This window comes from Juglans microcarpa x Juglans regia, chromosome 6D (assembly GCF_004785595.1).
Source record: "Juglans microcarpa x Juglans regia isolate MS1-56 chromosome 6D, Jm3101_v1.0, whole genome shotgun sequence".
NCBI lineage: Eukaryota > Viridiplantae > Streptophyta > Magnoliopsida > Fagales > Juglandaceae > Juglans > Juglans microcarpa x Juglans regia.
In genome coordinates this window covers 30,134,917-30,195,016 of record NC_054604.1, presented here as the reverse complement: position 1 = coordinate 30,195,016, position 60,100 = coordinate 30,134,917, and the positions used below count along the sequence as shown (strand labels likewise).

Genomic DNA, 60,100 nt, shown 5'->3' with positions numbered 1-60,100 from the left:
AAAATCACAATCGATCTCATCTCATTATTATAATTTTTATAAATTCTTACACAAAATATAATAAGCAATTTAATTTTTATAAATCTCAAAACAACAATAATATTAAAATATAATATTTTAATAATATTTTATTCAATTTTTAACTTTAATCTCAACTCAATTCATCTAAACTCACTATCCAAACCTAACCGAGATATAGAATAAAAAAAAAAGTCTTATAACTGGTCAAGAAAATAGCTGGGACACCACGTTCCACGTGGCCAAATTAAAGTACATTTACCGTCTTTTTGTTTACTCCTTCAATTCCTTACAAAATTATTGAAAAAATGATGGGATTCTTATCACTTCCTCACAAAGAACTTTCTGTGAGCTTTGTGAAAATGAATTTATTTTCAATTGTTTTAGGAAATAAAAAGTCATATTAAAAGATGAAAAAAACACTCATCGCACCCATATATAGGATCACTGATTCGATGGGTCTTCTATATTCTTTCTTGTGTGCGATGATTGAAAGTGACGAAGTTACCTGATCTCATGGAGGTCCTACCTGTGGAGAACAATGAATCGAAGAACTTCAAAACTCTATTCTCATTCTATTACAGCCATCTACATCTTTATTTTTCCTACTTGTTTTACATTTATTTTTTACATGTCTTGTTTGGTTGCCGAAAAAGTGGAAGAAAAGTATTTCGGAATTGGCAAAAAGTATTTCGGAATTGGCATTTTATCTCTTCATCTTCCTCTTCCTCTTCCTCCTCTTCTTCTTCTTCCTCTTCCTCTTCTTCTTCCTCTTCTTCTCTTCTTTTTGGGTAAAAAATAAAACTTTGGTGAAAAAGCTTTCCTAGACCACAAACATAATAGAGCGTTGGTGAAGAATAAAACTGTAAATACCTAAGTACCCCTGTAATGCAGCGGAAATATCTACCAATCCACTCAACAAATTGGTTAGTTGTCAAGCATGTAATTAATTTAATAATTAAGCAATAACATAAAGTAAATAAATTGTATAACACAAATATTGGTATCGAAGAGAAACCCTTTAAAGAACATTTTAAAAGTAAAACCCTACGGAGCAACCAAACCTAGAAAAATCAATTTTATTATTTGAAAATCAATTATAAGTAAAGCTCAATTATAAAACTTTTGTCAATTGACACTCTTACTTGACTAGACAAATGACTCATTTATTTTCTATCGCAGTAGTAGCTAGAACCTTTGATGATCTTCAAATATTGACTTTTTTTTTGGAACTCTAGCGACTGAAACTTGACCAATCAATTCTTTAATATGGAACACAATCACACTCTTTGAGAGAAACAATATGAAAATTCTCCAAGAAATCTTCTCACCAAAATATGCACTGTAAAATGCTCTTGAAAATATCTAGATTTGAATCCCTACCAATCATAACCAGTAGGATCACTTAAATAAACAATTTGAAAGCAATTTTAGTTTTAGTAGAATTCTGCTGACAGTCGCGAAATCGTCTCCTGACGGAATACTGATATTTCACGATAATTCTTCAATGCACTAACAGATTTCAAATCATCCTCTTCTCTGGATAAGTGCAGATTCCTTGAGACTCAATTTTTCCGCTCATGAGTTATCTAAATAGAGAAAAGATACTCTGTCGCCCTAGTTTGACCGTCGGTCTTTTTTTTTTTTTTGACTTAGTGATTAAGGAAGTGATTTTAAGTGTATTGGTGTATTTTTTATTTTTTAAAAATATTTAAAGATATTAAAAGATGTGAAAAGAAAAAAGTAAAAAAAAAAAAAAGAAAAAAAAAATAAAAAAGAAAAAAGCGCCTAAGAGGCATAGTAGCCTTACTCTATCTAAATAACCTCTAATATCTCATAGATAAACTTAATATTAGTTTAGATAAAGTCAATAAATAATTTACATTTATCCAAAATTATCAACTTAATGATAGGATAAACTCTATCATTTTAGTCATCTAATCTTATCCAAACTTATCAACTTAGTCACATATAAGGGTGTAACCGGTCCGGTTCGGTCCGGTTTTGGATAAAATTTAGGACCGAACCAGTATGTACCGGTTTTGTATTTTTCAAAACCGATTACGCACCAGTTATCCTCTGAAACCGGTACTTCCGGTTTTACCGGTTTCCGGTCCGGTCAGGTTTTTCGATTTTTTTAAAATGTAAGTTTCACAATTTGTTATTAAAAATTTGTTTATAAAAAAAAAATTGATTTAAAAACAATTGTTTTATACTTTTATTAATATATTAGACTATATAATAGTATTAATATTAGATTATTGGTATAGTTATAAGTTATATATTAATATTAGTTATAAACTTTTAGTGATTTAATATTAACATTTTATGTAATAATTTATAAATTATAACAAGAAATTACTTCATATATGAATATATATAATTATATATATTATATATAAAAATTTCACATAAAAATTTATAATTATACATTATATATAAAACTTATATATATTAATATTTAATATATATAAAATATTTTGTATAAAACTTATATATAAAAATATTATTTTTTATTTTTTTAATCAATCGGTCCGGTCCGGTTCGGTCCGGTCCAAAAAATCCTGGAATCGGAACCGGCCAGTTTTTAGATTTTAAAAACCGGTTCCGGACCGGACCAGTTCAAAACCGATAAAACCGGTTCGGTACGGACCGATTTTCCGGTTTGAATTTACACCCCTAGTCACATAGTCTTAACCAAACTTTTACATCTACAAATATTTCGGTGAAAAAGCTTTCCTTTTCTTTAACCCAGGAAAGGTCTTTCTTCAGCTTGAAGGCTAAGACGTTTTTTCTCTTATTTTTCATGTGTTTTTTTTTAATATATTGGCTGACACATCAGTAGATTACCCAGCAGTTTCCCACCACCGGTTGTATGTAATAAAGTTGTAGAATCAGAAACATTTTCTTCAACCTTTCCAAGATTTGCTTCATGGTATCAGAGAGGATACTTTAGGGTTCCTTTGTAAATAGATTATGTCTGTTGTGAATGGCTTCAGTGGCCTCTGTATCGTTGAATGTTGATGATTCAAATCCTTACCATTTACAAAATGGAGATTCGCCTGGATCTATGCTAGTATCTAAGGTGCTTATGGGAGACAATTATCATAGTAGGTGTAGATCGATGGAGATGGCTTTGAAGGCCAAAAATAAGATCGGGTTCATAAATGGAGCAATTGTTCACCCAATCAACACAGATCCATTATATGTTGTAATGGATCTGTGTGGGATCGTTATAATAGCATAGTGCTTTCGTGGATCTTGAATTCCGTATCAAAAGAAATTGGAGAGACCATCATTTATGCGAAAATAGCAAAAGAGATGTGGGAGGATTTACGAGATCAATTCTGCCAAGGTAATGGACCAAGAATCTTCCAACTACAGAAATAACTTTCTTCTCTGACTCAAGATTAAAACTAAGTGAGTATATACTATCGAAAATTTAAAGTTTTGTGGGATAAGTTGTTGAATTATAATCAAATACCTAACTGAACGCGTGCAGCATATAGAAAATGTACTTATGGTGATACACGCATGTTTGTGGAGTATCAACAGCGCCAAAATATTATCATGTTTCTTATGGGTTTAAATGAGGAATTTTCTTATATCAGAGGGCAAATTTTATTGATGGAACCATTGCTACCAATTACTAAGGTTTTTCTTTAGTAATTCAAGAGGAGAAACAAAGAGAAGTTAGGTCTATGATTAGATCTGGAGTGGAAACAATAATTTTCATGAATAAAAAGGTTGAAAATGCAAGACCATATCTTGGAAAACAGCAATATAGAAAAGTTTTATGTACTCACTATGGTATGACAAATCACATGGTGGATAAATGTTATAAAATGCATGGATATCCTCAAAACTTCAAGCAAAGGGAAAGAGTTTCATCAGCATATCAAATAATGGCTCAACCTGCGAGTACACCCTTCGATCAAAATTCTATGTCTTTCGCTCTAGAAGAATATCAATAGCTACTTGCCTTAAATAGCCCACAACAATCTGATCAAAATACCATCCATCAACGAGCCAATATTTCCTCTAGCCCAAATGCTTACCTATTTTTTTAGGTAAAGCTGTTTTTTCTTCAAATAACATAACATCAACATGCCTTTCCAATTTCTCATCAAATAAAATTGAATCTCCATATTCTCTTCCAAACACCTGGATCATAGATACAGGTGTCACAGACTATATTATACATTCAGTCAAACTTTTTACTACAATCACAAGAATCCTAAACACCTTTGTTAAACTCCCAAATAGAGAAAATGTTATAGTCACACATCTTTGGACTGTACAATTATCTAATAGCATAGTATTGAAATATATATTATGTGTACCAAGTTTCTCATATAATCTTCTTTCAATCACTAAGCTAACTTCTAATCAGAATTGTTGTTTCATTTTCATGCCTGATGTTTGTTATATTCAGGCCTACTCCATGGAAGATGATTGAGAATGGTAAAAGCAGCTGGATTATATGTTCTGCAGTAACAATCAGTGAGTGTAGTCAATAATTCCATTATTTTACCAACTGTCAATTCTGTATCTGATTCAAGTTTTAGAATTTGGCATAATAGGCTAGGCCATCAATCATCATCTAGACTACTTATTCTTGGTAAATCCATTCCAAACATTGTTACTCAAAATAAAACTGTACATGATAGTCATTGTATTGTATGTCCTTTGGCAAAACAAAAATGTCTATCTTTTCCAATCCACTCATATAAATCTTTTTCTTCTTTTCATTTGATTTGCTGTGATATATGGGGTCCCTTTTCAATACACACTCATGATGGTTTTAAGTATTTTCTAACCATTGTTGATGATCACTCAAGATCAACTTTGGTGTATCTAATGAAATCCAAATTAGAAGTGAAATCCATTTTTATAGGTATTTATAATCTAATCCTCACACAATTTTAAACAAAAACACAATGTGTAAGGACTGACCATGGTTTAGAATTCAATACAAAGAATTTTTACTCTTTTAAAGTTATTAAACTTCTTGTGTTGAAACTCCGTAACAAAACTCAATTGTTGAGAGAAAGTATCAACATCTTCTTAATGTAGCAAGAGTCTTAAGATTTCAATCAAATGTTTATTTGAAACTCTGGGGTGAGTGTGTTTTAATAACAGCTCACATAATCAATCTTATTCCTTCACACATTCTAAGTGACAACTCACCACATCAGATTTTGTATGGAAATGTTCCTGCATATAGTTATCTAAAGATTTTTGGCTGTTTGTGTTATGCATCTACTGTAACTCAAAACAAATCCAAATTTTCTCCAAGGACAAGAAAATGCATTTTCGTAGGCTATCCTTTTGGAACAAAGGGATACAAATTATTTAATTTAGATTTTCAAATATTTTTTGTATCCCGAGATGTCATATTTCATGAATCTATATTCCCACTCCAAAATCAAATTTATAAATCTTCAACTTCCTTACTATCTGATATTGTTTTGCCCAATTTTATTCCAAAATATGATTCTTTTTCCAAGCCTCCTAATTCTTCAACTTCCATACCTCAAAACCTTCCATCAACTTCCTTATCTATTCCAGAAAATTCTAATGTTCCTTCACTGCAAGATAATAATCATTTTCCTTCACTTCGAAAGTTAGCTAGATCACACAAAACTCTTGGTTACTTGCAATATTATCATTGCAATCTAGCAGCATCTACTTCTATCTCATCTTCTACATGCTCAATTTCTACACAATCAAGTAATCAATATAACATTTCTGATTTTTTTTTTGTTTGTTATCTTACAAGCATTTATCTCCTTCTCATCATATCTTTAGTGTTTCTATCTCATCTACTTCAGAACCTGAATTTTATCATCAAGTTGTTAAGCATTCTCATTGGAGAGATGCTATGTCCACTAAATTACTTGCTTTAGAATCAAATTACACATGGATTCTAATTGATCTATCATCCAATAAAATTCCAACTGATTGTAAATGGGTATATAAAACCAAGTTTAGTGCTGATGGTTTTATTGAGAGACACAAAACTAGATTAGTTGCCAATGATTATACACAAAGGAAAGGCCTAGACTATCTAGAAACTTTCTCTCCGATTGCAAAAATGGTAATAGTGCGCTATTTTTTATCCCTAGTAGCTATTCATAATTGGCATTTGATACATTTAGATGTCAATAATGTTTTTTTATATGGGGATTTGGAAAAAATAGTATACATGAAACCACCTCTTGGATATTTGAAGAAATGGGACACAAGGGTTTGTAAATTGCAAAAGTCCTTATATGGACTAAAGCAGGCATCTCGGTAGTGGAACTCAAAGTTCACTTCAGCTTTGCTGAATTTGTGATTTATTCAATCCAAGTCAGATTACTCTTTGTTTACAAGGAAGCAAAATGATTCATTTGTTGCATTATTAGTATATGTTGATGACATACTGCTAGCAAGCAGTGATTTGGATGTTGTACAGTCCATTAAATCCTCATTGAGTGAATACTTCAAATTAAAACACTTAGGTCCTGTTAAGTATTTTTTGGGCATGGAGATAGCTTAATCCAAGAAAGGTATTTCTCTATGTTAGTGCAAGTACGCCTTAGAGTTACTATCAAATGCTGGTTTGTTGGGATGTAAACCTGTTAATTTCCAATGGATACTCATTGCAAGTTATCAAAGAACGATAGTGAGTTACTTGAAGATGTTTCTTCCTACAGAAGACTTGTTGGTAGATTACTATATCTCACCAACTCAAGACCAGATATTACCTATTCAGCCCACCATTTAAGTCAATTTCTTGATTCTCCTAGAATTCCACATATGCAAGCAGCCCTCAAAATCTTGAAGTACATTAAAATGGCACCAGGGCAAGGTATTTTCTTCTTAGCTTCTTCCTCAATTCACCTCAAGGCATTTGCTGATTCAGATTGAGCTAGTTGTCTCGATACAAGAAGATCCACATCCTGTTACTATATATTTCTTGATGATTCACTCATCTCCTGGAAATCCAAAAAGTAAAAGACACTATTAAGGTCTTCTACAGAAGTTGAATATAAATCCATGGCCTATGTTGTTTGTGAATTGACATGGCTCCAATCTTTATTTTCAGATTTGCATCAACAACATCCTCATGCTTATTTACTCTTATGTGGCAACCAAGCTACCATTTATATTGCAGCCAACTGGCCTGTATTTCACAAAAGAACTAAACATATTAAATTCGACTATCACCAACTTATTGATTTACTTACTAAACCTCTTGGGTCTGTTATTTTTCACTCATTGTTATCCAAGATGAATGTTAATAACATATACCATTCATCTTGAGGGGGACTATCACAAATGAGCTGGCATATTGCAATTGGTAGTAGAATTAGTTAGTTACTTGGTTATTTCAGTTAGCTACTTAGTTACTTCTCTTAGTTACTTACTTTACTTTTCTGTATAAATACCTGCTCATGTATTCGTCTAAAGATTAACTCTCATATATAGAATCAGAGACATTTTCTTCAACATTTCCAAGATTTGCTTCAAATCTCAATCTGTATTACTTTTATACCTTAATATACTTTTCTATTTTTCAAAAAATTTTCATTAATAACTTTCCAAGTTTTTGTGAAACTGCGTAAAAATCTCAAAATAATTCTTACAAAAATCTAAAAATATTTCTCATAAATGTTATTTATAAACAAATTTTCAATTTTTTTTTTTACAAACTCTACATAAACTAGAAAGCACATGTCAATGAGAAATGATATTTGAAGTCTTAGAATATGTAAATCTCGTGTACTTATTTTTTAAAAAAAAATGAATAAATATGAGATCCACATGAAAATGTGAAATGATATTTATAATTCTAGAGTGTGCAAGTCTCGTGTACTCTCTTTGACCAAAGTGGATAAATTTAAAATTTACATGAAAAAAAATCATATTTTAATAATGGATCCTACTTTTTTTCAAAGGGAATGTACATGACTTGCGCAATTTAATGCTGATTAATTTTTAATAGTGGATCTCACTTTTAAAAAAAAAAAAAAATATGCAAAACTTACATGCTTGAGATTGTAGCAAGCATTACTCTTATTTTATATCCAAAGAAATTTTCATTCATCTCAATATTTCGGTTCGGTTTCGCAGTTTCATAAACACCCCTAAGTAAATTTATATCATAGAGGTCTCATTTAACTCCTGGCTAGGTTTATTGTCCTAAAGGTTGAATCTGGGCCACTGTGTTGCCCTATCCCCTACAAATCCAACCTGGCCTCCATATATAGACATATATAGTTATACATAGTCTTTTGGGTCCATCCTAGCTAGGCTACCGACACTACAAGAAGAATAGATATTTATGATATTTTTTACGACGAAAATGATTATTTATAATAAAAATAAATTTATTTTAGTTGAAAATAATCATTTTATTAAAAATAACTGGTCGTAAATAAATAGTTTTTTTACAGTACGAATGTTGATGAGATGGAAAAATCGAAATGTGTTTGAGGCCTTTGTGGGGTCTCTCTTTTTCTTGTTGATCGTCAACCCATCTGGCCTCGTGCTTGCTTTCTTCATGTCGACCTCAGGTTGCTTGCTATGTGTCACTACGTACTAAAGTTTGCAGAAGAGTTATCCTTCTCTTAGATATGATTTTATTATCTCTAGTTATAATCGTTGATATATATGACAAAGTACAAGAAATAAGAAGGAATATATTTTGTATTTCGTATCTAGAAGGATATTTTTTACGTATCTACTTCGGAAGGACACCACCGTCTTCCGTATCATTCTCAGACGGGGTGGTGTCCTTCCGAAGTAGATGTCTCGATCTGTAAGACGGCCGGTTTTGTTGGATGAATATCTCACGAGATAAACTCTATCAGATCATAAGGTTATTTGTCGATGGTGACAACTCCAAGTGATCAATTAGTGAACACTTCTATCTTCTATCTTCAAAAGCATACTTGTGGACTCTCTCACCTGGCCTTTGATCTTTTCTAATGAACAAACTCGCAGTTGACAATGTTTGTAAGCTCATTTCCATATAATATTGGTACCAATAATTAAATGTTCATGAGTCCGATATTGGAAAGATTATATTCTCAATTATTGTTGTTAATATATAGTACAATTGGTTATACGGCCAAGATAGAAGCATGCCAATTAAAGGACTATCGGTGGAGTCTTCCACACTAAAGCTATTGAAAAGAGTAATCATGTTAGATACAACAAGTTTTGCGCATTCTTTTAAAAAAAGTACAGTCCAATGTGAAAAAAGTTTATTTTTGATGTAGGTCTCAAATTTTTTCCACTCTTTTAAAAAAAAATGCGCAAGACTTACACGCTCTAACGGGATAAATCATTCTCCAATCGAAAAACTTTTAAGACTTGCGGCCTCCTTTCTCTAAAAAGAACAGAAAAATAACAAGTCCCAACTGATCCGGTCCCCATTCACTATATATATCTTTTTATTTGGTCCAACATACCACTATCAAGTACTTCAACGGTTCTGATCTGCCTCTCTTCTCATTAATCTATTTGTTTTTTCTCACCTACCTGATTCGAATTCTGATGTTTCTAAACGTTCCATGATATATACATGCAAAAAGAAAATAATGATCATGATTGAAGATGGTGGCATTGGAACCAACTTTATAGTCTTTACTTACTGGCCACTGATTAGGTTAAATACTCATTATGGGTCTCCAACGTTTTAAGTCTTTGGAGTTGGCCGATTAATAAAAGCACTTCGGTTGCTTTACTTTCGAACCAGTACGATCAGCCTTCTTCAGATGTAGTTTTTCTGATCATAGATGCTTGAAAAAAGAAAGAAACCCATTTGAGTAGCCCAATAAAGGGGGAAAAAAGAAGAAGAAAACGAACATATTTAAAGCTCAAATGTTGGGTCACTAAGATAATGCATATATAGTTTCAAACTATAGTTATGAGTAAAATAAAACTTTAGGTGACACAGACATTGTATTAATTATCTCTTGGAGAAGTACTCTAATCACAAAGTGATTATACAAAAGTAATCTTACAAATTGACATAGTTTAATGTGATTCGTCAGATTGTAAAGTTATGTTTATTATAAAATAGATCTAACAGATCAAATGAAGCTACGTCAATTTATAAGATTGTTTTTGTAAAATTCATTTGTGGATGTACTGGTCCTCTCTAGATTCTGAATCTTCCTCGCCCATCACAGAAGAACCATACTCTGGCGACACTACCCTCCTCGAAGACACTGAATTTGGCACTCTCGCTGATCTATTATTATGATATTGTTGCACCACCAAGACTGATGTTGAAATTGAGAAATCTGGAGATGTCAACAAGCTGCCAACCGGCCCAAGTTCCGGGCAGTCATGTTTCATGTTCAATGTTGCAGCTACTTGGCCCTCCGGCATTCGGCCGACCAAGAACAGATTGCATCGACTAAACTCCCGAACCACGTCAATCGTTTCTGCAGCATTTCTCATCACCCTCTCTTCAAACTTGATGGAGCTGTCATTCGAAGTCTTCCGCTTGAATTCAGCAAGAAATTTTTCATCTCCTGATCCTGGTGAACCGTTGGAGTCGTCCCTGATGTTGACGATAGCTGTCTCCCCTGCCAGCTCAGGGCTTGTTCTGAAGTGAATGACTGTCAATGAATTACCGGGGTGCTCAGCCATTCGAGCACCATAAGCGAGGGCTTCCCGATCATCAATTCCTCCGAAGAACAAGACTGTTAAGGTTGAAGAAACATTACTTGCAGAAACATGGGTGCTTCCACCAAGCCCACGGTCCACCAAGATCCCCACAGAGCATGGTGCATGCTCAAGAACCCTCCGGTTGACTGAACGGAATTCATTTCGAGTTGTCTCGAGTGCTCCATCAAACCTCTGGTGCTTGTGAAAGGGGAGAATTATCATAGCCACCCTTTTACACTCAGCACTCGTGCATATGTCCTCGTGCATGGTAGTCATGGGAGAAATTGAAGTCATAGGGCGAATGGACACATGGCTTAGCCGCTGGAAGGCCTCGAAAGCAACGACGACTCGATCGCTATCCGAATGGCGCCCCTTATTCCAGAAGGGTAGCCCATTCTTTCTTGCCTTGTGGACCATCAGAATTGCAGAGGGCCTTTCAGTTAGATCCATGAGGTGCAATGCATAGACGCAGAGTCCTCCCTTCTTCTCAGTCCCACGTGAAGCCTCAATGAGATTGATCATCGTGGGGATGTTTTTTGTACTGTGGAAACAAGTCAAAATCCGAAGTTGAGAATTGGGGTCCTTCCTCTCAATTGTTCTATGCTTGTAATTAGCTTTGCTCATTCTTTTAGCTGGCTTATATACCTGTATAACTAAAGGTGTCGTAATAAAGGTTGTGAAGATGGCCATCAGAATCATGATGGCAAATGTTTGGTCGTTCAGTACCTGCAATAAAAATCAGCTAAATTTATTAGGATCATGATCAAGCGGATCAAGTCCAATTACACATGAAAGATTATGAAGTTTGATCTCTCTGTTGTTAGAAGCCAAAAAATACATTTTACCTTTCTGTCTTTGCCAATGTTGAGGACGATGAGTTCCACCAAACCTTTAGTATTCATTAGGAACCCCAGAGCCAAAGCCTCCTGGAGTGGCACTCTGCAGAGGAGGGAGACTGCCACTGTACCGACAATCTTCCCAATGCAGGCTGTACAAATGACTAGAACAACGAGACCCCATGACTGGAGCCCTTGAATTGTGGCTATATTGGTTTTCAATCCACTTGAGACGAAGTACAATGGAAGGAAAAGACCAGTGACGATATCCTCAACTTTTTCCACAAGAGCACCAGCAAATGGCCCTTCCTTTGGGACAAGAACTCCAACCACAAATGCACCAAAGAGGGCATGAATTCCAATGGCTTCAGTGACAAACCCGGCTGCCAAAACTGCAGCTAAAGTAGCACACACATAGAACTCTTCCACAGGCTCACCCTCGGGGCAACGTTTCACCATCCATTTAAAGATGGGCGGCACTATGAATACACAACCGAGAACAAAACCAGAGCCACACAAGAAAACCCACAATGGAACGAGGGGAGAGTGGTCATTGCCAGAGAGGGCAATGGCAAGAGCAAGTAGAATCCATGCAGCCACATCATTGACTGCTGCCGCCGACATGGCCATGCGGCCAACATCAGTGGTCAATAGCTTGAGCTCAGCCAGAATACGGGCCAAAACAGGAAAGGCAGTGATAGAAAGGGCCACCCCCATGAATACAAGAAACGGGGGTCCATTTACACCTTTGGAAATAGTTCCTCGGAGGACAAATGACGTTCCAATTCCTAATACAAAGGGAAGGCTAATTCCTGCAATGGCTATTCTCAAAGCTTTCTTTCCGGTTCGACGGAGGGACCTTGGGTCTAACTCTAGGCCAACGAGGAATAGAAAGAAAAGGAGACCCATATTTGCTAAAGTATCCAACACAGTGAGGCTTCCAGATGGAAAAATTGCATTCATATAGTCTTTGTTACGACCCAGAGCGGATGGGCCAAGTAATATTCCACCCTGCCAAGAAAGCAACAAGATTTAAACTCTCCATAAAAAATGCAGATGCAGCAAGCAAATTAACTTTATGTAGAACCTAAGTTATGACTCTTAAAAGGATGTTTGGCAACCAAAATCATCTCGATTCTCTAAAGTCAAAGATATTTTCATTCCTAAACATACAACATCTATGGCGTAAAAATTCAAAAAATTAGACAACCACCACCTAGTACTGGCCGTGGCTGCCACCACGGGGTGGCCAGATTCCAGTGACCACAGGAGGCCCAAATCAAGCCACCCTTCTCTGGCCAGTACTATGGGTGACTACTGCTAGTTGGCTACCATAGGTGCATGGATAGGCCATAGCCCGATCTGGGTGGCGAAGTGTTATATATGCCACGTACGGGCGATAGGCTGGTCATACATATATTTATATATGCTATGCTTTTTTAAAATATATATTTAAAAAAATCTTTATTTCATCTATGAAAACTGATCTAAAACATTTTCACATCCAAATTAACATACTAATTGGGAATGATTTTACCAGTGTATGCAGGTTTGATGAGACATCCGTACGTGGTTATAAATCGAATGCCAACAAGAAATTACTTCTTCCATCATGGAAAGCAATAGATCAAACTGTTACCAATGGATTGTGCTGCAAGCATTAATATATAGTGGTGCGACTTTCCCATCTAGAACCATTTCTTTAGTCCAGTACTTTTACTGCGAGCTCGCAAAGTAAATGCTACCACATGATTATGATTAGGTTCTCCTCAAGTCTTCTCTAAAATAAATAAAAACAAGTCTTCAACTAAACAAGAAGACAATGGAAGAGATCAGAGCAGAGTACTACGGTTTAAAAAAATTCGATCATATATAGAGGCATGCATGCTGCAGGGCCACGTACGGAGTAGTTCAAGATGCAAAGACGTTGGAAGTCAAAATAATTTCTAAATCCTGCTTAATAATTATTGGTAAATAAAAAGGCAGGCATGCAGCACATGAGAATGAAATCGCAGCATATGATCTAGAATTATAATGGAGAAAATTAATTAAAGGAATTACTTACAACAATCTCTGCAATCACTCGAGGCTGTCTCAGTGGCCCTAAAAGAAAAGCGAGAATGCGCGTGAGAGTGACAACAAGACATATCTGCACGATGGCAAGAGGGAGTGCATAATGAAGAGGATTATCCCCCTGGAACACCCCATTAGACGCTGCCTTCATCGGCACTGGACACGGACTCGACAGTACTGTAGCATTGCTGGCGGCCATCTTGATTATTATTATTACTATTATTTTGCAGCAAATATTCCAACCCAAAGTCTCAGTTCCTGCGTGATTAATTCAGATTCCCATTTATATACATTAGTTCTCTCTTTATAACGTACGTACAAGGAGAGCTCTAGTACAGAACAATCCTCACGCCAGAGGCAAAATCAATTTCATGCACATATGCTTTAATTAGATAGGTGGGACCCAAACAGAGGAAAAGTATGGACGACTTCAATTAAAACACAAAACAAGAAATAAAATCATTTTTTTTTCTCTCCACCAAAAAAAAAAAAAAATTTAACCTTGTTTATCTTCACAGATAAGTTAAAATAAAAGTTGAAAGTTAAATAAAATATTATTTAATTTTTTTAATATTATTTTTATTTTAAAATTTAAAAAAATTAAATTATTTATTTTATTTTGTGTAAAAATTTTAAAAATTTATAATGATTAGATTAGATGGGATGTAAAACCAAATGAGGCCGTAATCTTCTATTAGTACTAGATTCCTAGCCAATAGGGTAAAATAATGATAACCACACAACATATTTCACAATATATGTTATAAAATAAGGATATTTTGGCAAAATGATATTATTTTTATAAGTTAATTTATAAAAATATTTTTATTTTATAATATGTATTGTGAAATATATTGTGAAAAGTGAATTGTGTTTATATTTTTCAAAACACAAACATGGTAGGTACGCGCGGATCAGTCGGACGTAAATGTCGCATTTGTCGGCTTAGATGGTTTAAAACATGGAAGAATTATTTTTATTTTTATTTTTTCTTCCAACAAGAGGTTGGGAAAGCTCGGTCTTTTTATAACACAAAAATCATCATCAACTGCAATATCATTAAACCATGCTATATAATAATTGTTCCCATATATGAGCAAAGAAAATGGACATCAAATAACATATGATGGACCCACTTACCAAGACATTCACGAGGCACCTCTAACTAATAATATAATAATAATTATATATAAAAAAAAAAAAATGATGTTTTTATTGACTTCTAGCTAGCAACCAATCAAATCCGAGGAAAGCTGCTCTCTTTAACATGGCTACCTCTCCTAAAACCATTGTTTATAGGAACAGTCGGACCCCAGAAGAGACACGGGAAGACTTTCTTAAAGATACTCAGAGAACACATGTATTTTATAATTTAAAACAAAAGACAATCAAGTGGAAGTGGTAGATGTCGAATAACATAAGGGGGCCTTAGTATTATAATTCCGCGGGATCTGACTCGTGGAAAGCGCCAATCTATTGATAATCAACCTACGAAAATAAATTTATAATTCATATAATATATAATATGTTATTTTTATTTAATAATAAAAATAATTTTATGATCAAACACATGAAACTATATCAATCTTAAATTTATTTTTGTGAAATATTTTTATAGCTTAAAGTATTTATCGTTAAAAATAAACTAGCCCATCTGTAATTACCTGCACGATAATGGCATTGTTGTCTTTTGAGACACAACGGGAGAAAAAATAAATTCAAAAACTCAACGTGAGACACAAGTGACTGACCATGTATTTGTGAAGGAGCTAAGGAGGCTCCTTCACAACTTTACACGTGACCATCGCTGAAATTGAATGTCATGAGTCGGGGAGGATTGATTTTGCAAGGACTTTAATGTCCCTGTACCTCATGGAATTTACAACTTTAGCGGTGTTCTCTCTGTAGTCGGAAACCTATCATTTCGATATTGAAATTTTCCACTTCTAACCCAGGTGAAGGAAAACCACAAAACATGGGAATTTATGATACCCACTTCAAATTCAAAGGGAAAGAATAAAGATTAAAAACCACGAACAAAACGCCTTGCCACTGGTTTGGTTGCCGAGAAAAAGCGGGAAAAGAAGGGAAAACCTAGAAGGACCGGCTAAATTCATATATACCATGTTTCATTTTCCCAGAAGATTTCTCGGCATCCAAACACATGCGAAAGAAAGATATAGACGAGTCACCTGGATCTTCCTTCGCGAGAATTCCGATGACACAGTAGTACTGCAACGTGCATGCAGTCTAACAGCCTTAATAATCTTCTCTGCATTTCAACCGAGAAGATTTTGTGGGACTCCTGAGTGTAATTTCTCAGAATTTCCGTTCGAGAATGGATTGGGGGATCAAACGGAGGTGTTTCTGTGCCGATAGTGAGAAATTTTCCAAAAGTTCGAAGAACAGAGCAAGGGACACAGATGATGCTCAATTGCTCACGCGGAGACATATACGACCGCGCAACCGTTAAATTACTAAGTTAGCCACGAGAACTCTCTTTGCTCAGTGGACATATTGGTAAATGTGGCAACACGTTACACACGCCACAATTTAGGGGTGTAAATTTAAACCGGACCAAACCGATTTTATCAGTTTTGAACCGAACCGGACCAGTTCTTAAAATGTAAAAACCAGTCAGTTCCCGTCCAGTTCCGATTTTAAAATTTTTCAGATCGGTTGATAAAAAATATATATATAAAATAATATTTGTATTATTGTATATATATAAGTTTTATATATTATATGTAATTATAAATTTTTATGTGAAATTTTTATATATAATATATATAATTATATATGAAATAATTTCTTATTATAATTTATAAATTATTACTTAAAATGTTAATACTAAATTACTAAAAATTTATAACTAATACTAATATTAAATATATAGTTTATAACTAATACTAATATATAACTTATAATTATACCAATAGTCTAATATTAATACTATTATATAGTCTAATATATTAATAAAAGTATAAAACATATTTTTTTAAATCAGTTTTTTTTTTATATAAATAAATTTTTAATGATAAATTGTGAAACTTACATTAAAAAAAAATCAAAAAACCGGATCGGACTAGACTGAAAACCGATAAAACCGAAAGTAATAGTTTGAGAAGGTAATCAGTGCATAATCAATTTTAAAAAATACAAAACTGATAAATACCGATTCAATCATAAATTTTTTTTAAAACCAGATCAGACCGAATTCCACATACTTTCCTGAAATTTCCTCTGTTTTCGAAGACTCGACACCAAATCCAAATCAAGAAATAAAAAAAAAATAAAAAAAGTCAAAGCTGCAGGAGTCCGATGGATCGGAGGGAAAATAATACAAAAACAATTAGTACATTATTTGTAATAAAATATTATCTTTTTAAATTCGATTTTCCATCAAAATCAATAAAATCTTAATTTCAGACCTTTTATTCAGAAAAGAAATAATAATTACAATCGAAAATTTATAAGTGTCATATAATCACTTTGAAAAAAATAAATAAATATGAAACCTACATAAAAAAAATTAATTTTTTAATAATAAATCTCACTCTTTTTTAAAACGACTGTATGATACTTGTATATTTAAAGACTGTATGTAGCATTACTCTTATGTAACATTACACTACACCCCACACATGTTGAGAGGAAAAAAAATAAACACAAAGAAAGAGTAAGAAGATAACAAACATTATGATTCATATGTACTTTCATCTTAATTTATACAAAATAACATATATTTTTTATAAAAAAAATAAACTCTGCTAAAAAAGAAAATGTTTTTCTTAAAAATTTTATAGCGTGGTTTATCTTTTTACAAAAAGTTTTACAAAAAGATTATATAAGACTTGTCTATTTAAGACTCGTATAAATCATTACTCATCTCACCATTATCTTACTTGACTAACGTGACAATATTTAGGGTGTGTGTGGATGTTGAAGTGAATTGAGTTGAGTTGAGTTGTGATGATAAAATATTATTAAAATATTATTTTTTAATATTATTATTATTTTGAAATTTGAAAAAGTTGAATTGTTTATTATATTTTGTATTGAGATTTGAAAAAATTATAATGATGAGTTGAGGTGAGTTTGGTAACCAAACGAAGCCTTAATAGCTTTTAGATCAATTCTACTTAAAAAAAATATAATCTACAACCTAGAGGAAACCATTAAACATACTTTACTGAATTTCATGGAGGATAGATTTGATAATTTAATCCATGCTAATCTACAACCTATAGGGTGTTGTTACTCAGCTCCATGATTTTGTCCTCTCAAACTTACTACTAATGCAATTGTATTTTTTTCCCTTTTTTTTTTAAATATTTTTTAGATATCTTTAAATATTTTTTAAAAAATATACAACTTTACTAAAAATTACTTGCTTAATCATTAAAAAAAAGAAATCCGAATACATGATAACTTTGAAGGGATAAAATCATGGGACCAAGTTTCATTTTTCATATATATATATATATGAATAGGATGGGTTTAAGGCTGCACTTGGTTCGCGGAATGAGGAATAAGAACTCCTATTTTTGAGGGAATGAAAATGCTCATTCCTATTTCTTAAGGATTAAAAAACGATCGATATTATCAATTTATGGTAACTCATTGCATATCATTTAAAATTATATCAAAATTTTAAAAAATAATCCACATATTTTTTTCTCAAAAACCCACCAAAATTATTTTTCAAAAGTCTAAAAAACTGAAATTATATATAAAAAAAAAATCTCATGTTTTTAAAAAAAGAAAAGAAAATATTGGACAGCCACCTAACCTGGGGTGGCTAGACCATCCCTTTGGGAAGTGAGAGTGACCCAAACCACCCTCGTGGCTATGGCAAGATGGCTTGGCCACCTCATATTAATGGTCACGAGGTGGCGTACGTACGTAGACCACCCCCTTGGTCAGAGGTACGAGTTACATGCATGGTTGGAACTTGGAAATCCAGTATGGTCGTCTATAATTTAATGTGGATGTCGATCCCAATCGTGTTTTAGGGTTAGAAGTTAATTATTTAAGGTCAAAATCGTTGATCTTGTACTTGTTGGGTAATCTTACTTATCTATATATGTAATTGTATCCTAGTCATGTCAGTATCACTCATTTTATGTATATCTAAGCATTTATCGTTAATCTATACATTCTAGTAAGAAAAGTGATATTTGTACAAATATAGTTCAATCTTTCTTTTAAAAAAGTAAACCACATCATAAAAAGCATATAAAATATATATATATATATATATATATAGTAGAATCTACAATTTTTCAAAGAACCTACATAAGGCTGGCGTATTTTAGATTTGTACATAGTATTACTTTAATACTGAACTATTGAGAAGTCTCACATGGCTTAGGAGTAAACTCATCCTGATCTTTATAAGGAGTTACCTCACTCTTCCTATTAAGCCTTTTATGAAGAGAAATGAGTGTCTCTATATGGTATTAGAATAGACTAACCTATGACTGATGATAGGCTTCTACAACCTATCCATGATAATGGTACCAGAAATACCGGCCCACATGTGAGGAGGCGTATTGAGAAGTCTCACATGGTTTAGGAATAAACTCATCCTGATATTTATAAGAAGTTATTTTATTCCTTCCATTAGATTTTTTATGAAAAGAAATAAGTGTCTCTATACGAACGTATCAATAGCTAGCATAAAAATTTGTTTATGTTTTAAATTTTTTTTTAACATACTATTCGTTGTGAGATCCATATATTCAACTTTAAAAGAAGAATTAAAACACTAATTATTTTTTAAAATCGCTAGTGTGAAATGATTCCATATCAACGATACGTTAGTAGGTAAAGAGCGACTTATAAATAGATTTTTTTTTTTTTTGTCGATATCTACAATTGACTTGACATGTCTTAACATGAGTGGTGTGTTTGATTCAGCAATAATTAAGGGGGTCATATTATAATCATGTAAGCGCATGAACAAACTTTTTCAGCTAAAGCACTGAACCTGCTTGCAGTAGGGGTCCCCTCCCTCCATTGATGCTTATCCTTTGAGACTGTAGGCCTCTCTTTTCCGCGAGTCCAGAAAAAATATTTTCAGCAAATTATAGAAAATGGCTATAGCTAGACATAATCATCAGTACCTCCATCTCCATTAATTATGTTCATTCTTTTAAGATTATCCAGCAGCTACAATTAATATATAGGTTATTTCTAATATATATATATATATATATATACATATATATATATATGTTTCGGCCTCTGCATTTTTGTAAGTTGACTTTCACTTTCGGGTCTGTGCTTTCCAGTTAGAAAATCACCACGCATTGACCAGGCGAATCCTCCATATATAAATATATATATATATATATGTATGTATGTATGTATGTATGCATGCATGTACGTATATCTATATATTAAAGCCTTGATCTTTTCCTTTGGCACAGACGTATACATACAAAATAATACAGAATAATTCTACAGGCTACTTTAATGATTCATTAAAATAGTGGAGTTAGTCAATTGATGGATGAATTTTTTTTCGTCAAAAATAAGGAAATGCGTCTTCCATTCTTAATAGAATTGTATAAGATTTGGGACACGTTCGGACAGGTAGAATATTTCAAACATCTATGAATAATAAGAAAATGATCCGGAATATGGTTTTTTTAATATTATCTTTATTTTAAATTTAGAAAAATTGTATTGATTTTTACATTTTGTTTTGAAATTTATAAAATTTTTAATGATTAGATAATTATGATAATATGAAAAAAGTTGAAGATTTGAAATTGAAAAGTATTTTGTAAGTTTTTGAGTGATATTTGAAAAAACAAATTATGAAAAAAATTTGAAAATTTCTCACATCATTTCTTTAGCCAAACATCTCTAGGAGCACTCACAATGAATTCTTCATCCTATACTTTAAAATACATTATTAAAATTCATTTTTTTCTATTTTACATACTGACTTTTACAATATATCATACATCAACTTATCTATTTTTTCTTTATATTATTTAAATATTTTTTATATTTATTTTAAATATTTTCTCAATCTTCTCGTATCTTTTAATATTTATAATATCTACCCATCTTTCAATATCTTCATTACCCGAAAACTGATATGTAACAAAAAATCCTCAATGGTAATGGATTCTGAAAATAGTTTTAATAAAAAGAGCACTTGTCCTTTTCTTTTCTTTTTTTTTTTTTTTCTCCACCCAAGTAAGTGAAGTTCTTATAGACTTACAGCAACTGAACAAAACCTAAGTAAAATGTAAGGCTAGCAAATCAAATATATACCAATTTATTCTAATCACAAAATCCAAGAAAAAAAAAGAGAGAAAGAAAACTAAAGAAACACCCAAAAAGAGCAAACCAATGAACGTTGCGTACGCAGGCACAACGGCAACGCAAGGAAAAGCTTGCGCCAAACAAGAAAACACGAGCTAAATGAAATTTCTCTAAAGTTCAATAGTGGGGAGGAGAGAGAAATGAATTAAAAATATTTTACATGTGTGAACAGTATCCTCTAGATGTAGCGGATCACTAGTGTAGCAAAATAGAAAATAAAGATAAAATACAACATTCATTGTCGGTTCTTTTTGAACAAATTTCTTTATATTTTTAAAAAAATGTATTTACAAGAGTCATTAAGAGTGATCTTATAATAACTTTTTTAGAGTGAAAGAGAGGGAAAAAAAGAAAAAAATAGACACATAAAAATAATTATATTATATTTATCAAATAATACAATATGAAAAATTGATCAGACGTAAATCTCTCTTGAAAACATAGCTGGTGCATGCATAAGACCTTTTTTCAGACCAAATACGGTCACTACAAGTTTACTGTAATGCATTTCGGGTTGGCAAACGCCCCAGCAACTTTCATGGATCTTATGAATAAAATGTTTCAACAATTCTTGACTTATTTGTCATAATATTCATAGATGACATCCTCATATATTTTAGAAATGCTAAGGAACATAGGGATCACTTGAGGATAGTGTTGAGGACCCTTTAGGAACACCAATTGTATGCCAAACTTAGTGTGATGCCCCGGATTTTCACTAAGATTTCATTCGTAATTCTTATGGATATTATTTATCTATTTATTTATTTATTTAGATTATTGGCTAAGTATTGGAAGAATTCTTTATGCCACTTTCTATTTTTGTTGGACTAGATCTTGGAGTTCTAAGTTAAAATATTTTGCCCACAAGAGAAAAATAGAAAAAAAGACCTATAGAAATTCGGCCCATTAAGGACTTTGGTTTTAGAAGGCTCAAGTTTACCCATTAAACAAGGAGATGGCGCCACTTGGCTTCAAGAATGAGTTTTTGGTCATTTTAGAAAAATCACTTCTCATTTAAAACTTTGGGAGAAGACAAGGATGACACTTATCAAGCATGCATTGGATTTCTAGAAAAAAAGTGGAAAAAGTAATGAAGGATTCGACTTTTTAGAAAAGTTGATCAAGTGTCATGCATGCAAATGAAATGTGAAGAGTTTTATCTTGGGAAAGGGAAAAATCTTACATAGGGAAGTGAAACCTAGGGAAGAAATACTTAGGTTAGCACATTGGTACCACTTGACAAACATGCTTGAATGTTTCTAGAATAAACTAAGGAGATGGAGGAGGATGTAGGGTTAGGCACACATCTAGGGCACACGCCCACTGCACCTACCTACATGCCACATGTCTCACATGCACACCTCACATCTAGATACATTGAACCTATATGTAAAAATAGATGAGAAAGAATGAGGGGACATGGTTTCGGGAACCCCAATAGACTACAAAAGTACCAACAAGATTTTTGTGAGTTCCAATAAGATTTTGCATAGGAAATACAAATGTGAGAGGTTGTAAAGAATTTACATTAGAACACCACGAGGTTTTTGAATTCCTAAGCCACATGCCCACTCAAGGTTAACTTCTAACATTTTGCCATTTGTCATTCATGTATTAGTAGGGAAAAAGGTTGTAGAAGGGAGTGGAAGAGACAATGCACAAAAATTACTCTTGTACCTGTAGGGTTTCGGCCACCACATTGCCACATGTCATGTTTTGAGTTAGAAACATAAGGAAGTGGGAGAGCTACTTAGGGAACATGCAGAAGAAGAAAAAACATTTTGCTTAGGAAAAAGTAAGGGACATGGATGGAAAAAGAAAGAGACGGATGAAAAAATGAAGAGACACATGGAATAATCTGAACGCAGGTTTATCTCATATTTTATTCTTTTATACTAAACTTGCTGAGATACGGACTGTGTCGTTCTTATCAATCATTTGTGTTCAAAGGAGCTAAAATTGGATGATCATTATGAGTGAGGTTTTAATCTGATGCACAATTTATTTATTTATTTATTTATTATTTTTTTTTTTTTTACAATTTTTTATACAGTTCTGTTTTAAATGAATGTCATTTTTGTAAAACAATTTATAAATGTAATATCGTTATACAAAAATATCTTTAATTTAAAATATGGTTGTAAAAATAGTTGCATATCTATCCTTACTCTTAATCGGGATACCATTAAATAGATAGATTGATGATTGTGAATCTTATAGTAATTTTGGTTTCTAGGATTGAAATAAGAATTTTATTTTTATATTAGATTTGCCATTTTCTTATGATATTGTATGAGTGAGCATTTCTAAAATATACGAGGATGTCATCTATGAATATTATGACAAATAAATCCAAGAATTATAGAAACATTCTATTCATAAGATTCATGAAAGCTGCTGGAACGTTTGCTAACCCTAAAGGCATTACAGTAAACTCATAGTGATCGTTTCTAAATGGACCATTAATCAAACATTTCGCATTACTTAAATAATAAAGGGCAGATACGAAGAAAGGAAGATTAGTGGTTATTAAAAAAAAGAATAAATAATGGTCCTTAATCCTTATCACAAAGAAATGATGCCATTCAATCGACCCATGATTTATAGCTTTATGAAATCTCGCCACCATTTACGACATGATTGAGAAGAAGAAAAAAAGAGATAAAAAAAATAATAATAATATCTAAAGGAATCAAATGTCAGACTAATAAGGAAAGAATTATAAAACTCATTTTACATATCTATTTTTTTTTCCTCTATTTAAGGAATTATAAGGAATCAATCGACCCATTAGAAATTGAATTCTAGAAGTTTTTAATTTCTCATAAATAAAAAAAGACAAAATATAACTAGGTCACATCTCACATAATTATAAATAATTATTACAATATTTTCAAATTCTTACATAAAATATCATAAATATTAAAATTATTTTTTTAAATTTTAAAATAAAATTTATTAAAATACATTACTAAAATTCACTTTTTCTATTTTACATATTGATTTTTATAATATATCATACATCAGCTTATTTATTTTTTCTTGATATTATTTAAATATTTTTTTTATTTATTTTAAATATTTTCTCAATCTTCTCATATCTTTTAATATTTACAATATTTCCTCATCTTTCAATATTTTCATCACCCAAAAACTGATATGTAACAAAAAATTATTAAAGGTAATGGATTCTGAAAATAGTTTTAATAAAAAGAACAATTATCTTTCTTTTCTTTTTTTTCTCCACCCAAGTAAGTGAAGTTCTTCTAGACTTTCTCAGTAACTGAACAAAGCCTGAGTAAATTGTAAGACTAGCAAAGCAAATATATACCAATTTATTCTAATCACAAAAAATGGAAAACGAGAGAGAAAACTAAAGGAACACCCAAAAAGAGCAAACCAATGAACTTTGCGTATGCAAGCACAACGGTAGCACAAGGAAAAACTTGCACCAAATAAGCAAATAAGGGCTAAATGAATTTTTTCTAAAGTTCAACAGTGGGGAGAAGAGAGAAACAAATTAAAAATATTTTACATGTGTGAACAGTATCCTCTAGATGTAGCGGAATCACTATAGCAAAATGGAAAATGAAGATGAAATACAACATTCATGATAGGTTCTTTTTGAACAAATTTCTTTATATTTTTTTAAAAAAATGTATTTTACAAGAGTCATTAGGAGTGATTTTATAATAACTTTTTTAGAGTGAAATAGAGGAAAAAAAGAAAAAAAAATAGACACATAAAAATAATTATATAATATTTATCAAATATATAATACAATATGAAAAATTGACCAGACATAAATCTCTCTTGAAAATATAGCTGGTGCATGCATATTGCCTAGTCTTTTGATGCATCTAGTGTGGGCAAGTTTGGGGTAGGATGAGATATAAAATTTTCATCTCATCTCATTATTATATATTTTTTAAATCTTTATACAAAATATATAAACAATTCAATTTTTTTAAATTCTAATTCAATTTTTTTAAATTTTAAAATAATAATAATATTAAAATATAATATTTTAAATTTCCAAACAAAGGAAAAAGATAGTCTGTCGCCCCACTCTTACTGCTCTAGTTGACCACTTGCATAATTTTTTTCTTACTTAGTGATTAAAGAAGTGATTTTAAGTGTATTGTTGTATTTTTTTATTTTTTAAAAATATTTAAATATGAAAAAAAAATGTGACAAAAAAAAATAGAAGAAAACCTCCCAGATAAGAATGGGACGGCATAGTAACCTCACTCTCAAACAAAATATAAAATTCTGGTCACATTCTCAAATGAGGCGGGATTTGCTGCGTACCTTAAAAAAACAAACAGAACTAAAAGCGTAAGCAAAATAATTTACATGTGAGGTTTGAATGGTGGAAATATTTAAGAAGTGTTGAGAATATTTATAAATAGTATTAAAAAAGTAATAAAAATTAATAATAAAATTTTAAATAGTAATAAAAAGTAGATAAAAAATATTAAATAATAATAAAATAGATAATAAATAATAATAAAATAAAAAATAACAATGAGAGTACTTAAATACCACACGAGGACAGGGACAAAATAGTCTGATCATCCAGTGCTCGTGGGTCATCATTACACGCAGTTTTGAGTGCTAACTTTTCTTTAAGGAAGCTGCTAGATGAATTCGTGGCCACCGAAAAGAGTGATTTTTTAAAAATATTTTTTTATAAAAATCGCCACATCATTTAAAAATATTTTTTTAATTATTAAGTTAAAAAAAAAAAAATCTTAAAAGGTTTCGGTAAAAAATTTCTGCGGGTATAGCATTTTTTCTTTTTTTTAATGAAAAATTATATTTACAGTTATGAGTATGTAAATATTATCTAATTTTTTTAAAAAATAAATATTTATTAGATCCACATAAAAGAAATTAATTTTTTAATTATAGATCCTATTATTTTTCAAAATAACTATTCGACGCTTGTACATTTTATCATATAACATTACTCTTTTTTAATTTTCCTTGGTAGTTGAGGGCAATGTTTTGTTGTATTTAACAACGTTTTCTTTTGAATCCTCGTTGGGTTTTCTCTCTTTCAATTCTATCCTTAATTAGGCCATGTTTTTCTTAAGCAAGAACAACTAAGAAATAATAGGTGAAACAGTTATCGAATATTATTCGACTAAGTCACAAAATTCTATTTGTCAATTATGATCTCATCTAATGAATCATATTACTTTTCACTTACTTAAATATTAGAGGCATCCCATCAAACCTAAGTCCCTTTATTCTTTGGCTACGTGTGAGAAGTTGTAAAAAACACAAGTCCTTAACAGTTCTCATAATTCCTGAAATTGAGGAATGTGTTGCCTTTGAACTTCGTACTACTAACTATATACAAAGAGAAATGTTTAATTTATAAATTGACTTGATGCTATATTATAAAATAAATTAAACATGTCATATCGAATTGCAGTGTTGTGTAGTAACGGATCTTTTTTAGGCCTAGGATTTATGGGGAACTAGGCATGGCATGATTAGCCCAATTTGCAGATCCCACGTCAAGGACATGAACGGCTAAAGTGTCCTTATTTACTGCCTTCAAAGCCATACAAAAAATGGGCCCAGTGGATACCGCACGCATTAGCCCCTCCATCTTCCCGGCCCAGTTTCACTCGCTCTATTTTCGCAGTCTTTGCAAGCCAGCCTGTTTTTATTATTTTGTAGACCTACAGGGGTGGTGCAGAGCGATGCGGCTCCATCTATTCCTCTGTTTTTTTTTTTTTTTTGTCTCTCTCTCTCTCTCTGTTTTTCGTCTTTTCTTGAAGTTTCCCATGAAAATCTTGTGTACTAATGAGAAATTATATATTCAATTTCTAAATGTATAAGTCTCACGTAAGTTTTTTATAAAAAAAATAAATTTTATTACGAAAAACTCATTTTTTTTTATAGAGCCCACATTTTTATAAAAAGCTTGTCTTGATTTTGGTAGAAAAAATACTTGAGAAGTGTTGAGAATGTTTATGAATAGTAATAAAAAAAGTAATAAAAAAATAATAATAAAATATTAAATAGTTATAAAAAATAAGTAAAAAGTAATGAATAGTAAAAAAATAGATAAATAATAATAATAAAATAAAAAATAATAGTAAGAATACTTGAAATACTCTCACTTGCCAAACACACCAGCCTAGCATTACTCTTAACTGATACTTAAAAATCTTTTGAATTATCGATATCATGTCATTTTATGATGCAGTATTAAATTATTATAAAATTATTTACTATATTTTACCTATTTGTCAATCATTTGTTATCACACCAATAAATATATTTAAAATTTGAAAAAGAAAGAAAAAACTATAGACCGAGTTGTCAATGCCGTGATAACTGCATGATTTGTAGTTAAAATTTAAAAAGAATTTTTCCAGCTGGAGGCAATTGACCAAAATATGGCATAAAACAGTCAAAAATAGGGTCTTTTGAATATTAATGGCGCCCACCGGAGGCAACCTCAATATTCTTCTTCTTCTTCCAAAACACGAGATAGTGATTAATCATCGTCTATAGAGAAGTAAAAAGGGCAACTCTCATGCTTTTTGACCATATTACTTGCATTGAGTTCCTCATCATTTGAGCCTACTCTTACTTATTATTCCGTGGTGCTACATATATGTATAGTTTTATATACAATATTATACGTATTGAGTATGCACTTTATTTTATTAATTTTTTTAAACTCGTGTTTGAAATTTCAAATATTAGATTGTATTTGGATATTGAACTGAATTGAATTGAGATGAGTTGAGATTGTTAGAATATTATTTTTTAATATTATTACTATTTTAAAATTTGAAAAAGTTAAATTGTTTATTATATTTTGTATTAGAATTTAAAAAAATTATAATGATGAATTGAGATGAGTTGAGATGGATTAAATTTCTAAATAAAACCTAAAATTTTTATCATTTTAATAATTGACACGCTATGATTACGTGCATAAAATTATAAGTGTAAATAACATTTTCGTTACTTATTTCCAAGATTCTAACATTCGCTTAGAGCTACACTACAAATGCTTTTTTTTTTTTTTTTTTAAAAAAAACTTAGATTAATTAAAAAACAATATATTTCAATATTAATGAAAGCCCATTATTAATTTAATCCCGTTTGAATTTAGAATTGATTTAAACTCATCTCGTTTAATCATTACGATTTTTTTAAATTTTTACATAAAATATAATAAATAATTTAATTTTTTTAAATATTAAAATAATATTAATATTAAAAAATAATCTTTTTAATATTCGACTAAGGTTACGTTTGGATATTGAGTTGAGTTTAGTTGAGATGATAAAATATTATTTTTTTAATATTATTATTATTTTGAGATTTAAAAAAATTGAATTATTTATTATATTTTATATTAAAATTTAAAAAAATTATAATAATAAATTAAAATGAGTTGAAATGATATTAAATTCTAAACGTACCTAAACATTTAACTTTCATGAAATGGAATACGACAGGCTGGGCAGAATCGAGAGAGACAGGTAGGTAACTTGAGTGAATGTTCCTGACAGGTACTGTAAACGGCGAGTCGTCGTACTAGTCTGCTACACACCTGGAATTGGATCCAACGGTACACGTATTGAAACTCCAACACGGCACGGAAAGATTTGGCAGGCAGACCAATAGTTGTTTTGTTTTTTTTTTCAATTAATTGATGATATAAATATTTACCTTAAAAAGTATTTATGATTTTAGTTATTATTTAAATGAAGTGATGAAATATGACCAAAAAATGTCACATTGAAATGAAAACCCAAATTTGTCATATACTTTATTTTTTCCTTCTTCTTAATGTCAAGTTGTTGAGTGAGTAGGTTACATTAGATGTTGGTCTATGGCCTTTAGGGATCAGATATGGCAATCAATCAAATATCACACGTTCGTGTCTTGTCGTTGTACATGTCAGAATCCACCTTATATTATTATTATTATTACTTATCTTTATTATTATATGAATATTGCTAATATAGTAACACAATTTTCGTCGGTAATGTTGATTTAGTTAATAAAACTATTGGGGGCGGCTACTATGCCGTCCTATTTTGACCGCTGGGTATACCGTCTAGCGTAAATTTTTTTTTTTATATTTTTTTAATATATTTAAATATATTTAAAAAATAAAAAAATATATCAATACACTTAAAATCACTTCTTTAACTACTAAGTAAAAAAAAAAAAAAATTTGACTAGCGGTCAAATAGAGGTGTCAAATTGAGGAGGTAAAGTAGACTTTCTCAAAACTATTTCATCTCATCTCATATAATTATTATAATTATTTCAAACTTTCATATAAAATATAATAAATAATTCAACTTTTTCAAATCTCAAAACAAAAATTATATTAAAGAATTACATTATAACAATATTTTATTCAATTTTCAACAAAACATCTCATCTCTTCTTATTTGAACTGCATAACCAAACGAGGTCTTAGTATTTATTCTTAGAACTCGTTTGGTACGTAAGATGAACTAAAATAAGATTTGGTAGTTTTAGATGAGTTGAATAAAATATTGTTAGAATATTATTTTTTAATATTATTATTATTTTAAAATTTGAAAAAGTTGAATTGTTTATTATAATATATAGAAATTTAAATGAGTTGTAATGATGAAATAAAATTAAGTGAGATAATTTCTGTATCCAAATGAACATTGTTCAATTTTTGATTTTATAGTGTTTAGGGGTGAAAGAGGAAAAAAAAATTTCGAAAGATTATTAAGAAATTTTTGTTACTAGTGTGGCCGTATTTTATAAAAATAACTTCATAAATTATTAGAAAATAAAAATAATTTACAATTATTTAAATGAAAAAGAATAGCTACAGTCGTGAGTGTGTAAATATCGTATAATTATTTTAAAAAAATTAAATAAATATGAGACCTATATAAAAATAATAATTTTTTAATAATAAACTCTACTCTTTTTCAAAACAATTGTACGATACTTACACACTCTACGATTGTATATAATATTTCTTTATTTAAATATGTAAACTTATTTTTAAAGCAATCATTTATCTTTTGGCACTGGTGCCACCTATTTGGCGGGTGACCTGAGTAAATGCACGACGGGTAATCCAACAAATTCTCGCGACCTTCTTTGGCCATTGAGATCAACAACGGAGCTGGAGAAGCTGGCAGCAGGAAGAAAACCAATACACGCCATACCCAGAGTACGAGAAGAGCAAAAGGCCAAAAACCCCTTTCACAGAAAAATAAACAAAGAAAATAACGAATGAGAGAGAGAGAACCATTTCGAGCGTAGAGAGAGAGAGAGAGAAAAAAAAAAATAATGGAAAGGGGTGAGAAAAGTGGGGAAGGGGGAGCGGAAAAGGAAGAAAATTTGGGAGAAAAGTTGAGAAGAGGGGTAGTGTTGATAGGGAAAAGAGGGGGCCCATGTACTCCAGTGCGGTCTTGGAGACTTTGGGCTCCTCCTGCCCATGACACCATCATTAAGAGCTACCCTCCCTCTGCTAGAAAGCTTGCCGCGGCTCTCTGGGAGTTCCAATACCTTTATTTTCCAACGTCTAAAATGCACCGGGGCGTCAGTAATGGTGGTCCTCTTCCTGACTCCAGGCTGCGCCGCCACCAACACCGCCACTATAATAAGCCGAGCAAGGACAAGGGTCTTGACCTTTCCCACTTTTTGGCTGACAATACTCCTAGTTCTCCTGACCAGGTATATTCTTTTTCTTCCCTAGGTTTGAGGTTTCTGTTTTGGGTATTGTTAATTCGATATTATTGAGTTTCTGGGTATGTCCAGATTTTAGTGATTCTGGTTGCTTAAGATTTACCTTTCTCCCCTTAACACCTAGTTTTGTACTTGGGCGGGGGGTCTTTGTTCTTCACGTCTTTGGTTCATTAATGATTATTGGAGTTTTATGCCAGTCATAATTGCTTGTTAGAATGTTTCGTAATTATTAAATCTGTCATTTTCATTCTTCTTTGGATATATGCGTATATTTTACTTGTTCAAAGCTTAGCGCCACTCTTTTATTCACAGATTAGTTTGTTCATCTTGGTGGACAGTAAGTGTTAGGGTTTTGACGAGGAAAGTCTTATTTTCTTTCTTGGTTTCTTCGGTTATTGGGTGATAAAATTGTCATCGTGGGTTTATAGGATTTGAGTCCCTTATATTTTAGCCCACTGGTAAGATTGTCTGATTGATTCTTTTAGAAGAAAAACTAGCTCTCTCAAGCTATCTGATGTTGTATTTAAAACCCCAGACTACCAAAACTTACAATTAACGCCCCTGACCTACAGAATATTGACTACACTCAAGTTTAATTCTGACCGTTAAAATAGGTGACGTGACATAATTTTGATGGTCAGATCCTAAGAGGATGCAGTAGGTCTATTTTGATAGTTTGAGAATGCAAAGTGCATTGATAATGTCACTTTAAGATGGAGGAAAGCCAATATCATCAAAATGTCTATACAGAAGATCAAATAAATAAAAAATTATCCAAAAGCATGACAAAGAATAAAACTGTTGTATAGTCGAAAAGGAACTTCAAATCTATCAAGCACAAAGATTCTCATCAAATGCTGAGGAAACTGGAAGTTGAAGAAAAAGAAGCAGTGGTACCAGCAGCAACAAGGTTAGCCCGTCCAGTAACTAATCCATTTCCTTCCCAATAAACATGAGAAATCTTGAGAAAGACACTTGAGAACAAAGCTGCAAAATATCATCCAACAACTCTTACTATCTGCAATGGTGCTGAGTACCATTTTTGAGCCAATTTACAGCTGCTAATGAATCAGACTCCACAATTAAATCCTGCTCATTCTGCTGATAATAGAGTAGTAGAGCATAATTTAAAGCAGACAACTCATCATATATATTTGCTTCCTCACCCAAGAAACAGCAAAATCGAAAGAAAAAAAAAAAAAAAAAAAAAAAAAAAAAAAAAAAAAGAGAAAGAACTAGAATGGGACTGAATCACCTCTCCACAACCATCAAAGCCTGGATTCCCTTTTGATTCCCCATCTAAGTTCATCTTAAGCTTTCCAATGGGCAGAGGACACCATTTAACCAAAATAGGCTTCCTTGATCTTACTGCCAGTTTTGGATTATAAAGCAAATTGAGAGCAATAGGCTTCAAGATAGAAACAAGTTTAACAGGATTCAATAAGAAATTGAGTTCCTGCAGCTAGTGAACAACCTTTCTGACAATGAAATCCACTTATCTAGTGGTCATCAAACCTGGCTGCATTTCTAGCAAACCAGCATTCCCATAAAATGAGGGGTGGGACAAGCTTTGAAAGCAAGCTAACTTTTTTTTTTTAATTGTCCGGATCACGTGTTCAATAGTGACCCGTCCCCGAATTTATTCAAAACCCCCACTTTGTGGCAGAGGAAAACCGTGGTTACATGACCAACCAAGTAAACAAACAAAGCGACTTCCAACCAAAAAAATCAACAATGCAAACCACAACCCACTATAGAAAATTAGTACTGTCTAATGTAAGGAAGACCAGCTTTATCAGTTCTTAGAAGTCCTCTCAACAGAGGAGGAACCAATTCCAAATTACTCCATGAAGACATTATAGCACCATCATCCGATGCAAGTGGAGCCAGATAATCTGTCGGAGCATTACCTTGCCTATAGATGTGACAGATAGTAAAGCATTTACCTCTAAGCAATCCCATAAATTCATCCCAATAGTCCTCCAGGTACCACACAAGGCACCTAGCCAAACGAAAGCCATTTTACTACTATCATTGAATCCAACTCTATTTCCACATAATTCAGCCCAAGTAAACAGAAAGTTCTCACCCCTATGAGTAAACCCATAAATTCTGCATAATTGTTTGTCCCATGACCAAGTGGAGAGGAGAAAGCTTTTATCAAATTACCATTTTCATCCCTTAAAACACCCCCTGCCCCAGCTATCCCTAAATTGCCCCTGCTACTTCCATTAGTGCTTAGTTTAATCCAGCCTTGCTTTGGTCGACGCCAATAAACAGGTTTCATTCGCTTCCTATATACAGATCTCGGTTGGATATTTAAATCAACTAGTAGCATCTTATCTTGACAATAGGACATCTGGTAGCCACGAGCCTTCTCACTTATTTTTGCAATCCAAAATTTGACTTTACACCACATTTCTTTCACCGACTCTATTCTACCTTCCATCCTAGCACTACACCTCCTAGTCCATAGAATCCAGGTTACAATAGCAGGAATTATGCCAAATAATAGGCCTTTTGTTGCTTTGTGATACCATGCATTCACCGTCTCAGCCCAGGACCCAAATTCAGATCTCAACATCCCCACTTGACTAGCACATCTCCTCCAAATGGACTTAGCCACCTCCCCTGAAACCAGTACATGGTTCAGATCTTCATAAGCCCCTTCTGCAAGGAAATCACACCTAGATACAAAAGGAATGCCCACTCTTCTTAATCTATCATCCACACTTAGTGCATTGTCAAAACACTTCCACAAAGTAATCGTCATCCTCTTTGGGAGACACTGGTGCCATATCCAGTTTGCCCATCTTATTTTTGGAGCTCTTATTCTTATACAATCCCAAGCCCCCGAAGTACTGAAATTGCCATCCTCCTTAGGCAACCAAACCAGCCTGTCTACACCATCCTTATGCCCACACATAGAGCTCACAATATCTTGAGCCTTTTGAGGACCAACCAACCGGAATATTAAATCCAAGTCCCAGCCCTCCCTCATCCAACCAACAATCTTTCAACTTTAGCCGAGGCATAAAGATAGTAACACTATCTGCAAGAGCTTCCTCTCCCAACCATTTATCAAACCAAAAGGAAATGTCCCCCTCCTTAGGCTTCCATTTTGAATGTTCATGGATACTAGGAATACAACTCAGCAACATCTTCCAAAACCGAGATCCTTTATTTGAGGGTGAAAGTGAAATATGATCAGCCTTTACATGCTTGGCTTTAAAGAACCGAGACTATAAAGAGTCAACTGTTAATAACTTTTAGGCCAGCTTCATATGTAACGATTTTTGGACATCTTGAAAATTTCGAATCCCAATACCCCCCTCACTCATAGGTAGACTCATCGAGGCCCAATCTTTCCAATGTTTTTTTGGCTTACCGTCCTTATACCCCCAAAAGAAATTACTTAAAGATCTACTAATAGCCACAATCACCGACTTAGGAACTTGTAGGATAGATAGAAGATGAATCGGCATTCCACTCAGCACATGTTTCAAAAGTTACAACCTTGCTCTATTAGAAAGCAGCCGAGACTTCCATCCACCTATTCTATCCTGAATCCTCCCAAGTAGATCGTCAAAATGACTGGCTTGAAGTCTACCAGAAACCATAGGCACTCCTAAGTATTTAAAAGGAAGCACCCCTTCAGAAAAACCAGTCAACCTTAAGAGTTGTCGTTTCCTTGCAGTAGAGATGTGCTTAGAAAAAATCAAAGAAGACTTTTCCTTACTCACTTTCTGTCCAGACCACGTTTCATATGGTGCAAGAGAGTCCGATATTGCCTTAAGAGAGGTTTTGTTGCCATTTGAGAAAATGACAATATCATCTGCGTATAGCAAATGCGAGATGATTGACGCACCTCGAGGATGAGAGAAGGCACCAATCAAGCCATCCCGACAATTCTTCTTCAAAATGCGAGACAAAATTTCCTCAACCATTATGAACAAATAGGGAGAGATTGGGTCCCCTTGTCGCAAACCCCAAGCTCCTTGAAAGAAACCTTTAGGTACTCCATTCATCACCACCGAGTACCATGGAGAAGAAATACATTGCCATACTAAATTACGAACAGCTGTAGAAAATCCAAGGGCCGCCATCACATGAGTAAGAAATCCCCAATCAATACTATCATATGCTTTTGCCATATCAATTTTTAGGACAACATTACCCCCACGCATAGGTTTATGAAGACTCTGGATCAACTCCTGTGTCAAACTCACATTTTCAAAAATACTTAGGCCGGAATAAAAGCACCTTGTTCCTCAAAAATAAACCGAGAAAGCAAAGGAGATAATCGACTCACAAGAATTTTCGTGCACACTTTATAGAACACCGAACACAAGCTGATAGGCCGATGATAAACCTTTGGGATTATCCACCTTTGGAATGAGAACTAGGAAGGAAGCTGTGAATTCTCTAGGAATGACACCTCTCTGAAGAAATCATGCACAGCAATAAGCACATCTTCTCCAACAATTTCCCAGCAAGCTTTGGAAAACCCGGATCCAAACCCATCCGGTCCTGGACTACAATCAGTAGGAATGGAGAACACTGCATCTTTTACCTCTTGGATTGAAGGAAGCTCTAAAATGGCCACATTATCTTCATTACACACCACTTGTTCCACCCAGGGTGCTAAGTCGGGTAATAACGGCTGATGGTTAGAGGCCAAAAATTTTTGAAAATATTCAACTGCCCCCCAATGAATCTCCTCGGGAGTTTTCTGGATTGAAGGAAGCTCTAAAATGGCCACATTATCTTCATTACACACCACTTGTTCCACCCAGGGTGCTAAGTCGGGTAATAACGGCTGATGGTTAGAGGCCAAAAATTTTTGAAAATATTCAACTGCCCCCAATGAATCTCCTCGGGAGTTTTCAAAATAGTCTCCTCATTAATCCTCATCACTCGTATAGTTTTTGAATTTTTTGCAGCCATAATCCGAAAGAAAGTGGAATCAGCTTCCCCTTTCTCCAACCATGTTTGTTTAGTTCGTTTCCCTTAGGCTTCCAGTAAAGAAAACCCACCAAGAGTAAATCAGTACCTTCCAGCCATGATAAACCAAGTGAGAGCAGCTATGTTCTTCATATTGATTCAACTGTAGAATATATTTTACATCTTGAAATCGGTTCACATCTGAAGACTGAAGGTAAGAGATTTGAAGTTTAATTTTGTGTCTGGAGATGATTTCTAATTTAACTGAATGAAGTTTTACTCTTACTAATTTATCAAAAAAAAAAAAAAAATTACTGTTACTAATTCAACTATGTATCTGTATTGATCCTTAATAATACATACATCTCCCAATTCGACCAGCTCTCCATGAGATGGACTTCGGTAATGAAATCTGAATGTTTGAAAGTGTTACATAATTCTTCAACCCTGACTGTGCCACCATGTCTTTGCTCAACTCCATGGATAGTCAAATAATAATATCTTTGTTGTTTAGTATATCAACAATTAAAACTTTTTAAAACTGAGCTATGGTTGGGGCATTTATTCTTTTTCATCTTGCAAACCTACCAATTCTCGAATATACCCAAACTCTGTGCATGTTATGGATACTTCCTCGTTTCAGACATCCCTATAGAGGATGGACCTCAAATGCCCTAGTTCTCTCTTTACGACTGATTGATATCTGATTACCCATGCCAGCCAGGGAGTGCAAGCAGTTTGAGGCGGCATATTGCTGCATCACTGATGCAACATCATCGAGCCATTGGAAGGAACAATCATACCTTGCAACCTTTATCTCCTGCGAGTTATGGTAGTTCCATGGAGGTAAGAATCATGATCTTTTTGACATATTCAACTTAATGCTCTTTCCCTTTAATTTCAAGGGAAAAATAGGTGTCATAAAAGGATAATTTCGTTATTATTTGAATATTGGTTTTCTACCGATCAAAAAAAAATTATTTGAATATTGGTTTTTCTGGAGGCAATACTACTAAGCATCCAGAACAAGGCAGAGTGACTACGATATGTCCTACACAATTGATCAGGCACATACCAGATTCACATATTTGTTCCCTTGAATGCAATGTGAAAAAACATGGAGTCATGCATTTTCCTTGAAATATCAAGAACCCATACGTTTGCGTCACTGAAGGGAGGAAAAGATGTATCTGGGGAATCAAGTGACGCCAAACATACCCCTTGGGCTGTGAGTTAGTCCAATGCCTTGTATTACATGTTTTTGATAAGTCAAATGGCTTGTGTTACCATACAGAGCTTTTAAGTTTTTCTAAATTGTATTATGAATATCAGTCAAGCGGGTCTACACATAGTTGGCTTCCTAGACATTACAGTATTCACAATGTTAGACATTACAGTATTCACAATGTGTACGGGATATTCTCCCTTCTCGACCGTCAGTCCTAGTATCATTGCCTTTTGTCGTTCAATGTCCCATAATTTCTTAACCTTCCACCATCAGTTTTCTCCACTGTACTTTTTTCGTTGGTTCACATTCCTTTCTCTTACAGGTGGCACCTTACAACCCTGCAGTCACTCCTAGCAGTTCATTGGATTTTAAGGGAAGGGAAGGTGAATCACAGTATAATCTTAAAACATCTACTGAACTGCTCAAAGTATTAAATCGGATCTGGAGCTTGGAAGAACAGCATGTGTCTAATATGTCATTTATAAAAGCATTGAAAATGGAGCTGGACCAATCCCGTCTCAAAATCAAAGAGTTGATGCGAGATAGGCAAGCTGGTCGACATGAGATGGATGATTTGATGAAGCAAATTGCAGAAGACAAACTAGTTAGGAAGAGTAAGGAACAGGAAAGGATCCATGCTGCAGTTCAGTCCGTAAGAGATGAGCTAGAAGATGAGAGGAAGTTAAGGAAAAGATCAGAGAGTCTTCATAGAAAGTTGGCTCGGGAGCTTTCTGAGGTGAAATCTTCTATTTCTACTGCTCTCAAAGAGCTGGAAAGAGAGAAAAAATCTAGGACATTATTGGAACACCTCTGCGACGAGTTTGCATGGGAAATTAAAGGCTATGAACAAGAGGTGCATGCTTTAAAACAGAAATCAGACAAGGATTGGGCTGGAAGGGCTGACCGTGATCGTCTGATTCTCCATCTATCTGAATCATGGCTTGATGAACGAATGCAGATGCAACTAGAAGCTCAACATGGCTTTACAGAAAAGAAATCAATAGTGGACAAGTTATGCGTTGAAATAGAAACCTTTCTTCAAGCTAAACGCCTGGATAACTCCAAGAGTATGGAAAATCCACTTCCAAGGGATCGTCGCAAGTCACTTGAATCTGTCCCTTTGAATGAGGCTCTGAGTGCACCTCAGGACCTGGGTGATGAAGAAGATTCTTTAGGCAGTGATTCACATTGTTTTGAGCTGAACAAGCCAAGCAAAAATGACTTAAAAACACATGAGGATGAAGCTTTAGGTGGTCATAGTGATGAAGCAGTGAAATCAAATGAAATGAAGAAAAAACACCTCTCTCATGAACGGTTACAAAGCCGCACTCCATCCAGCTTGCAAGTTAAGTTTGAAGAACAGATGGCTTGGGCTATGTCATGTAATGGAAATAAGAAGTCCCTGGAAGTGGATGCAGAACAAGGTAGAACTACAGAAGGGAAGCCAATTGATGTAAGCATATCGCAAAAGTCTGAACTTTGCGAAGCCGCTGAAGACAACAGTTACCAAAATAGAAATAAACCCGATGAAAGTCATGAGACAAATCCAAATTTCATGGTTGATAATCTAATAAGAAGTCAACTCTCACTGTTGGATGGTGGAAACTTAAATATTGACAGTACTTATGGGGAGGCTTCTTGCAGTAACTCTGGATGGAGGAATCAGGCAAGTCCAGTACGACAATGGATGGAAAAACTTGCATCTCCTGATCTTGATGCTCCCCAGCCTTCTTCAAAATTGCCTCCGGGCTTAAAGGAGAATACTTTGAAAGCAAAGCTTCTTGAAGCAAGGTCAAAGGGTCCACGCGCACGTTTAAAAACCTTCAAACTCTTCTCGTAGGCTTCCGAGATTTACTCACTGGCTTAACGGTTTGCCAGGTTCTAAAGCTTCCTATTTGGGAGTATGGGATTGGATGGGTCTGCCTCGGTGGTTGGGAATTTGTGAATATTGGCTACTATACTTTTTCTGATTTTGAGTCTCACCTTGTTATTGATCATAGTTCCGCTTCTCTGGTGTAGTTTTGTAATTCAAGTATGTATATGAGTGTAATGTTACTATAGAGCTACATGTCAGAATTTCCAGACCCATTACAAATTTGAGTAATTACTTTCAGCCTTTATTCACTCATCCCTGGTAGTCATCACTTATAGCTATGTCCCACGTTTACACAGCATAACTTTGTATGGAAAGTGTTTTTCATTGGTACATTTGGTGGAAGTGCTCCTGAAACTATGCAAATGCTTTCCCAATACTTCCCACGTGTTTGGATATTCGGGATCATGAACCAAAAAGACTTTTATTGTTGTTTTATACAAAACATTGTTCGGCAAGGCTTACATCTTCAACACATTGACAAGCATTTTAATGCTACTTTTATGATCAGATTCTACAGAAAAGGCTCAGAAGCTCAAGTTGGTTGGCATTTGTAGAAAAATGAAGCTGGGTTTGGATTTAGGAGTGGTTGGCAACTTGAATGAAGTACATTTCCCTCCTTAAATTCAGGCGGTTGAAGCTAGTGTGTAGATGTGAATTGTGAGGTGCGTGAAATTGTGCACTGGTGGGATGGAAACTTTGGCAGTATGCAGGAAGATAAGAGGAAGGGAAGGTGCCTCCAGAGGGCTCATGGCAGTGAGGAATCAGTGAGGTCTTTTCGCAGAGAGAGAGAGAGAGTCGAGGCATATAGAATCTGATTGGTAAAACTAGCGTGTAAAACTTTCAAAAGTAATCTAAATGCCTTTACCCTGTAATCAGTAAGTCAAGTTCAAGTTTGGTCATGTTTTTTTATTTATCACTGTCAATCATTCACGGATGTAGTACAAAACTGTTTTGGCTTCTTTTCTAGTCTCGCAAATGTTTGTTCTAGTTGGGATAACCACTTCATAAGCTTTTAACTTTGATAGAAATGCTTTACCTCCACCAAGGTTGAACATGTCAGCTGGTATTTCAATTTCACAGCAACCACGTCCACAGAACGGATACTCTTTTGCTTCCATAATTCACAGTGACCGACGTAAAAATAAAATGACAGAATTGATGGTAATAGGAGCTGAACAGGACGGTCCCTTCAAATATAAGATCCATGGAAAGGTAAATGCCCTTTTTCTCACTCTACAGGTACATTCATCTTAATTTTTGGAAATCATTATTCAGTATCTTAAGGTGATCTGTATTAGCACATCTAAATGCCTCATGTTAGGCCTCAGTGAACCAGCTTAAGCGGCTGAAGAAATAAGTTTAGCAAAGAGCTTTATTGAGGCTTCTTGAACTCTTTTGCTGACATAACGAATACTGAGAAACTTCCTTATCTAAAGGCCACATGTTAGACCTCAGTGAACCAGTTGAAGGGCCTTAAGAAATAAGTTCAGCTAAGAGCTTTATTGAGGCATCTTGAACTCTTTTGCTGACATAACGAATACATGAGAAGCTTCCTCTTCCTTTGGATTCCCCTCAATAATTGATAGTGTTTGTTCATCCAGATCGATTACAGCCGTACATAGTGTATAAAGTGTTGGACCTGAGAATATGGCATAAAGAGTAGTCAAGAGAGTATCCAGCAAAGGTATTGAAATATTCTTCACACTTACCTGTCATGTAGATGGGGTACTTTGCATCGTCCGTATCTCCAAGAATTGACAGCAATTCTTTTCTTGATCTTTTTGGTAGCAGAGCCGCTCTGTTTTGCCTGCTTATGGAATTTTCATCCTGTACCTTTATACACAAGCCATGATTCAAATTTTCAATCAAAGTAATTTGATCCACTAAAACTCATTGTTTAGTTATAGTGGTGAGCATGTGGTTAGGTTGGTGAGTACAGAGGCATGGTGCATTTGCATGGAATGATGCAAGCCACTTTATATATATATACCTGCTGAACAGGAAGATGGAGATACATATTAGCATGGAAAAATGGTGTTGCTCCAATCTCTCTGATGGAAATCCGATTCCTTGATGCGGTCTCAACGTTTAGAATCTTACGAGTTTTTAAGTCAATCAGATTATAACTATGTCCCACAGAAACTTCTGAAGAACGAATTCTCTGTAAGAGACAAGCCATGATATAAACATTCCATAATAGAATATGAACCACAAAATCTATGAGAAGATAAAAGCGATAACATCTTACAGTCAATGCATCATCAATGTCTGATGCTTCGAGGAGATTGCGGGAAACGAAGTTAAGTCCAATGCCACCAGCTATAATCTCCTCTTTAGTTGGGGGTACTGAATTTAATGTAAATGCCTGAAATTTATCAAAGTATTTACATATATATGATCAAGGTATGATGAAAGTGGTCAAATCTGACTTGGATAAAGTTAAAACACTGCAGACTTTAGTAGTCCACATTATAAGAAATCAGTCTCAAACATGTTCTCGATGAATGAAGGAATGTTTACCAATCCATGACTGTTGAATCCAAAGGCACAGCTTGGGAGCTCTCCTGCATATGTGTAAGCAATGAAAGACGGTCCATTTGCAAGCGTGCCTTTTATCAAATAGCTGGAGGCCCAAAAAATAAATGTTACAAATTGCAGAAATCACTCATTTTACAGACTCAACTAAGCTTTTTTTAAGCCTAAAATATATGATGGAAAATAGTAAACAATACGTGTGTCCAACTAGGGCAACATTTGCGTCCTCGTTGTGTGCTGCCATCGCCAATGAATCACTAACGATAAGAACATCAGAGCAATCATCTACAGCATCAACAATATTGGACATTATTGAAGTCTTTGGAAGAAAGGGAACAATCTCTTTCCTGAAGTTGATTAGTATTAGCTGCACATGGACATGAACAACCACAAAGCATTTAATATATATTTCCAGTTGGATAACCAAACTAAAACTGTTGTATTAGTTTAAAAGCCATGTAATTACATCCAGAACAGGCACTCCGCTTCCCTCAGCTGTCCCAAGGAGCTCATCCCAGTATTGTGGAAACTTCTTTTGATTATTGTCTGTGAGTGCTTTGAGAAGTGGTTGTGCTTGTTGGGTTTGGGCAAAAGGTAGAAGTTGGTCCCGTAGAACGAGGTCTCTGGCCAATCTACTCCGTATTTGACTAGAAAACCTCTGGCCTATCAACATTCCCATCTGGTAAGCATCTCCACAGGGCCCAACTTCAAACATCTCCAGCAATTTCCCTTCCAAAACCAAGCTCCCCATCTTAAGTTCTTCTATGTGGATGAATACGGCACCAATAAAGGTAGCACACTGAGCCGAAAAATAGTTTGGGAAGGATCCACTTTACCAAAAATAGTGAACCTTTGCCTTAAAAAGTCAAGGAAATGAAAAAAAAAAAAAAAAAACAACAGAGATATTAACAAGTCTCTATATCGGGAATTTAATAATGCAACATACATAGTAAAATTTATAATTTACTCTAAAGTATCAACCTTATCACAAAATATAATTCCATTGCAACTCAATTACAAATTACTTAACGAATAAATATAGATAGAAGCCACTATTGGTAGCATCCATTTTGCACACATGATGTGGTATCATCTAGACCACACATCTCCCCAAGTGAGTGTTGGGAACAATCAACTAGAAGCAGCCATGCAGTGAGTGCAAAATGTGCACTGCTACAATGACTTCTCTTTAGCATTACTCTTACTTAACAGCATAAAAACTTGTTTAGTCCTACCATTGGCTATGATTCTATAATTTGATGGGTTGGAAAGGGCTCATACAAAGGAATGGTATAATATGGCCCACATGTGACATTAGACCAAGGTTCTGTTTAGCAACTGAGAATTTCTAATATTTTAAAAGCTTGAAAATAAAAATAATATGTGCTTTGTAATGGATAGAGCGAATCCCCCTTATTATTATTATCTGTCGATGATTTGGTTGATATTCATTTAGGGCATGTTTTTATGCTTAAAGAATCTCAAAATTTTGTGAATAATAATGAAGTGGTTTGGGTGAAAATGTTTTATTGAGTTTTAGAAAATGAGAGAGAAAAAAAGATGAATAAAAATATTTTTTAAAATAAGTATTAAATTAGAGTTTGTGAAAGTGAATAGATAAAGTTATAAAGTTGTTTGAATATGATTTTTTAATTTTATTTTTGTTTTACAGTTTATAAATGTTGTATTGAAACTTGTAAAAATTGTATTATTTTTGTATTTAAGCAATGATTAAATGAAAAGTTTAAAATTTGAAATAGAGAAGTATTTTGTGTTTGAATGGTATTTAGGAATGAAATTGCGAAAAATTTTAGGAATGTTGGGAATGCTTGTTTGGGAATTAAAGGCTATGAACAAGAGGCGCATGCTTTAAAACAAAAACTTGACTAGGATTGGGCTGGAAGGGCCGTGATTGTCCGATTCTATATCTATCTAAACCATGGCTTGACAAACGAATGCAGATGCAACAAGCTCAACACAGTTTTACAGAAAAAAAAAAATCAATAGTGGACAACTTAAGGGTTGAAATAGAAACCTTTCTTCAAGCTAAACACATGGATAACTCTAAGGACATCTTTGCACACTTGGAGTATCTCATAATTTTGTAAATAGTAGTGAAATAATTTGAATAAAGATTTTTTATTAGATTTTGAAAAATGAGAAAAAAAAAAAGTTAATAAAAATATTATTAATAAAAATTTGTTTGAATATAATTGTTTTATATAGTTGTTTGAAGTTTGTAAAAATTGTGTTAATTTTAGTGTTTGAATAATGATTAGGTAATGATTAGAAAAGAAAGTTGAGATTTTGAAATTAAAAAGTGTTTTGTATTTGAGTGATGTTTGGAAATGAGAATTTTCAGAATTACGTGTCCAAACAAGCCCTAAGAGTCTGGAATATCCACTTCCAGAGATCGTCACAAGTCACTTGAATCTGTTCCTTTGAATGAGGTTCTAAGTGCACCTCAGGACCTGGGTGATGAAGAAGATTCTTTAGGCAGTGATTTTGTCACTCCCCGTACTCGAGGGTGAACCTTTTAACCTGAAATCCATATAATATAAAACTTAGATACAATAATCCTCAAAAATCAAATGTCTCAATAATTCTTCAAAACAAAATATACTAAGCTTCCAAACAGAATATTAAACAATGATAAAATTTATCTTAACTCAAACTAATCCACTTATGCCACCTAGCACTTATCACACATTTTCCTTGTAATCTTTTTTTTTTTTTTTTTTTTATAAGTGATTTTCCTTGTAATCTTATCACATGCCATCTATTCCAACCGTCAAACTATCAAATATCTTAAACAAATGGAGGAGATAAAGAGGTGAGTCCATTGACTCAGTAAGCAGTGAACCTATACTAGTGCATAAATATGAGCCAATTACAGAAAGCAGAAACAAACAGTTACAAAAAATAACAGTGATATTTTCATAAACATTTCTTTTTCAATAATAATATATACAAAAGATCTTTGGTACAAGCGTATTGAAACAACATCAGAAACAAAAACAAAGGCCATGTTTAACCCCCTTGACAGGATTTTGCATATCTGCAGTTAGACAAACAGAACATATATCACTATTTTATCACCAAAGAGAGTGCACTCAAAACATAGGCCAGTATTTTATCCAATAGTAGGGCCAGAGCCCACTATTATATCTTGTTGCAAGGCCAAATGCCATTATTATATCCCGGGACAAGGCCAGAAATCATAGGCCACTGTTATATCCCGTGCCAGGGCCAAAAATCAAAGGCCACTATCTAAGCCTTGAACCCGAACACTAGCAGTATCACAAGCTAATCTAGAAAAATATCACTAACATGTTAATAACTCGTACCAGTACAAAACCAACCTAACTAACAAATTTCATAACCCAAACTATAGTTTAATACGAGTCCATAACCAAGCACAATGTCCAAAAACACTACTCTACCAAAATATTTGCCAAAACTCCATGGATTCACTTAACTTTCGCCACAACACTATCACTATTTACAACCATACTTCATACACATTGTAACACCAACTTACATTTTTACATTCATTCCCCCCTCGGATCGCAACGTTATAAACAAGGGACCTTCCAAGTGTCAACTAATCATGAGATCACCCAACTATAAATCCTAACATACAAAACAAGGACAACCCAAACTTCCAGCATGAACAAATACAAGAGCCATGAAATTAAAATATAGTTATGAAGCTCAAACCATACCCAATCTCGAAGCGGCGATTGGTCAGATTCAAGGGCATGGCGGCATTGTCTAGAGACGTTGGGGATGCTATGTGGCATTGAAAACAATATCAAAACTGTGTTCGATATGGTTGTGGCGCCCCCAATCCCCCTTATATAAATACACAGGGATTGAGACACCAGGATGGTGACAACACGGTCACACATCCCAACGAAGTGCCAGTGTGTGTACATGCAACAGTGTACAAATAAAATAACGCAGCGGATAGTCAACTAAGTACCAGAATTTATTTACAATCAAACATCAGTAAAGATTTAAATAACAGTTATACAGTCATCCATAAAATAATTTACAATAACTCCAGATAAACAAACGAGTGATCCCAGATCACTCCTCAGGCGGAGCCGTCTCCTCAGGCTCGCCCTCCTCCTCCTCATCTGCATCAAAATCTACGTTACCACAAAATGGTATCGCAGGTAAGTATAACCCAAAACAACAACGTAATATAAAATGCATTAAATGCAACTAACATGCATGCACATGAAAAATATGCATTTTTCCACAAAACATCATTTTCCCCGAAAATGATAATTTTCCAACGCACGCCAAAATCCCATTTTGGCCCAAAATATCCGTAAAACATTTTTCCAGAAAATGATTTACCCAAAAACCAACTCGCACTATTTTCCCAGAAAATAGTGCATTAATTCCAAATGCACCATGCATTATTTCCATATGCACCATGGCCTCCCCTATGGACCATCCGCACGTCCTGGCTTCGTAGCGGTGCTCAGTTCCGCGCCCAGCGCGTACATGGCCAAACACCCACACTACACAACGAGCGATGCCCAGTTCCGCGCCCAGCGCGTACGTGGCCAGACATCCTCTAGTCCCCGCCAGCAGAAGGACCACAGAGTCGGCACGAGACCATCTCGTCCGATCCCATTGTCGCCCGGCGACAATCCAGGGGACGTTACTCAGTATATTCCACTCCCGAGTAACCAGAGGAGCTCCACCGAGTTAATGCCCCATCTCGGCTTGGGGTCATGATACACACGCACCAAAAATCCATTCTCATATGAAAACCCAGTTTTCATAAACACATGAACATGAATGCAATACACGAAAACTTAGTTTTCTTTTACAAACATGATCATGCATGAAATAATGAAATGCACATGAACCAACACAATATCCAAACCAACAATTACCAATCCAATCAAATCCAACCAAACAACTTCAATCACAAGTCCATCCGACCCCCGAACTCCTCGGACTTGGTCCGGCATGCCAAAAATACAGTGAAATGGGTTAGTGCAAAAATACATTTAAATTACGAAAGTTCTTTGGAGAAATACTTACAATGCTATATAATAATTTTTCGAGGATCACGAAGTTGAAAAATGCGACGTTTGAGCAACACCACAGTGTAAAATACACTGTGGCCGTGGGTCACAATACCAACTTTCAAACGGAGGCAAACGAAGATCCAAGATTGATAGGGTAGGGCCTAGGGAGGTCGGTGAAGCTAGTGGTGGTGGTGGTTTGCCGTGGGTGGCAGCGAAATGGGCGATAGAAGACCAAAATGCCCAAATCGGAAATGTAGATGGTGGAGCTTCACCAGTGGCGGATCGGAGCTGGGGTTGGGTCCAATGGATTGCTAAGAGGTCGAGGATGATGTGGTAGGAAGATGGTGGCTAATGGTGGTGCGACGGCGGCGCTGGAACGAATGGTGGCCGCGGCTTTGAAGGGCTACTGGTGGTTAACGGCGGCGCGGATGGAGGTGAGGTTGGTGGGGTGAGGTCGCCGGCGGCAGGGGAACACAATGGGGTGGGCGGTGAAGGCCACCGTTGGCTCACGGCGGCGCTGGCGTGAAAGTGGCCCGCGGCTTCGTGGGGTGCATGCGGGCTACCGGCGGCGAGGTAGGGGCTAGGATTTGGGGGGTGAGGTCGCCGGAGGGAGGGGGAGCTGGTCGGCCGGGCGGTGTCGCGACGGCAGCGGTCTGGGTGAAGGTGACGGACGCACGGGGAGAGAGAGGGAGAGAGAGAGAGAGCTGAGTTCGCGCGCATGGGGGAGGGGAGAAATAAGGAAGAAGAAAAAAAAGAAAAGAAAAGAAAAGAAAAGAAAAGGAGATGAAGAAAAATAGAGGGAAAAGAAATGAGGTCCAATCCTCATAACTTGGGTCACAAAAATGATCCAACGGAGATGATTTTAAAACCACAAGTTAAATAAAATAATTTAAACGTAATGGTAAATTCAAATTGAAATAATTAAATCTCACTGTAATTAATTAAATATTAAAAACAATTTAAATGCACAACAATAAATAAATATTAAGAAAGCACATAAAAAATTAATTTTCACCAATTAAAAAATCCTAAAAATAATCCAATTAAAATCCAATAATTTTAAAATAAGAGAATAATTTTTGAATAAAATAAAAATATTACTTCAATAAAAATACACTAAAATACGGGGTGTTACAATGATGTGGAAACACATGGTGGGAGAAAAAAAAAGGACGGAATGGGAGGGTGTTATGATCCTTTGTAATGGCAAGAAGGAGAAGAGCAAAGGGTTAGGGTTCGCAAGGGAGAAGAAGAGAAGTGGAAGCTAGAAGGAAGTGGAATTGAACTCGAGAACTGAAGATTCGGGACTTAAAACTCAAGAAGCAACTCAAAATGCATACCTGAAGGTCATCAAAACGCAGCGTTGAGCAAGGAGTCAGGGACTTAAAATGCATAGCTTAGGATAAATGAAGTGCACCATTTCATCTGGGTGCTGAAGATTCCAAAAACTTTATTTCTTTCTTTGTTGTTTTTTTTTTCATTTAGAAGTTAGTTATTTTCCTTTACACATGTCTTTATGTTATTTGTTTATGTTGTATCCTTGCATGGATATGAAGGAAGGCTCTGCAGTGTCAGAGAGCATATTGTATTTTCATGAATTTGGACTCTTGCTAGGAGGTTAAGGGATTCCCTCAAAAGAACCCTAATATCATTTCTATTTCCAGAAACTTTCTGTGTCATTTTCACAAACACAGTATCTACATTTATCCCCTTTTTCATTGCCAACACATCCATTTTCCATATTCATTCCGCAATACAACATCATATATTTAGAACCATTACAAGTGGTATCTAGAGCCCTATGTTCCTAATGGCTGAAAATACAAGAACAAGCAATCCAAAATCTACGAGAGCAAATGCACCAAATGACAGACATAATGAGAACAATCCAAGATAACCAAACCCAGGAGCATCAGCGTGAACAAGAAGTTGAAGGAGAGCATGAAAATGAACATCGCAAGCAAGGACCCAAGGGGGTCAAACTAGACTTCCCTCACTTCAGTGGAGAAGACCTAGTAGCTTGGCTCCTCAAGGTCTCTCATTACTTTACATGCTATCAAACACCTCCTGCGCAGCGATTGTTGATGGCCTATTATCACATGAAGGGCGAGGCCCTCATTTGGTACCGAGATGTGATTGACACAAGACAGTTTACATGCTGGCAGACTTTTTCTCAAGCCCTGCAATAGCGTTTTGGCCCCACAGCGTACGATAATCCGATTGAAGCTCTCACTAGGATGAAACAGACGTCCACCGTGGCTGTTTACAAGGGTCAGTTTGAGGCTCTCTCAAACCGACTCAAAGGACTGTCTGAAACCCACAAGTTGAGCTGCTTCCTAAGCAGACTCAAAGATGAGATCTGTCTTCCTCTTCACTTATTGAATCCAGCGAGCCTAAACGTAGCATATGGCCTCGCAAAAATACAAGAGGAATATTGTGTTAGTACAAAAAAATAGTCAAACCATTGGGAGATCGAAACAGCCAACAAAATACCACTAGAAGTCAATGGTCAATTCCTAATGCTACTACAACACACACTCCAAGACCCCCTACCCCCATACGCAAGATTTCCTCTAGCCAAATGGATGAAAAAAGAAAGCGTGGTTTATGTTACCACTGTGACAAAAAATGGAATCCAAATCATGTGTAAAGCCCCAAAGATTTACTTCTTGCAAGCCAAGGACCAAATTTGTCAGGACAAAGGAGAGGAGGTATTCTATGACACAACAAATTTAGGTGAGATAGCTGCACTAACAGCACCAACTGAAGGACTTGTCATTTCACTTAATGCACTAACAGGTACCCCTTGCCCCAAAACTATGAGATTACTTGGAAATATAGGTGTTGTATCTATGATTATTTTAGTGGATTTAGGAAGTACTCACAACTTCTTGAACCCAGTATAATTAAAAGAACTCAATTGGAAGTGAATGAGGATGTGCATCTGAAAGTGCAAGTAGCAAATAGTGATATTGTCAAAACTTTGGGATCTTGTAGTGAGGTGGTCACTAAGATCCAAGGGGTTTGTTTTAACCCTTTTTATTTTGTTACCCTTAGCAGGCTATGATGTCCTATTAGGGATTCAGTCGTGGAATCCCTTGGGTCTATTGTTTAGAATTTTTCTGCATTGTACATGCAGTTTCAATGGTGCAGAAAAACAATGGAGCTGAAGGGCCTTAAATTGGAAGAAACCTCATTTAGTGATTGCCACAAAACTGTTTATAAATTCTCTTTGCAAGGGAAAAGGCCTAATCTTAAAATTGAATGCCTAACCTGCGCTAGTGACTAGTGAGGTGTAGAGTCCCGAAATAAAAAAGGTCTTAATAGCTTTTCAACATGTTTTTGAGGAGCCAACTGGATTGCCTCCTGTGAGGTCTCACGACCATAGAATTGTGCTGAGGGAAGGCACAAGCCCTATCTCTACAATGCCTTATCGATATCCTTACCACTGACAAAGGCAACCCTTCTGAAGGCAGCTGGAGCAAAACTCGAACCCATTGATGGAGAAAGAATAAGAGAGGATTGGCATTCCGAGTAGGGACTCGGCAAAGGGTTTAGGAAGGTGAAGTCTATTTTGATTTCTGTTGAGAAATAAGGGTGTCGAGTTTGGTTGATGCACTCCGAATAGGGAAAAAGGTCGTTTCACTGCCTAATAGGTCTCCCATGGGGGATGCCATGTGGGACAAGGCCATTCATTTGGGCCTCCTTCCATGAAGCACATTTCCTCAGCAATTGCATATTCCCTCGTGAGATCCCTCCTGATTGCTGAAGCCAAACAAGCCAAATCTGCAAATAAGGAAACCTTTTGAAATTTCCTGATTGTGATTAGAATCCGAAAACATAGAGATTGTAGAAATAGATGGAAGGAGGATAGGGCAATCATAGAGATTGTAGAAATAGATGGAAGGAGGATAGGGCAATTTGATGATGGAAATGGTTTCGAATCTCTAACAGAATTTATGGAAAACTTGAGAAAGAACAATCTGTTCAATTTGATCGAGCGTGATTACTTTTTTTTCTTCCACAGCAACTGCATCCTCATCTTGTATTTCACAGACTTGATCCTCCAATTGGTTGCATCTTTCTTGGAAGTTGCTAGCAAATTTGTCAAGAGACAATTGAAATACTTGGTGCATTTTTATGTGGCTTGCCCGAAAATCATTAAGATGTTGAAGAACATCGAAGCGTTGAAGATTTTGTTCCATTAGCTCTTTGATATTAAGTAAGGATGAGATGATGTTTTCCATTCTCACGGATTGATGAAGTCAATGCCAAGGAAAGATTGGCTCTGGATACCACTTGTAACACACCTGATGAGTAGTGTTTGGATAACTAAAAAATATGAGAGAAAACGTAAAGAAAATAGTCAGATTCGACCTACCCTCCAATAGAAGAGAAGTTGAGAGTAAAATAGAAACAATTGTATTCAGATTCTCGATGCTAACAATTACGTCCTAAACCACTTCAAATATTCACCTCTACTAACTTGTGGGCCCTAGCCTACTTAACAAGTCTCTAAAAATAAAGACAACTCAATCAAGGCTAACAACATTAAATGGACCATGGCCCAACTCACGACCATCTTGAAAATAAAAAAAATGGTCACAGGCCAATACAACAAACAGGAACAACCAAAGCCTATAATAACTTCACTCCACCACTGTACATGTACGGGAGTGTGACATCTAATTATCCCTAAGAGTGTGAATGTGGAGTTCGAACAAACTAGGACCTCCGCTTTATATGGCTCGCCCCAAGACCAGTATGCCACCCCTTGGGGTAAATTGATCTTAGAGAAAATAAAACTACTCAATCTCATGAGTTTTGTTAAAACAAAAAGGAAATGGTAGACACTGCATCTCCTACTTGTGGAAATATTAAAGATTAGGAAACTTATTAGATAAGTTTATTTTTCCAATAACCTGATGTACCTAGAAGCTATGGTTAGCAAGCACCAGAACATCTTCTACATGGACGACAAACACGTGCCGTAGATTTATTAATTTTAGGTTGTGTTAGTATTTCTAATGCACAACCTAAAGCTAGAAATAGGCTGGTTTGGATGTTGAAATGATATGAGAAATCTCATCTTATCTCAACGTCCAAACATCACTCAAATATAAATATTTTTCAATTTCAAATATTCAACTTTTTCATCTAATTATTACCTAATTATTACAACTTTTCAAAACTTCCAAACAAAACACAAAAAACAATTCAATTTTTTCAAATCTCAAAATAAAAATTTTATCAAAAAATTATATTCTAATAATATTTTAACTTTATAATATTTTTATTCAATTTTTTCTCTCTCCTTTTCCATAACCCCATAAAACATCTTAGATCAAATCATTTCACATTACTATTCACAGATTTTTCATTTCATCACAACATCCAAACAAGGCTATAGGGCAATCATGGTAACTGGCGTGACATGCTATGACACAGAAAAACAAGGTTAAACAATAGTGAATGTAACAACTAAGGTCAACTGTGGATGGGAAACAATTTGATAAGCTTGAAAACTACAACAATCGATTTATCACAATTTTGATCTCGATGAACCATTTTGAAAAAAAGTACTCTGCCCTTTACAAATTGATAACTCCACTGATTTTTTTTTTTACAAGTAATTGATAACTCCACTTATTAGGAAAAACAAAGGAAAAAAAAAATGATAACTCCACTACAGCAACACCCATCCTTGCTAAGGTATACAACCCTCATAATGAACGGACATTTTTTACACCATCAGACCATATGGACAATGCTAGGGGAGCAACCTGGAAAGGGAAGCAAACCAATTGACATCAATTTACCAAAAACCTTCACCCACTGAAAAGCTAATTTCTACTACTTTGGCTCAGTTAATGGCTATAATTCCCACGGCTCATTTCTATTAATCAGCTTTCTAAATCCCATTGCTACTCTTTTCCTCACTAAGCTGCAAAAAGCACAGCTTCAAAGTAAATCTTACCACATTATCCATGTATTATCCTTTTTCTGGGGAACATTCCAATTATCAATCTATAATACAAGGCATTTTGGGAATTCTGCATATGATGCTAATCATATGGTCATTCTTTTCGTTACTACATTTGTTTAGGCTAAAAGGGTAGGACCAATACCTGTACAGGTAGAGGTGTAAACAGCCATCAAGAGATTCTCAGCCAAGAAAATTCACTGTATGATGATTATTAGAAATTATTTAACACGACTGTTTACATTTTTAAATATCTTTTTTCATTTATGCTTTCTTATGGAATATATGACATGTTATAGGCACGTCAGAAACTGCCTTATCTCCGTGTTGGTACAGTCTATGATCAAATGTCTAGCACCAATTTTTTTCCTCGATTATAAGTTTAAACCCAAACAAACATAAAAGCAAAACTATACATGAAAATTCGGAGATTGTCACTAAAGGAGCAAGGGATATGTGCACCTGTGAAGATCCATTAATACGGTAATACCTGCACACTGCAAATCCCCATCTGTTTTAGTGGGCGAACGCAAATTAAGGCCTGCACCGGCTGCTACACTCGTATTTTCGTCGCAATCAAACCCATTATCCCGAATGCTCACGTCGACAGTATTAGTCCCATTTTCAACTCTCCCCTTTCCACTAGAACACTTCTTCTCCTTTACCGACGTGTTATCGCCACATTTCTTTGAAACCTGAGGCCCCATATCCATCAGAAGTGCCGTATCTTCCTCCAATTTAGAAACTCTAATCCCTAACTCTTCAAACTTCCTCTTCCAAAGTTCAACCTCGCTTTCAGCTTTTATTTTCGAACACTCTAGCACACAACACTTCTTCTTAAGCTCCAAAATTACCGTCTTATCTTCGTCTAGCCCTCCTGTCTTCACCTCCTCCAACAGTTTTTCATACCTCTCCACAGACTTCCTCTCCCCTACTTGCGCTGCATCCTGAGCCGCCTTTTCGAGAACTACGAGCCTCTTCAGCTTCTCGTTCTCGCTCTTTTGTTTATTGAGCTCTCTCTTCAATTTTAATTCTCTTGATATCAGAATCTCTTCGATTCGGTCGAAATCTTTCGTTCGAAAAGACGTTCTTAACGTTGAAATCATCTGGGAGATATTCTGATTCGAGCTATCTTCCTCGTCGTTGTCTAAAACACACACAGCAGCAGAGTCCGAACTCATTTCTTTCACCAGAAACGTAACCAAAATCAGAGATTTTTAAAGTAGGGTTTGCAAATTGCAAAGCAGAAGCCACTTCGCCGTCTGATCTCGCCTCCTCAACCCGAAAATGGCAACCCAGATGAGCAAAAAGCGAAAGTTCGTAGCTGACGGAGTTTTCTTCGCCGAGCTGAATGAGGTGCTAACCCGTGAGCTGGCAGAGGACGGTTACTCCGGAGTCGAAGTTAGGGTTACTCCTATGCGTACCGAGATCACCATCAGAGCCACCCGGACCCAGAACGTTCTCGGTGAGAAGGGGAGGAGGATCAGAGAGCTGACCTCATTGGTACAGAAGCGGTTCAAATTCCCGGAGAACAGCGTGGAGCTTTACGCCGACAAAGTTAATAACAGAGGGCTTTGCTCTATTACCCAGGCTGAGTCTCTCCGCTACAAGCTCCTCGGTGCTCTTGCTGTTTGGATGGCCCGCTGTGGTGTACTGAGATTTGTCATGGAAAATGGAGATGAGGGATGCGAGGTGATAGTTAAGGAGCAACGTGCAAAGTCCATGCAGTTCAAGGACGGCTACATGATTGCTTCTGGTCAGCCAGTCAGTGAATATATAGACCCGGCTGTGAGACATGTTCCAGTTCTTCTGAGAGAGGGGGTACGAATCAAGGTCAAGATAATGCTGGATTGGGATCCCAAGGGTAAGGTGGGACCCACAACTCCCCTACCTGATCTGGTTACAATCCACGCTCCCAAAGAGGAAGAGGAATATTCCGGGCACCAGTGGTGGCAGCTGATTTTGAGGTCCTCCCAGTGGCATGGTACGTCGATTTTTTTATATTACTGTCCTGGAGTAGTAATCATCGTGATATACTATCTCAAACATCTGAGTTTATGTAGTTTTTTGTTTTTCTTATTCAATTTTGGGTATCAAGGACTTGAGTTATTATTCTGTTCAATCATTCAAACTTTTTCAATGAACTAATGGATGTCCATTTCATATATGAGTGGTTCCTTTAAAAAAAAAAAAGAAAATCCAGAGATTTTCAGCCATTAAAATTGTTAGGTTCTTGATACCACTTGTTATTTGTAATGGAGAGGATGATGGAATAATGGTTGGTTGTCTGGTTGATGCATATGAATGCAGGAAAGATGTTTGTAAAAATGATAAAGAACTTTCTGAAAGAAGAAATGATATTAGGGTTCTTGAGGGACCTTAACCTCTTAGCAATAGTCCAAATTCAGGATACTGATACTTACTGTCCTTCCTCCTCATATCCACGCTACTGGAATAACAAACTAAAAGGGAATAACAAACAAAGGAAAGAAATGGCAGGTTCTAAAATAATTTAAAAAAATGATAAACACACAATATTTATTACATAAACGGTGTGCACCTTCCGCTTACTGCAGCAACGGTGTGCTCCTTTCACTTACTGCAGTCTTGAAACGGTGCGTTCCAGTCAACCTCTCAACCTCCAACGATGCGTTTTGAGTTCAACAAAACATCCTTCAGTTTTCCCACACGCCGACCCAACGGCCAACACTTCTTCTTCTTCCTCGCGTCTTCTCAGTGCTCGATCTCCCTCTTTCTGCCCTCTCATCCTTCCCTTCACATAGAGGTACTAACATAGAGAACGAGGTCTCTAGTCAATCTACTCGACTAAAGAACCTGCCTATCAACATTCCCATATGGTAAGCATCTCCATAGGGCCCAACTTCATACATGTCGAGCAATTTCCCTTTCAAAACCGAAAAGGTACAAACCTATTCTCATTTGTGTGCGCATATATATGTTGAGAATGCTGGGCTGCCTAGACTGTTGGAATCCTAATGCCCAATTTAAAAGGAACCCTAATAGTGGGCAAGTTGGTGGGCAGTATCTTCTTCTTATCGGGCCAGGTGTTCATGAGCGAAGCAACAAGAAGTGCACTCTTTCCCATATTTTGTGTAAGTTGCAACTCTCATGCAAAGAAAACATACAGAAACCTATTCTAGCTTTCTATATATATATATATAATGTCTACACAGACATTATATATATATATATAGAAGCGTGTGTGAGAAATGTTTAGATCCCCATTTTGAATCCCGAGCATTTCTATCAATACTTTCTTATTTTAACTTAGTGATTAAAAAAATAATTTTTTTAAAAATATTGATATAATAAAAGACAGTATTAGGCAGTGTTTTAAATTTCGTACCGTACCAGTCGGTATGGCCAAAATTTTTCGTTTCGACCGTTCGGCCGGTATAGGTACTATACATGTTCCGTACCGGTTAAAATACCGGCCGTACCGGCCTGAATTTCGGCCTGTACCGGCCTATATTTCGGCCTGTGTTTTTTTTTTTTTTTCGTTTTTTCAAATTACAAGTTTATTTTTTAACCCCCAATTCAGACTAGACTATTTATAATTTATATATATATGTATTTATATATAATTTATTTATATATAAACTATTATTTTGGAATATAATTTATATATATATTTATATATATAATTTATTTATATATCGACTATCCCGAAACGTTATTCCGAAACGCTATCCCGAAACGGTACCGGTACCGAAATATTTCGTTCCAGTACCTTGACCGGTACGGCGTCCAGTACAGTATTCAAAACATTGGTATTAGGGCCACAGAAAATTCAATCATTTTTTGAACTTTTTTAAATATTTAAAAAAAGTATAAAATCATTTAAAAAACACTTCTTAACCGCTAAGTAAAATTAATAATTAAAAAATTTCAGTACAAAACACGGGTACAAATTTTCAGTGGCTCTATCATTTCTTTAAATAAATGTATAAAAAATAAAAAATGAAAACATTTATCCGGACATTTTGTCAAGCTAACTCTGTATACACACATGGAAACGGCTCCAAGTGTGTCAACTCCAGAATCCACCTGACATAATGATTTAAATAAAAAAAATAAAAAAGTTAATAGTTTATTTGTTTGGAAAAAGATAATATAAGATTAAAAATAAATAAAAAATCAAGATTAAAAGAAAATCTAAACTACACCAAAGTATCTAACCACATGGCTATTAAGGATCTTTTGGTAAAACATAATCCTTCATTAAGTTCTACAATGAAACTATACGTCAAATTGTCAAGGATCTTAAAGACATTTTGGTAAAACATAATCCTTCATTAAATTATACAAATGAGCTACACGTCAAATGTTCAAGAGTTTTAAGGCCATTTGGTAAGACACGACTTAACGGACTGAACGGAAAACAATAAAAGTTATCATTCACAGTTAGATAGCCACTTATTATAATAGAATAGATATATATTATATATATACTAGGGAACAGTCCCGAGTGCGATAGTCCCGGGATACATCTGATATAATGATTTAAATAAATAAAAAATAAAAAATTCAGTAGTTTATTTGTTTAGAAAAATAAAATACAAGGTTAAAGAAAGACAAAAATTAAAAATTAAAAAATATATATTTACTCTCTATATCATAATAAAATATTATTAATTTTTTATTTAAAAAAATGAAACAAAAATAAAGGAAAATGAGCACACAACAAAAATGACATAAAAAATAGACATCAATTCATGTGCACCATGGGACTATTTAGGACATTTTTGATAAAACATGATATTTCATTAAATTCTACAATGAAACTACACGTCAAATAATCAAAGGTCTTAAAGACCTTTCGGTAAAACATAATCTTTCATTAAATTCTACAAGAGAGCTACACAACAAATGATTAAGGATTTTAAAAGTCTTTTGGTAAAATAAGATTTAACGGACTTAACAGAAAAACAAGAGAAGATAATGAAAAAATAATAAAAATTAACTATTCATAATTAAAATAACTACTTATTATAATAGATTAGAAATATATATTATCTAGTACTTAATGCTAATCCTGTAATTATAGGAATTAGCAGTTTTCCATGATCCGGCGTATCTAGCACCAGGGGCTCTGGCCAAGTTTTCTTACATAAACGGCGCAAGGTACAGAATTATGAAATAGTTTGGCAAGAGAAACCCACTTACTGAACGAACTTTCCCTGCAGCATATATCGGATTTTCTTTCTTGTTTCCTTCTCACACAGGATAAAATGTAGCACAATAAGCCGGAAAATAGTTTGGGAAGGGCACACTTTTATCAAAAATAGTGAACCCTTGCAGCCTCAAGACGTAAGGAAAAGAAAAACCAGAATCTGTGTCGATTTTAATAGGATAAATATTTTAGTACTGCTAAAAGTATTGACATTAGATTTCATTAAATAATCTAATTTTTAAAATTTGATGATTTTAATTTAAAAATTATAATATAATCCAATCTTTAAAATTTGATGATTTTAATTTTAAAATCCTGATATTTGATTCATCATATGTTGAAACGTCAAATTTTTAACTACGGTACATTTTTTTTTTATCTTTAAATTTAAAGATTTACTATTCACACTCTATAATCATTATTTTATTTACTTAAATTATTATTTCTTAATTTTGGGCCACTATATTTAAATTAAAAAATAATAATTTAAATATCAAATTAAATTATTAATTAACATATAAATAATATAATTATAAAATATAAAAAAAATAAATTAAATATTATTATTATCAAAATAATATTATATTATTATTTTGATGAATTTAATAACTAATCTAATGTAAAATTTGATGAGATTCCTATTCATACTCTATAATCATTATTTTATTTACTTAAATTATTGTTTCTTAATTTTGGGCCACTATATTTAAATTAAAAAATAATAATTTAAATATCTAATTAAATTATTAATTAACATATAATTAATATAATTGTAAAATATAAAAAAAAATAAATTAAAAATATTATTATTAACAAAATAATATTATATTATTATTTTGATAAATTTAATAGCTAATCTAATATAAAATTTGATGAATAAAATTTTTAAATTTAAGAAAAATATACACTTTTCATCATTTTAAAAATGAAAATAATAAATCTCATGCTAACATTCAGATTGGTCGTATCGTCCAGTCAAAAGTAACGAAGGAAACGAAAAAACTATAAAAGATTACAAATATTAAACGAAATGAGAGTACTATAAATAAATGTCGTCCTGCAGTGAGACAACATGGTAGTACATCAGGTTTGCAGATCAAACAATAGAGAAGTTGGAGTACGTAATCAAATCAAAGTGAAGCGATGGCAGCTTACGAGTTCAAGAAACAATCACAAGAAAAATAAAAAAAGTGATCATGGGAGATTCCTTATCAATAGTATTAATCATCCACAAAAATCAAAGAATTAGAAATCTGAAAGAGTAGCAAGGGATATTAAATTTTTGTTAAAAGATATGGAAGAATGAAGAGAAATCAACGTACATTGATCACAAAATTGATATGGGCAATGAACATATTCCAACAATAAATTTGAAAATATCCTTCCGATAAATATACCATTTTTATTAGCTTCTCATAATAGGAAGGATCCTATGGTTCTACTCTTGTACTAATGTTTTTCTCTAATGAAGTCACTTTAGAAAGAAAAAAAAAAAAAAAAAAAAAAAAAACGTCGTCATGCACCGACTCACAAATTTGTTTCATTTCGTATAAAACAACGAATACTTTTTTTTTAATTAATTCCCCAAACTGGAAGCGTGTTAGTTGAATTAAGCATTAAATACTATTTCAAAATACAAGTTGTAACATCGTCATCGCTTTATGCAAACAAAGGTTGAATCTATTAGAAGCGTGTGTACCTTAAACGTACAAAATATAGCCAAAAAGCAAAAAGGATAGACTTGCTTTAATTAGAATCACGGTACAACTTGTTTTGTGGCTCACACCATAAGCAAAAGGAGTACTGGAGTTAAAGAAAAACGAGGTTTTTACACCAACTTTGCTCAAATCTGGCCAAAATCTTCCAGCTTGCACTCCCCAATATTGCAACTTTCACGCAAGATGATCCTAACTATGATTCATACAAATGAAAAGCTAACTTTAAACTCATCATTCATGGGAGTTAGCTTCAGAGACCAGACGTTTAAGATTCTTGATCTATTCCATCAAACTTTTCATGTTGATCAACAATCCAACCGCACAAGAAAATTAAAGAAGATGATATACAAGCAGTGGGAATGAAAATCCTTGGAACTTGTTCCTGCACCACCGTTGCTAGCACTAGGAACCGAATGTGTGGATATTTGGGTAATTGTAACCTGTAGAGGAAAAGTCTAGGAACTTTTTGCAGTGAGAGAGAAAGACCCAAGACGCATGATGTTGCCGTAGAGCATCAGATAACGAGCTTCTCGAGCTCTGCCTCGTAGATTTGATCCACTAGCGTTAATTGCTCCTCGGCAGAACCCCAAGTCTATATTCACAACAGTAAACGAGACTCGAAAGCAAAATAGTTATTCAGGGAATAGTTCCGAAGATAGCTGGAAAAAGAATACCTTACTAATTAACCCTACCAGAAGCATTAATCTTAATTAATGGAAATGAAAACAAAGAGAAAGGACAAGGAATTAAACCAGTCATTTACGCACAAGGGCGAGAAGGCGCTCTGGAGTCTGCACATGAATACCTTTGTTGATGATTTTCAAAGGTATAGATCACATAATCTTTTCCATTTCAAGCTTACCAATTAATTAGATAATTAACGACTAAAAA

General features: G+C 34.4%; 3 protein-coding genes and 1 pseudogene across 7 annotated transcripts; 2 read left to right on the top strand and 2 right to left on the bottom strand.

Moving 5' to 3' along the window:
* Positions 1-9,922: 9,922 nt before the first annotated feature.
* Positions 9,923-15,904, bottom strand: LOC121268893 (cation/H(+) antiporter 18-like). The gene is made up of 5 exons (XM_041173163.1): positions 15,791-15,904; positions 13,890-13,897; positions 13,591-13,856; positions 11,535-12,536; positions 9,923-11,415 (listed from the first exon to the last, which is right to left on the bottom strand). Exons 3-5 carry the CDS (start codon positions 13,795-13,797, stop codon positions 10,150-10,152), a joined length of 2,475 nt encoding a protein of 824 aa, XP_041029097.1. The 5' UTR covers positions 13,798-13,856; positions 13,890-13,897; positions 15,791-15,904; the 3' UTR covers positions 9,923-10,149.
* A 14,201-nt stretch (positions 15,905-30,105) lies between these two features.
* LOC121268891 (uncharacterized protein At5g41620-like) lies at positions 30,106-38,969 on the top strand. Its single transcript, XM_041173157.1, has 3 exons — positions 30,106-30,665; positions 36,342-36,467; positions 37,172-38,969. The coding sequence occupies exons 1-3, from the start codon at positions 30,279-30,281 to the stop codon at positions 38,687-38,689; spliced, it is 2,031 nt and encodes a 676-aa protein (XP_041029091.1). The 5' UTR covers positions 30,106-30,278; the 3' UTR covers positions 38,690-38,969.
* Positions 38,970-39,887: 918 nt separating this feature from the next.
* Positions 39,888-45,095, bottom strand: LOC121268892. Of its 5 annotated transcripts, none has more exons than XM_041173158.1 (9): positions 44,986-45,090; positions 44,011-44,067; positions 41,727-42,116; positions 41,458-41,627; positions 41,246-41,348; positions 40,974-41,090; positions 40,716-40,886; positions 40,435-40,558; positions 39,888-40,364 (listed from the first exon to the last, which is right to left on the bottom strand). In XM_041173158.1, the coding sequence occupies exons 3-9, from the start codon at positions 42,009-42,011 to the stop codon at positions 40,225-40,227; spliced, it is 1,110 nt and encodes a 369-aa protein (XP_041029092.1). In that variant the 5' UTR covers positions 42,012-42,116; positions 44,011-44,067; positions 44,986-45,090; the 3' UTR covers positions 39,888-40,224. The 5 variants fall into 5 exon arrangements, with proteins under 5 accessions (XP_041029092.1, XP_041029095.1, XP_041029093.1 ...); XM_041173161.1 differs by having other exon boundaries at positions 41,727-42,022; XM_041173159.1 differs by lacking the exon at positions 44,011-44,067 and having other exon boundaries at positions 44,986-45,095.
* An 8,378-nt stretch (positions 45,096-53,473) lies between these two features.
* Positions 53,474-54,460, top strand: LOC121268890 (annotated as a pseudogene).
* Positions 54,461-60,100: the final 5,640 nt, after the last annotated feature.

What these genes read in the sequence shown, in the direction of transcription:
- LOC121268891 (XM_041173157.1), top strand. Translation starts at nt 30,279, where the DNA reads ATGGAAAGGGGTGAGAAAAGTGGGGAAGGGGGAGCGGAAAAGGAAGAA. An exon ending in CTCCTAGTTCTCCTGACCAG is followed by an intron (nt 30,666 to 36,341) that starts GTATATTCTTTT and finishes TACCCATGCCAG; the next exon opens with CCAGGGAGTGCAAGCAGTTT. An exon ending in GTTATGGTAGTTCCATGGAG is followed by an intron (nt 36,468 to 37,171) that starts GTAAGAATCATG and finishes TTTCTCTTACAG; the next exon opens with GTGGCACCTTACAACCCTGC.
- LOC121268892 (XM_041173159.1), bottom strand. Translation starts at nt 42,011, where the DNA reads ATGGGGAGCTTGGTTTTGGAAGGGAAATTGCTGGAGATGTTTGAAGTT. An exon ending in GATTCAACAGTCATGGATTG is followed by an intron (nt 41,091 to 41,245) that starts GTAAACATTCCT and finishes GATAAATTTCAG; the next exon opens with GCATTTACATTAAATTCAGT. An exon ending in TCCATCTTCCTGTTCAGCAG is followed by an intron (nt 40,559 to 40,715) that starts GTATATATATAT and finishes TTGTGTATAAAG; the next exon opens with GTACAGGATGAAAATTCCAT.
- LOC121268893 (XM_041173163.1), bottom strand. Translation starts at nt 13,797, where the DNA reads ATGGCCGCCAGCAATGCTACAGTACTGTCGAGTCCGTGTCCAGTGCCG. An exon ending in GAGTGATTGCAGAGATTGTT is followed by an intron (nt 12,537 to 13,590) that starts GTAAGTAATTCC and finishes CTTTCTTGGCAG; the next exon opens with GGTGGAATATTACTTGGCCC. An exon ending in ACATTGGCAAAGACAGAAAG is followed by an intron (nt 11,416 to 11,534) that starts GTAAAATGTATT and finishes TTTTTATTGCAG; the next exon opens with GTACTGAACGACCAAACATT.